Source organism: Humulus lupulus, chromosome 5 (genome assembly GCF_963169125.1).
Source record: "Humulus lupulus chromosome 5, drHumLupu1.1, whole genome shotgun sequence".
Lineage (NCBI taxonomy): Eukaryota > Viridiplantae > Streptophyta > Magnoliopsida > Rosales > Cannabaceae > Humulus > Humulus lupulus.
Window position 1 is genome coordinate 93,723,654 of NC_084797.1, and position 72,089 is coordinate 93,795,742.

The window sequence follows — 72,089 nt, forward strand, 5'->3', positions numbered from 1 at the left end:
TTGAATTGATTTTGGGGCTTAGGTACTTGCTTGGGTTGAATTGGAGTTGTTTTGGCTTGGGAAAAACGCAGGGGAAAACCCAGATTTCTGGGTTCGCGCGACCTTGTTCTTTGGCTCCACGGCGCGAGGCTGCCTCTGGGCTGGGGGATGCTCTCTGACTTGCTGGGCACTGCGGCCCTCAAGGGCAGCGCCGCGGCGCTAGGAGAACAAGGAATTTTACAATTTTGGGCTTTTGCTCCGGGGGTTCGGGGGATGTTTCCGATGAATTGTTTTAGGAATTTGGGGATTCCGAGAGTGTGGGATTGGTCCCGGGAAGTGGTTTTGGATTGGTTAGTATTAAAGGATGTTTTATATGTGTTGTGACTAGGTCTTTGGAGAGGCTCGGGATAGAGGACCATGCTCGAGGCTTTGGTGCATTGTGAAGCTCGGGATACAGGTAAGAAAACTGTAACATCCGTGGATCAGGGCATGGACCCATAGCATTGTTGCAGGGCACGGCCCTAGATTACATTATTGTTAGGATGTAGTTTTGTTTGAGTTATTATATGCCTGAATTCAGTTTAAGTATGCTATGTGTGTGGATATAGTAGCGTGAACGGCAAAGGAGCCGAGAACGGTGAAGGCCGAGAATGGCAGTGGGGCTGGAAATATCACATAGCACGTGGAGTGCTTATGGTTAGGGTGAGACCCCAATGGATACATGGGATATCCTTACGGTGTAGACCGAGATCCCAGGCTTTGGTAACGCTTTTGGGACGGCATGGCCGTATATGTGTTTAAATCTTATGGACTGTCTGATTAGATATGGGTTATCTGCTATAGTGATTGTATGATATGCATATGTTATGTGCTGTATGAGTTTTCTTGCTGGGCTTCGGCTCACGGGTGCTCTGTGTTGCAGGTAAGGGCAAAGAGAAAGTCAACCAGCCATGAGTACAGAGAGTGTGGGGGTGGCGCGTACATGTTTGGCTTGCCCGACTGCTTTGGTTGGGGGCATTTTGAGAAATGGCTGTATTAAACTATGTTTTTGATAATTAGTCATTTATAAATCTATTTTGAATTGTACATATTTTGCAAACCTCACTTTGGGATCTCGAATGTTAAACTTTTGGAACTTTTAATGAGATAGAGTACTTTTAAAGATTACAGCCTTGACTTTCTGTTTAATCACACTTTCATTACTAAAACCTCGTCAAGCGAGTTAATTGCACATTTTAAACACACTTAGTAACGGCTCTAAGGTAGTAGGGCGTTACAACTTGGTATCAGAGCGAGCCAAGGTTTATTGGTTCTGGAGATTGACCGAACATGTACGCACGCTGCCATTGAAAAGCTCGACTCAGGGTTGATTGGTATGGTTGATTAATGTATTTGAATATGTGTTTGAATGCCTTGTTTGGGTGCTTAGTTTATAGAGAGCATGATGAGTGAAATAACATATGCATGATGTCAGGGCAAGGCCCGTTGTGTGCTATATGCTATTTGTATGTTATCTGGGTTGTTGATTTTGGTTTGTTGTTGAGATTGAGAGGTGGAATTGGATCTTGTTATCATGCCTGATGAGCGGTGTCACTGATTGCAGGCATATAGTTGTAATGCCTCGGCAATCATCTAGACTCCGCGGCAGTCGGGCCGAGGATGACAATCAGGGTCAGGATCCTCCACCTGCCCCACATAACTGGCAACATATATTTGTCGAAATGGAGGCTAGATTGTAGAGAACAGAGGAAGAACTCCGTCAGATGAGGCAACAAGCCCCTCCATAGGTTACCGGGTTACCAATACAGCAGAATGTGGCGCCAGTGTCGATTCAGCCTGTGACTGAGAACAGGTGGGAACCCTTGTACGAAAGATTTAGGAAGCAACAACTTCCTACCTTTGAGGGTGGATCAGACCCACTGCGGGCAGAGCAGTGGATGAATATGATTTCCTTGATCTTAGACTTTATGAGGGTCGAAGGAAATGAAAGGGTAGCTTGTGCTAGCTACATGCTTAGGGAGGATGCCCGCATCTGGTGGGATGTAGTGAGTCAGCGGAGGAATGTTGCAGTCATGACATGGGAAGGATTTAAGAGTATCTTTAATGAGAAATACTACAACATAGCAGTTCGAGCTGCGAAGGTTGATGAATTTATCAACCTGACCCAGAATCGGTTATCAGTTACTGAGTATGCCCTGAGATTTGACAGACTGACGAAGTTTGCGCCAGACTTAGTGCCAACGGATACGGCCAGGAGAGATAGATTTATACGAGGGTTGAATGTGATAATCGCCCGTGATGTGAATATTAAGTTGATTCCAGAAACTACTACTTATGCTCAAGCAGTGGATAAGGCCCTTACTGCAGAGAGGGCTGAGGATCAGATATGGAAGGATAGCGCTGTTAGGCGCGATGCCAGGAGGATGGTGCCTCCTTTTGTTGGGTCTAGTTGGGGCAGTGGCCCCAACGAGAAGAAAAGAAGGGTTCCAGATTCATTTGTTCCTCCTAGTTCTGATAGGAGGGTATGAGGTTCTGTTGGTGGCCGTCAGGGCGGCAGTGACAACTGGAGGAGTTTTCCAGTGAGTCCTCGATGCAGGCGACGACATCAGGGTGAGTGTCGGATTAGGGCATGTTTTATCTGTGGGAGTGCCAACCATCTGAGGAAGGACTGCCCACAAGCTAAGAAGGAAGAGCCAAAGCAGGGAGACAGTCTCGCTCCCGCTAGGGTATTCGCTTTGACTCAGACTGAGGCGAAGACTAGTCCCTCAGTTTTGACAGGTCAGATCTCTAGCGCTGGTTCTTTGTATACTGCATTGATTGATTCAGGGGCTACCCATTCATTTGTATCTGCTAGGGTGATAGACCAACTTTGTAGACCTAGTATTGTGTATGCTAGGGGTTTTCAGACTTTTTTGCCAACAGGAGAACTGGTAGTCTCTAGGAGGTGGGTTAGAGCATTACCAGTAGAGAAAGATGGTAGAGAATTGTTTGTTGATCTGGTTGAGTTAGACATGGATGATTTTGATATGATATTAGGGATGGATTGGTTAATGAGGTATGGAGTAACAATTGATTGCAAGCGGCGTATGGTGACTTTTGAACCGGAAGGTGAGGTACCTTTTGTGTTCGTGGGGATGGTGAATGGACCGCGAGTGCCTATGATTTCGACACTGAAGGCTAGAGACTTGATGCAGGAAGGTTGCATAGGATTCCTAGCGAGTGTCATAGATACCTTTAAGGTGCTGACAGTGTGACCGAATGAAACCAGATTGGTATGTGAGTTTCCAGACTTGATCCCAACAGACTTGCCAGGATTGCCACCACAGCGAGAGATTGAGTTCGTCATAAAGTTGGCACCGGGGGTGGAGCCAGTTTCCAGGGCACCCTATAGAATGGCTCCGACAGAGTTAAAAGAGTTGAAGATTCAGTTACAGGAGCTATTTGATTTGGGGTTCATTAGACCGAGTTTCTCACCATGGGGTGCTCCAGTGCTATTTGTTAAGAAGAAGGATGGGTCGCTTAGGATGTGCATTGATTACAGGGAGTTGAATAAGCTGACCATTAAGAATAAGTATCCACTGCCTAGGATTGATGATTTATTTGATCAGCTACAGGGGAGTATGGTGTTTTCAAAGATTGATCTCCGGTCAGGCTATCATCAGTTGAGGATTAAGGAGGAAGACATACTAAAGACTGCTTTTCGGACCAGGTATGGGCACTATGAATTTCTGGTTATGTCCTTTGGATTAACCAATGCCCCAGCAGCTTTCATGGATATGATGAATATAATTTTCAAGGACTATCTAGATAAGTTCGTGATTGTATTTATTGATGATATACTAGTATACTCCCAGTCAGAGACAGAGCATGAGCATCATCTGCGTCTGGTGTTACAGCGATTGAGAGAGCATAAGTTATATGATAAGTTTAGCAAGTGCGAGTTCTAGTTACCGCAAGTTACATTTCTAGACCATATTGTTAGTAAGGAGGGGATACTAGTTGACCCAAGTAAGATAGAGGCAGTGAGAGATTGGCCTAGACCGAGCAATGTTCCTGAAGTCAGAAGTTTTCTTGGATTGGCGGGGTACTACCGACAATTTGTAGAGGGGTTTTCCAGAATTGCTACTCCATTAACAGAGTTGACAAGAAAGAAGACCAAATATGTGTGGACAGATCGGTGTGAGAACAGTTTCAAGGAGTTAAAGCGGCGATTGATTACTGCACCAGTGTTGAGCCTGCCGACAGACAATGAGAAGTTCATGGTTTATTGTGACGCTTCTATACAGGGTTTGGGATGTGTGTTGATGCAAGCTGGGAAGGAAATAGCTTATGCATCAAGGCAGTTAAAGGAGTACGAGCAGAGATATCCCACACATGATCTGGAGTTGGCTGCAGTGGTATTCACACTTAAGGTTTGGAGACATTACCTGTATGGCGAAAGGTGCGAGATATATACAGATCACAAAAGTTTAAAGTATTTCTTTACCCAGAAAGATATGAATATGCGCCAAAGGCGGTGGCTAGAGTTGGTAAAGGATTACGATTGTGACATTTAATACCATCCTGGGAAGGCTAATGTAGTGGCTGATGCATTGAGCCGGAAGGGCCCAGGTCAGTTGTATAGTTCGAGGCAGGTATCAGATAGATTAGCCGAGGAGATGGCCAGAGCAGGTATAGAGTTAGTGGTTGGTAGGTTAGCCAACATTACTCTCCAGTCCACGCTCCTTGAAAGGATTAAGGAGGCGCAGGGAAAGGATCCCCAATTAGTTGAACGTAGGGAGAATGTCCTAGCTGGAACGATTAAGGACTTCTCTATCTCAGAGATGGGCTTATTGAAGTACAAGGGACGGATTTGTGTTCCGATTGATCCAGATATTCGACGGGAGATTCTAGATGAGTCTCATACCACTCCCTATTCCCTACACCCAGGTACTATGAAGATGTACCAAGACTTGAAGGTTTTGTATTGGTGGTTAGGCATGAAGAGGGATGTGGTGGACTATGTGGCTAGGTGCTTAACTTGTCAGCAGATCAAGGCTGAACATCAGAGGCCAGTAGGGTTATTGCAGCCTCTAGGGATTCCCAAGTGGAAATGGGAGGATATCACCATGGACTTTGTGGTTGGGTTGCCGAAGACCGTGGGTCAGCATGATTCGGTGTGGGTGATTGTAGACAGGTATACTAAGTCCGCCCACTTTTTACCTGTGAGAACAACTTATATTGTGGAGCAGTATGCTGAGCTTTATGTGAAGGAAATTGTTCGACTTCATGGGGCTCCGAGGTTGATAGTATCCGATAGAGACCCCACCTTCACCTCCAAGTTTTGGGAGAGCCTGCAGAAGGCAATGGGCACATAGCTACGGTTCAATACCGCTTATCATCCTCAGACAGATGGGCAGTCTGAGAGGACGATTAAGATATTGGAGGATATGTTACGAGCCTGTGTGTTGGACTTTGGGGGATCTTGGAGTAATTATCTCCCATTGATTGAGTTCTAAAACCAGTCCCGGAACCAAGACATAGCCTCCAAGACATCAAACCCCACTAATTCGAGTAGTAGGAATGATCCCAAGGCCTAAAACCAAGTTCCCGAGATCAAAACACTCAAATGGCCTCAAAACCTTGCCTGAGTCGCGGCCCTAGCACCTTGAGCCGCGGTCCCTAGCCACACTAGGAGAAAGGCCCACGGCGCTCACTAACCAGTGCCGCGGTGCCCAGCACAGGCCAAACTCCACCAGCTGCTTCTTCAAGCTTGGGCCGCAGCGCCCAAGAACAGGGCCGCGGCCCCCACCCAGAAACAAGCCATAACCTCGATTTTATTCATTCCAAACCTTCTAAAAACATACCTAAACACTTCCAAATCCAAAACTCAAAGTTCCCAAACATCCCCATGATCCAAAACCCATAAAACCCAAGCTTCAATCCAATCAAAAACTCATCAAAACACAAAGTCCAATTCAAGCTTAAAAACTTAAAACTTAAAACTTGAATTACCTCCAATTGAGTTGTTTCCAACTAAATCCTCCAGCTAATAAGCTTATAATCTTCCCTAGGATTGCTACACCTTGATCCTCACTTGAATCCGAGTCCTAGAACTTAAGTTACCTTCAAAAATGTGATCGGGAGACGAAAAGGGAACTTAGAGGGAGAGAGTACGTACATAACATTCCTTTATTCTTTTAAAGGTTACTTCAAGCTTAAGTAGCCTCAAACAAATCCTAACGCTCGAGGTCCCGAAAACACCCCCGGGGACAAAATAGTCAAAATCTCTAGAATTTCCCCTTGATCTTACTAACTCTCAATTTATCAGCAAATATTGATTCCCATTACCCAATAAACTGGTAATGCTCTAAATACCGCTTGACTCACTTCGAGTCAAGAATAAATCTTGTTGTGACTTTCCCACTAGCTTACTTCTTAGGATCGTCTCGTGTTGGGTAACCTTGGCATAACCAAATAATAATAAAGCACCACACACATATCACATATATGCCAAATATGCCCGAAATGGCCAAAATATGAAAATCACCCAATTACTCAGAAATGGGTTCACATGCATATTTAATACACCTAAACATGCATATTATCATTTAATAACACAATAAATCAATTATGGCCCTCCCAGCCTCCTAATTAAGGTCCTAAACCTTATTAGGAAATTTGGGGCATTACAGTAATGTCATGTTCGCGGGCGCAGTTCCTGTTGTAACCGAAAGCTTAATCGATCTTGTTGGCGTGACCCCTTCACCAGAAAAACCATAAATGGTTTGCTTGAATGGCTCTAGGTCCTTCACGAATAACTTCATTCTCTCTAGTGAAGACTTGTATAAGATATTTACTGAGCTCCCTGTGTCAACTAACACCCTCTTGACATCATGTTGGCTATCTGGACGTCCATGACCAGGGGGTCTGAGTGAGGAAATCGGACATGCTGAGCATCAATCTCAGAGAAAGTAATTAGTTCTTCCTCTGTTCGAGCCTTCTTGGGAGTTCGCTCCTCCACATTTAGCATCTCGATGTCCTGGTCGTGGTGTAAGGTCCGAGCGTATCGCTCTCTCGCCTTCCCACTATCTTCTGCAAGGTGTGGGCCGCCACAGATGGTTAGCAACGTACCTGCCATAGGAGCTGGATTTAAAGGTGGAGAGCGTTGGCGTACAGGCGCCTGCTCGTTGCCTCCTTGAGCCTCTCGCTGAGAACCTCCAGTGGCTCGTACGTATCTCCTCAGGTGTCCCTGTCTGATAAGGAACTCAATCTCGTCTTTCAGCTGGTTACACGCATTAGTGTCATGACCGTAGTCATTGTGGAAATGACAAAACTTCGTTGTATCTCTCTTGGAGATGTCCTTCCTTATTAGCGTTGGTCGCTTGTAAGGGACATTGGAGCTGGTCGCTTGGTACACCTCTGCTCTGCTCTCGACAATGGTTGTGTAGTTGGTGAACCTTGGCTCGTACCTGTTGCCTTTAGGGTGCTTATTTTTGGACGTCAATGGTTTATCGTTTGCCCTTTTTCCACTGTTTTTACCATTCCCGTTGCCTTTACTGTTGCCATTGGGTTTATCTGACCCATTGGCGGCTTTGGCAGGATCTTCTTTTGGTCCCTTGTCTTTTGTAGGTGATTTCCCCTCATTTACAATCGCATCTTCAAGCTTAATGTATCGATCTGCTCGATCAAGAAACTCCTGGGTACTCTTCACCCCATTCTTTCTTAAGCTCTTCACCCCAATCGTTTTAGCCCTAGCAGCTGCTCGCATGAAATGCTAGACATATTCCTTTAAGGATTCTCCCTCCTTCTGACGTATCTCGACCAGCTAGTTGGCTTCAGTTGGGTGCACACGACCAGCGTAGAATTTCCCGTAGAATTCCCTCACGAACATTTCCCATGATGCTATGCTAGCAGTAGGGAATTTAAAAAACCACTTCTGAGCAGTATCAGATAGGGTGGCCAAAAAGATTCTACGATGAGCGTCATCTGACACCTTTTGGATGTCCATTTGTATTTCAAACTTATTCACGTGAGATACTGGGTCCCCGTACCCATCGAAGTTTGGCAATACTGTCATCTTGAATTTGCTAGGGGTTTCCGCCACAACTATTCTTTGTATGAACGGAGTGCCTCTTCTCCGATCATACTCGATGTGGGATGTCCGGCTCCCTACCAGCTGTTGGACAGCCTGGTTTAATGCATTGATCTGGGCCTATACGGCGTCTGGGACCGCTGAGGCGGCTTGTGTCGGAGGAGCGTACTCATCGTGTCATTCATGCCTATCGTTGAGCACATCCCTTAGGTCATCATCTCTGCTTCTTTGCTCGCTAGTGCCCAACCGATCAAAGACGTTAGGCTGCCTAGACTGCCCCCCAGCATTCTGGCTCGTAGGCCTATTTTTTCTTGGTGGGGGGTTCCTTTCTCCAACTTTTTCTTCTCGCCCTCGACCAGCATTCCTTCTGCCAGAGTTAGCTTCATTATAGTCATGGTCGTCCCTGAACTGCGACCGAATATGACGCGACTGGCTGGTCGCGTTGTTCCCACCTCCAGCTGGCACCTCCCTAGCGTTAGGAGGAGGCCTGCATTGGTAGGTAGGTCCCCGTGCATTATCATGCCATGGGGGTCCCCTGACCGTAGAGCCTGACTCGACGTACCTTCTGTTAGCAGAAGGATGTTGCCCCCTGCTCGGTGGATTTTGCTCATCAGCCATCGGGCATCTAGGGCTTCAGGGAGGCTGCCCGGCCCTATTCTTCCTTTGACGCTAGGGATTATCTTGACCAGCGCAAGAAGGTGGTTGTTGTTCAGGATCCTGAATTAGGATATCATGTTGAGCAACAGGTGGTTGCTCCAGCCTTTGAGGGCTCGCCGGCTGAAGCGGAGGATAGAGGTTTGGGGCCCGTTGTGGTGGTGCGCTTGGTGGATGATCCAGTTGAGAAGCTGGTGCAGCTTGCCCCCGGACCAACTGAATGGCTGCTTCTAGGGCGGTAGTGGCATCTCTCTGCCGGCGGTCCATATCTGCCTACCGCTCATTCAGTTCTTGGCGTTGGTGTTCGATCTCTGTTGCAATGCCAACATCTCAGCCGCATTCTCTTGATTGGCCCTCAGATTGGCCAACTCTTCTTGCAACACACTCAATTTTGTCCTCATGGTTTCAGAATCCATTTCTTCCTCTTCAAAGTCCAATTGTGGCTCATCTTCAGCCACATTTGGTGGAGGAGGCTAGGTGGATGCAGCACCTGCAGTCTGCCCCGTGTTCTTGGATGTCTTAGCCATTTTACCTTCTTGAAGTCTTGAGTTCAGCTCTCAATGAAAGCACCAAAATGTTTAGCCTCAAACTGGTCAACGACACAGAGTCAGATAAACGATAAAAAATGAGAAGAAAACAAGAAGCAAAATCAAATGGAAAGCAATTGACACAAAACGATTTATAGTGGTTCGGTCCCAATCGGATGTTAATAACCTACGTCACTTAGTGTTCTTATTGATATTGAATCCCAACACTGTGATCAATGAACTAGGGTTCACGAGTTTCACAAGACTTGGGAAGATTACAATTTTGGTGAAAATCACACTATATTCTTCTCTCGGGATACAAAGATCAAAGGTTCAAAAAAAATCCTCCCCTCCCCCCCGCATTGAGCCCTTTGTGTCTTATTTATAGGCTCAAGAAGGTTGCATGGGCCGATGGACCTTAATTACAATTAAAACTTGTGTATCATTGTAATAAAAGAAAATATAATTAATGCAAATATCACAAGATTGCATATCCAAAAGGAAGTAAATGAAAGTATGTGACCAGACTGGTCGCACCTAAGCGTGAGGCTTGATAAATCAATAACTCTTTGGTCGATGATCGAACAGGATTAATTCACTTAAAATTTACATGTGCCTGCCAAATGTAGGTCAATCCTTCCACGTCATCAGGAGCCGTTTTTGGGTACCATTTAAACATCAATTACACATTAATACCACCAATTGCCAACTTAGGGTTCTAAACCCAAATTTTCCTCAAATTTGAGTGTTCAAGCTTAATTCACAGAAATTGAGCACAAATTCATACTTAATGTAATGTCCCAAATTTCCTAATAAGGCTAAGGGCCTTAATTAGGGCTCCAGAATGGAAAATTATAGAATTATGTGATTATATAATATATATATGTATGTATCAATATGTGATTATGTGAGTTATATTATAATATGACTTAATATGCATGTGGGCCCATTTATGTTTAATTGGGCAATTTTCATAATTTGGTCGTTTTGGGTATATTTGGCATATATGTGATATATATGTGTGCAAGACCACATTATTATGTGGATATGTGTGGGTTACTCGGCACGAGACGATCCTAGGAATCAAGCTAGTGGGAAAGTCACAATGGGACCCATACTTGACTCAGAGTGAGTCAAGGGGTGTATTTGGTATTTAGCACATTACTAGGATATTGGGTAATGAGAATGATTATTTGATGATATATTGGGAGTTAGTGAGATCAGAAGGGAATTATGGGAATTTTGACTATTTTACCCCAGGGGCGTTTTTGGGACCCCGATCATTAGGATTTGCTTGAGGTTACTTAAGCTTGAAGTAACCTGTCAGAAATAAAAGAACGTTCAGAACGTTCTCTTTCTCTCTCTCTCTTGTTCCCGTTTTGACACCGTTCGCATTTTTGAAGGAAACTCGGGTTTTAAGACTCAGATTCAGGCAAGGATTGAGGCATAGCGATTCTAGAAAAGATTAGAAGCTTATTAGCCGGAGGATTTAGCTGGGAAACGAATCAATTGGAGGTAATTCGAGTTTTAAGTATTAAGTTTTCGAGTTTTTAAGCTTGAATTGAATTTTATGTTCTGATGAGGTTTTGGATGGTTAGAGATTTGGGTTTTGATGGTTTTGGATCATTGAGATGTTTGGATGGGTTTTGGAAGGTTTGTAAATGTAGAAAACGAAGGTTTTGGCTGGGTTCATGGTTGGGCTGCGGCCTTGTTCTTGGGCGCTGTGGCCCAGGCTTGAAGAAAGAGGAGGCTCGCTGATGGATAATTAGGGTCACAACGCAAGGTAGGTGCGCCACAGCGTGAGGCACGGACAGAGAAGAGGCTTGACATTTGTTTGGAGGCAGGCCACAACTTAGGGTTGGGGGGCCGCGGCGCTTAAGGGTAGTTTTTCCCAGATTTGGTTTTTAGTCATGGGAACTTAACTTTAAAGGCTCGGGATCGATCCTACTACCCGATTTGGTAGGATTTGATGTCCCAGAGGCTAGGACTAGGTCCGGAAGTATTTATTTACTCGTTTTTTATGGGATTCTATATTATGGTTGTGACTAGGTGATCGTTAGGAGCTTGGAAATAGGATCGTGCTTGAGGGTCATTTATTGGTAACCTGTGCTTGGACCAAAGGTAAGTAAATTGCACCTAGTATGTGATGCATGTGATACATGTGGTTATGGAATGGCATCAATGTTGAATATGGAATTAATCAGAGCTTGAGTCTCTGTAATTGGGCATGATTATGATTATGATTATGCTTGTGACTATTGATTAAGCATGTTGAATGCTTTATTTCTAGATATTTGACATATAATATATGCCTGTTTGCATTACCTCATTGAGGAAGCGCTGACATATTTGTTAAGAAATGATAATGGCGTTTAACACGGATTGTGAAGCTCTGAGTTATTAGTCATGATTGACAATAGTACTGAGCGCCGGTCGTATGGAATTGACTTATGAGTCAAGAGCGACATTAGCGTATTGAACGCAGGCCGAAATGATTAGATCTAATGAACAAGAGCATTAAATGATTGACCGACCTATTGGTCGAAGAAAACTAAAGCACTTGGCTTGTCTAAGGCTAGTTACTCAGACCCAGAGCTAAAATGTAATGCCCCGAATTCTCCGATGTGGTTTAATGGCGGGATTAGTAGGCCGGGAGGGCCATACTTGCTTAATTATGCCATTAAATGATAATATGCATGTTCATGTGAATTATATTACAATATGATGTTATATGCATGCATGTGGGTCCGCATTTGAATATTAGGGTGTTTTGATAATTTGGCCCGTTAAGGGTATATTTGTATATTTGGGTGCATATTGTGATTTGTGAAAGAGATTCCATTATTATGGAGATATATTCGAGCTATTCGGCATGAGACGATCCTATATAATGGATTAGCGGTTTTGTCATAACAGGGTCAATTATTGGGTAATAAGAAGGTTATTTGATGATAAATTGGGAGTTATTGAGATCATGATGAAATTCTGGAAGTTTTGACTATAATGTCCCCGGGAGTGTTTTGGGGACCCCGAGCACTAGGTTTTATTTGAGGTTACTTAAGCTTGAAGTAGCTTGTCAGATAGAACGTACGTTAGAAAACCTCTCATTCTCTTCCCATAGTTCATTTTTACCGTTCGAAGCGTATTCGAAGAAATCTCGAGTTCTAGGAGTCGGAATCAAGCGAGGATCGAGGCATAGCGATCCTAGGAAAGATTAGAAGCTTCTTGACCGAAGGATTTGACGAAAAACAACCCAATCGAAGGTAATCGAAGTTTAAGTTTTGAGTTTTTAGAGTTTCTAAGCTTTGAATTGGATTTTGTGAATCGTTGAGTTTTTGGTTCATTTTAGCCTTGGGTTTTGATGGTTTTGGACCATTGGGAATATTGGGAACTTTGATTTGATGATTTTGGAATGTTTAGGCATGTTTTTGGAGGGTTTGGGATGATGAAAATCGTGTTTGGGGATGGCTCTAGGTTGGGGGCCGCAGCCCTGTTCTTGGGCGCCGCGGTCCTAGCTCGATGAAGCAGGTGGGAGGATTTTGCCTTTGCTGGGCGCCGCAGCCCTTGGTGTTGGGCACCGTAGCCCTTGCTCTTAGTGTGGCTGGGGGCCGCGGCCCAAGGTGTCAGGGCCGCAGCCCTTGGGCAGGGTTGAGCTTGTTTGTGTGTTTTGACCCCGGGAACATAGTTTTAGGCCTCGGGATTGTTCCTACTACTTGGATTAGTTTGGATTGATGTCCCGGAGGCTAGATATTGGTTTAGAAACCTATGTTGATCATTTTATTAATGGTGTCCCATATTTGGTTATGACTAGGTGACCGCTAAGGGACTGAAAGTCAGATCGTTCTCAAGGGTCATTCTTTTATTCATTCTCACTCGAATCTGAGGTAAGAAAACTGCACCCTATGTATGTGACATGCATGATTGTTGTTGAGGCATGTTGATTGATAAATGTGGACATTGATTGCATATTAAATGCTAGCAAATATTGTTTACTTGTATATGGTACTGACTAGTCAGGGATACTGACCGAAGAGTCAGAAACGGCATAAGTGTCCTGAACGCAGGGCCAAATGAAGATTAGATCTAATCGATACCAGCATTGAATGGCTCTAAGGCATTAATGATGGACCGACCCTAAGGTCGAAGAAACTTATAAGCGCTTGGCTAGTCTAAGACTAGTTACTGAGAGCCAGGGCCAAAGGCTTAGGTGACTGCTTGTCACATGGCTAGGGAACAGAGTTCCATAGTTATGACTCTAGAATCATGAGGAAGGTTATGTTGGTGACCAATCACCATGCACCTATCCTGTTTAAGCTAGTGAAAGGTTCACTTATCTATTAAGCCCTGGTGACCCTATCGTCACATGACTAAAGGGAGCTGTACCCACTTTAGTGACTTTTGCGACTGTCACCTATCTGTTTTGGACTGAAAGTCCTGAATGATTATTATGATCATTGTTGATATTATATCAGGCTATATTGTGTTTTCTTGCAGGGCCTTGGCTCATGGGTGCTATGTGGTGCAGGTAAAGGGAAAGAAAAGCTCACCCAGCCTTGAGTGGAGAGCTTAGGTGGTGATGTGTACATATGCGGCCGCTTGACCACCACGGCTAAGGCGTTCTCAGAGGAACTAGGGGGTTTACCCTATTTTTGCTGCTTAGGTCGGCAGGGTTGTAAATTTGAAACAGTAATGACCATTTTGTACTATAAACAACTTGTAAATGTTTTGATTAGCTCATGAGTAGTTTATATACTTAATGAAATATATCCTTTCCTTTTGATTGGTTTTCCACCTTAGCCTATTAATCACACTTAGAGCACGTTTTTAACCAAAGGACTCGGGTAGCGGGTCAAATTTCCGGTTCACCATTCACCGTAACTGTTCTGGGGTAACCAGGGCGTTACATAAAAGGCTCAGGTGACTGGAACGTCACATGGCCTAGGGCGCAGGACCCAAAGAGACTTATTAGTCATCTATTCAGGGCATAGGACCTCAGAGAGCCTTATTAGTCATCTATTCAGGGTGTAGGACCCCATATTGACTTAAATGTCATCCATTCAGGGTGCAGGACCCCAAAGAGACTTATTAGTCATCTATTTAGGGCATAGGACCCTAGATTGACTTAATAGTCATCCATTCAGGACGCAGGACCCCAGATTTACTTAACCGTCATCTACTCAAGGCACAGGACCCTATGATCATTGGTTTGTACTTGTCAGCATGCAAGAATAGGGTTATTACTGCTAGGCATGCTTATTGATATTTGGTGACATGTTATTGTCTGCTTATGAGCATGTTTGAGTTTTCTTGCTGAGCCTCGGCTCAAGGGTGCAACGTGGTACAGGTAAAGGTAAAAGAAAGCTGGACCATCCTTGAGTTGGAGAGCTTCGATGACGATGTGTATATATGCGGCTGCTCGACCACCACGGCCGAGGGTTTATAGAGGAACTAGGGTTAAACCCTATTTCCCGCTTAGGTCGGCTGGTTGTAAATCTTTTATTGTAATTAACCTTTAAAATGTATTTGGGATCCCAATGTTTACAGTAAACGTTTTAGTGAAACGTTGTATCTTTGACCAAAATTTTTAACCCTAAATCGTTGATCACCTTTAGTTACACAATTATAGCCAAATGACTCGTTTAGCGAGTTTAGCACTGGTTAAAACACACAATATAACGGTCCCTGGGTAGTAGGGCATTACACTTAAAACAATCGCGAACTTGTTCCTAACCTTGGTTTAACATCGAAAGAGTCCATCACCATCAAACTTTTGAATTTCAACAATAAACCCCCAATTTCAAGAACACAAGAAAAACTTCAGAAAAAATAAAGGCGAAAGCTTATACCTTGTTGTACTTTGAATTCTTAAGGGATGGTTGAACTCCCAACAGTGTTAGGAGCAGTTCCTAAGGCGCAGCGGAAATTGCAGTAATGGTAGTATTGTATTGTAACGTCATGCATTACCAAGACCGTTACACTGTGTATTTTAAAATAGTGCAAGACTTGCTAATCAAGTCGTTTAAACATAAATGTGATTCTAAAGTCAACTAACAGGTTAGGGTTAAAATATTTTGATCATGAACGGTTAATTTTCATTAAAACAAATATTTGCTACATGGGATCCCAAAAACAGGGTTTATGTGGTAAATACAACTCCCAAAAGATAATACAAAAAAAGTCAGTCAAACGACAAAGTACAATTTAGGGCTCCATTCCTGTAACTTTCCCTCGGTCGTGGCGGTCGAGCTGCTGACGATGTCACTCCGCCCCAAGAGCTCTCCAAGTCATGGTTGGTCCATTTTCCCTTTGCCTTTACCTGCACCACGTAGCACTCGTGAGCCAAGGCCCAGCAAGAAAACCATAAACATCAAACACATATAGCAGCAGTAGCATTCAATCAACTTTAATCCAATTAATTCAATTATTCAGAAGAGTACAAATATTAAGCTAAACAACGCTAACACATGTATTCTCAAGCATACATCTCAATCAGTAATACAAATGTTCAGGTGTCGACGCCCTCAGGCCGAGCCCTCTGTTTATCTAGCTGATCCCGACTCACTTAGGCCGAGTTGCTTTTAGTACACTTATCATCAACCCCGACACCCTTAGGCCGTACTTTCACATAATGCATAAAAACCATATATTCATGGAATACATACTTTCAATTACAGGGAAACTCAGTCCCGTTCACAACCACATGGATACAATTTTCTTACCTCGAATCCCGAGCGATAAACAAAGAGCGGTCTTGAGCACAATCCTCAAATAACCATGGATAATTATCAATCTCTAATCTAAATAACCACATGGACCTCGAATTCTACTAAATCGGGTAGTAGAATTCGTCCTGAGCACTTAGGTTTGAATCCCCGAGCCTAAAACCTTGGCTACCTCTTATTTTCTATTTAGGGCCGCACCCGCCCCTTAGACAGAGGCCCAGCCCTCCCTACTGGAGGACACGGGCCGCGACTTGCACCCACCTAGGTCGCGGCGCGCTTGGAGAATCAGAGGCACCCCGACCTTTTCAAGCACGGAGGGAGTGAAAGAGAACTGAAGACATAATGGTTCCTAATACTTTATGGTAAACTCTAAAGAGAACTGAAGCTTTAATTCCCTAGCTTCTCCCAGCTTGATTCCCCGAATTTTTCTCCTTCAAATTTCATAATTCCCTTTAGTTCTAGAGAGGGGAGGGAAAACATGAGATGGAGGGAGTGAAAGAGAACTGAAGACATAATGGTTCCTAATACTTTATGGTAAACTCTAAAGTGTCTCAGGATAAATTTAACCTCAAAAGACATAAATGCCCCTCTACAAAACTCAGCCCTCTAAAGATTTCTAAGGGTAAAACGATCATTTTCCCGATTCCTGCTAATTCCTCAAGTCTTAATCCCCTCATGTCCAAATAATTACCAAATACTTATTCATTTTTCAATAAATCCTAAAATATTCTCTAAATTCCCAAAATACCCCTAGGCTCCGCCGAGCCGGGTATTAAACATCACTGTGACTATTTCGCTGATCCGCTCACTAGGATCGCCTCGAGCCGTGTACTGCAGATATATCCACATAATAATGTGGTCTCAACCATTTATCACATATAATCGCATTTATGCCCTAACGGGTAAAAAATTACAGATACGCCCTTATAAACAATAAAGAGCCCACATGCATATCTAGTACTCATAAACATGCATATAATATATTCACATAATCATATAAATCATGCATGTCACATAGTCACACATTTAACCAATTAAACACTCATATATCCAATTATGTCCTCTTGACATGCTAATCAAGGCACTAAACCCTATTAGCATTTTTGGGTCGTTACATGTATACAACAAAAAAATTTCATATAAACAACTTTATATGAGGATCCTTTCATATGCAATATGTTAATCAATATAATATGTATATGTAAAATTACGAAATGATTTACCTCTTGTAGACTATCAAGAATCTTTGAATCTTTTCGTATATATTTCGATCTTCCAATCCTCACTAGAGTACTCACACCTAAATCTTCCAAGACGTTCTCTACACCTCAAGATGTGGGTGGGCACATAGAGAACAAGAATCAATATTTTTGAATCAAAAGTATTCTCAACACATGGGACTCTTGATTATAGGCTAGAGTGAAAATTTTATCTTTTGTGTGAAAAAATGATCAATTTTTCTCTTCGATGTAAAAATTGTGTTCTTCTATTTTCTATCATATAGAATATATATAGACATTATAATAATAATAATAATAATAACAATAATAATAATAATTATTATTATTATTAAAGACAAAGTCTTATATTCCATTTTAAAACCCTTTTCAAAATGTTTTATTAATTAATTAAATAAAATAAAAACTAATAACTGGTCACCATCAATAGTGGTACACACATAGGGCAGTCCAAGAAACCCTATGCGTGTAGCACTTTCCTTGAAAAATGGGATTTAATTTTTTCATGCATTTTTATTTCAATTAATTAATAATTAGAAATTCAAATAAGGTATCATGTTTTAAAGGAAAATATAACAACTTAAATTTCAAAATTCAAAATTTGAATTTCCATTATCATCTTATTATTAATTAAATAAATATAATAATCAAAACTAATTTTGACTATCCATATTTATTCTTTCACACTTAAATAAAATAATTGATTAAAATCAATTTTTTTATTTCTACAAAATTTCGAAATTTGCACAAATGCAATAATAAATTGTGCAACTTCAATTATCACATAATTGCACATTTATCCCAAAGAATAAATATTCTCTCAAATAGCCCATTCACAGTTTGACCATTGTATCAACTCTTACCTTGAATAATGTTGATATAGCCGCCCCGGGGACCTATGGACTAATAATTTCAAGCTCCAATAAATAAAAGGTTATTAACCAAAACTCTTTGATTCATGTAACCAAGAGACTTGAGTATCTCTAGTATGTCTAAGAGACTTGAGAATATTCTTTACTGCTGTCCAATAACTCAATCTAGGATTGGATTGATAACGACTGACTATTCCTACTGTATAACCGATGTTAGGTCTAGTGCATAGACAATCTATAAGCTACCTGCCCAATCCTCTCTAGGATCTCAAAAGTTCCAACAAACCTAGGGCTCAACTTTCCTTTCTTTCCAAATCATTTTACTCCATTTAGCGTTGAAACTCAGAGAAAAATATAGTCCCCCACTTGGAACTCCACACTCCTACGTGTGGATGCCAAAAATCCACCAAGGAAAAAAATCCCTGGTCCCTGGTTGGAATACATGGCTAAAGGTCACTTAGTCACGCTATCGGGCTCGGGCCTATAGGTCTTGTGAACATGGAATAATTTCCCTTAAATCTTCCCTCGGTGAAAGTATGAAGACCCTCGGCACACATCTCCCTCGGCAAATGGCCTTGCATGGCGAGGTCCAATCCCTGTGTGCTAGCTTTCGGGCTTCTCGTGTGATGGAGCTAGGTGTGTATGAATACGAGAGATTGTCCCAAGGGAAACATCACATTATGAGCCATGAAGTTTGGCCTTGCTAAGCTAAGGGGCCAAAGTAAGTGTTGCAAGAGGACGGGTGCACAAGGCCCTCGCATAGCAAGGTTGACATGCTCATGGGTCGAGATACACTCGCATGCATAAGGGTTGTCAAAGTCACCTGAGACGTACGCTTGCCTCTGTGCAAAGGGAACCTCGCATAGTGAGGCCCTACCTGCCTTGACGCCGAGAGATGTTGAGGGCACCCAAGACATATGCCTCGAACGCGCCTACATCTCGCGACCTTGCCTCGCGCTAGAGTCTCGCACAGCAAGGCACGCCGAACCACGATCCCACGCACCAGTGCCTCGCATAGCGAGGCATACCTCGCCTTGCTCATGCCTGCATCTCGCGACCTTGCCTCGCGCCAGCATCTCGTGCAGCAAGGCATGCCGCACCATGGTCCCTCGCACCAGTGCCTCGCACAATGAGGCACACCTCGCCTTGCCTCGACTGCTTTAGTGCCTCGTGTGCCCACCCATCACAAGGGGCACCGAGGTCTTCGTGAGAATCCCATGTCGAGGGTGTCGCGCTAGGAGTGTCCTGAGGGTATCGCGCTGGGGATGTCGCGAAGTCACCCATCACAAGGGGTGCTGGGGGTGTCATGACGAAGGCCTCACGAGACACCTCTCAGCTCATTTTCATAGGACCATCTCGCAAAGTCCTTGATTGCCAAGCATCTTGGAATAACATATAAGGATTTCAACACTTGAAGTCCTTGGGAATAAGGTACCTTGCGAAAGTAAGAACCTGCGGCTCAAGGAGCTCATACAAGTATGGAATGCACATACATACCAAGAGGAGTTAGAGTACAGACACGAAGTCCACGCCAGACAAGTAGAGGCAGTACAAGAATGGTTCATAGAAAGTACTCCCCTAGCACGCCTATGAGGTTCGTACTCTACAAGTAGTGGAGGCATAATATTGTACTAAGGCAGGAGTACTTTCCCAGACCCCTGACATGTACCAGAGTCGACAACCACTCTTCCAACACCACTACCACCTGTACTACTACCCTAACAGTGTACCCAAGTACCTTCTTGTCCCCTGGGACCATCATGTATTAGAGGCCATTAGAGCCAGGCTATATATAGACCTCCACCCTTCAAGCAAAGGGGTTGGAAAATTCATTGTATACTCAGGCTATTAAACAATATACGAATGTTTACTCCATTGTTGATATGTGTTTATTTTTCCTTAAGTCTATTCTAAGTTCTTATCTAGCTATCTCCATACTTACCTTTGAGTTTTCCAACCCAACATCGTTGACGAGTTCGTCAACAGTTTTGCACCGTCTGTGGGAAGGACAAATATCAAGCCGTCGTTCTTCCATCAATTTTGACAAGAAAAAATGCCAAGGCATTCAAAATGCCTACGGGAATCTCAGGATGCTGAGATCCACCTTGACAGAGGCCAACCAAAAGCCTCCAGGAGAGACCCTCCGCCGCCTGAGAATGGAGACATGTCGGCAGAACATTCAACCCCTGGAGAGGAGAAGGAGGCAACATTCCCAGTAGTCCAACCTAGGGGAGGTTATCGTGAACTATCTATGACCCGTGTGGGTGGCTTGAGTACGCACCCTCCTCCTCAACCACCGATTGCACCATGCTCCTCTTTGCACAGGTCTGACAACAGTTTGTGGCTACACTCTGTGAAAAAAGCAGGCGCCTAGCCTCACGAGCCCCAATAGGTGCTTGGCCAAGTGCGAAACAGGCATCTTGTCTTGCGACATACATATATATAAAAGTATTTATAATACATATATGTAAGAGCAGTGAACCTTATGAGACAACATTTGAATCTATAAGGACTAGCTACCCTTATAGAATCTAAAAAAGTCAAAAGGTCCCTCAAAAGTGACCTCGTCACGAACGAACCCATCTTGTAAAGGGACCACGTCGCAGAAGACGAAAGGGGAACCCAAAGAGATCCCTAAGTCTAGATCGACTGAGTTGCCTTACCAAGGGAAAAAGGGCCTTGAAAATAGGTGATCGCAGGGTTTCACCAGGACCACCTCCCTATAAGGGTCCCGATTCGAGGAAAGATCACCTCAAAAACCATAAAATGGTCTCAAAGAAGACGCTTGCGAAAAGGGTTTCAAAGAAGACGCTTGCGAAAGTGGTCTCAAAGAAGACACTTGTGAAAAAGGTCTCACAGAAGATGCTTGCAAAAAGGGCCTCGAAGAAGACGCTTGCAAAAATAGTACTATGCATAATGACGAGAAGGATGCTTCTCGAACAAAATAAAATGTGCACGCAAAAATATATAAAAGGATAGTGAGAACCCAAAAGGTCAACATATCCTTACGAGTAATCAAGGTGCACCAACATACACGAATCACACGCAGTAGAGGGGTCCCAAAGGAAACCCTTTTCAAAATAAAGCTATTGACCATGAGGACTTGCGAAGATCCCTCAGAAAAAAAAAAGAATGGCTTGTCAAAGTCCCATCTTCAGACAATGAGCTATCTTCTCTAAGGAGTTCAATGTTTTTCCCTTTCCTGGGTCTGGTAGGAAAGACATGTCTACGAGGATCTAGAGGAGCCCGTTCCCTAATAATAAGATCACCTGGTTAGCGTGACTAGGGAGATTGTTCAGGAGAGAACTGGTCAGTCACTACTTTGGTATCAGCATTTGACTGGTCGATTATCTTTGCTTATTCAGTAGTACTACCATCTATAATGTTTTGATTGTTCGGTAACAACCCCACCAATTGAAGGTTTTCCAAGTTGACCAACTCCTTGATATCTTTTTCTTATGTGGGCATGTTAGCAAGTTATTCTGCTCGGGAATACATTTCCTTGGTCGGTAAGGGTTGATAAAAAGGGCATGCATGCGTAAAAGCCTAATTGTTGGCCCTAATGTCTGAAGTAAGAAAGTATTCCGTGTAATATTTTCCAGGATTTGATTTATGAGCAATACCATGAAGGTACTTAACCCCTTTTTTCCTATGAAAGAGGTGGAAAAAACATGTGTTCTTGTGGCTAGGGTTTCTCCTAAAATTGAACAAATAATGTACCTCGTGAGGAGTAGGTGGGTTCCAACCCTGGAAGTGGTACAGAATGTATAGAGCAGACAATGCTTGAATTCCATTTGGAGCTATCTGGAAGGGAGAGACATTGAAGTAATCCACTACTGACCGAAAGAAAGAATGCAGAGTGATAGTAGCTCCTGCATAAACACGGTATCTAGACCAGGCGCAATAAGCTCCACCAGGATTATTAACTCTCTGGTGAGGTCGCGGACATATCACGTTAACTCCTTCAAGACCCAAAGTCTGAATATGCTTATCAAACATTTTGGATAGGCTGTGTGCGTGTCCGAGCCACAAGGTCCGCGTCCAAGCGGATGCATGTGAGCGGCTAGGCAGTGTTTGAGCGGCTGGGTGGTGTCCGAGTGTTGGGGTGCATGTCCAAGCAGCAGGGGTGCATGTTCAAGCGGTTGCGTGTGTCCGAGCAGCTGGTGCGTGTCCGAGCAGCTGTATGCGTAAATGAGCTTTGGCGTTAATAGATTGCAGTGAAGGGGTGAAGTATTTTGACTAAACATCTAGATTAATATTTTAAATAACATGTGTTTTCCTGAGAATTATATGTGCATAGTAGTGTTAAGTGTTGGAAATGGTTAGTTATGTCAACTTGGTTTGTTTAAGTTTGAGTATAGTTAGATTCTTTACTCGAGGGCGAGTAAAGAATTAGATTGGGGGAGTTTGATAAACGAGTTTTAGGCTCATTTATGGTCTAGTTTTTAGGAAGGATTTTTTTAGTTTAGGGCTATTTTATTGCAGATTTATGCTTGTTTATTCATGTTTCAGGCTTTCGATGTTAAGACGGTGAAAATATGAATGAAGTGAAAGTGGGAGAAAATTGAGCTACTTTGGAGAAAATCGAATCATTTTGGAAGCAAGGGGTCCGAGTTACGCTACTGTGAATAACGCCCCAACGCTAGCACAACAGCGCTAATTGGATGTTTTTGAAGGCTTTTGTTTTTGTAAATAGCGCTACAATGCTACAAACCTAGCGCTACAATGCTAGTTGAAATTAATTGGGGGTCTAATTGCAGCGCTACAGTGCTAGTTGTCGAGTTTTTAATGGAATTCGGCTCTATTATAAGCGTCGTAGCGCTATCGACACGATTTTGCAATTTTAAGCCACTTTTAGAAGGACAAAACAATCTTTTCACTTTGGAGCATTTGACAACTATTTAAGTGGCATTATTCTGCGAATTTTAGCAACCTTGTTAGTTTTGTTAACCTTAGATTAAGAAAAGACTGCTGGTTTATTGTTTGTAGATTTCTTCTTCATCTTGATTCTTTAGGTTATATTCTATGAAAAATTATCTGAATGTTATTGTCATTATGTCTGATATGAATTAAATCCTCTATCTAGGGGTTAATGTAGTCGCTTGAATTGTAATTTAATTTTATTATGATGTTCTATTGATACTTTTTCTTTATTCTAATCTATATGATGTTTGCCTAATGCTAGTAAATACTTGATCACTATTTGCTTGATTTATGATTTTGATTCAAAACTCGAAAGATGCGAATTGAATATGCTATCGTTATATAGATATAGGTTACATATTGGACGAGAGTAGTTGTATGATTTGTGTAGCAATTAGATTACCATTCTTAACGCATGCTATGTGTTTAAGTCTATCATAGAGATGTAGAAAACTTACATATAGATTGAGATCTTATATCTTAAAAAAGAATAGGAATCAATTTTTGTTGACCTGCTATTAGAATAGGAAGAAGAGATTTAGAACTGATTAGTAAAATTAATATAATGAAAAGTTGATGAAACTAATTCCCTAGGCTTTTTGTTATTGATTTTTATCTTTTGATTCATTGTTCTGTTTATAGTTATTTAAATTGTGTTTGTAGTTTAGAATTATTTATCTTAACTTTAATCACCAAAGAGAAATTGAAAAGCGATTATTGGTAATTGGTTAATAGTCTCGGTGGGACGATATCCATTCTTACAGAATTTATTACTTGACATGACCACGTATACTTGCATGCATATTATACCGATCAAGTTTTTGGCATCGTTGCCGGGGACTATTAACCAATATCAAAATTAATTGTTTTTGGTTCTACTTGGTTTTTTCTAACGTTTTCTAATTTGAGTTGCTTTTAAATTTCTCAATTTCAGGGATAAAGTGTTTATGCGACGTCAAGAGTCGGAGTCATTAGTGCCTATTGATCCTGAAATTGAGAAGACTTGTGGTTAGTATTCTAACTGATTGTATTATTTTAGTTATTTGACTTGTTCGATACGAGCTTACCCTATGGACTTGCCCATACTTACATCTTGGGAACTCAATAGTATAATTGAGTGGGGAGTGTTAATCATAGATATGAACATCTATAACTTCTGATGAAGAAGTAAAACACTGATTTCCTTTTAGTTTGGTTCGAGATGTTAAAAGATAGAAATCTCATTTCAGTAATTAGTATTAGTTTACTGAAATATCATTTACAAAGAACCAAGTGTTTTAAGGATAAAATACAATGAGGGGTAAAACAATATTTTAGTCCTATCTCATTGTAGACCGTCTATAGAGGATTGAATAATTATTATGGTTGTAACAATGGATAACTAATAACGTATCTATATTGCTTATAGAGCGTTCAATGAATTCAAGAGTGCAATTCTGAGTCTTTAGTAGAGTCACAAGGAATTAATAAGTTAGTAAATTTTTTTGTTAAATTTATGATAACTTATTGGAGCTTGATTTCATAGGCCCATGGTCCCCACAGTACCTTGGATAAAATCATCTAGATAGTCTCAATGAATTGATTTAATCAATTAATTGATTTATTAAAGTTGACCAGATCAATTTTGGATAATTTCACAGAGTTATGCAATTTAGAGAAGAAAAGAGATTTTAGGACAGATTTATTAATTAAGAAAAATTAGTGTCTAAATTAATAAATAAGTTTTAATCAAGGTTCAAGTTATAAATATATAATTTGATAAATGATTTAAATAATTAATTAATTAATTAATCAATAGAAAATAATATGTGCCTTGAATTTAAGTCCAACGAGCTTATAATTAAATGGAAAATCTCACGGGCCTATAGCCAATTTCGACCTAATGGCTGATATTACTTATTATTTTATTGATTTTTCAATTAAATAAGTGACCTAATTGAGCCTTTAAAATGAATGCTAAGTGAGAGTTGAAAAAAGATGATCAGAAGATCTAGTTTTGATGCTTTAGGGTTTTAGACTTTCTCTACAACAAAAGTCATTTTTTAAGCCTCTATATTCTCTTCTCTTCTTCTCTCTATATCTATATCATGTGTTGAGAATTACCCACTCTAGTCTAGGTGATTCTAAGGATACCGTGGAAGATTGTGAAGAAGTTTGAAGATCGGTTCAATTTCTTGGTGATACTCTGCGACAAAAATGATTTAATGGTTAGAGAAACTGAAGGAATGACTTATTCATTCCGCTACATATAATGTCAGTATTCTTATCATTATCTCTGTATAAATTCAATTATAGAAACATGTTTTAGGTTTTCTTATAGTAATTTGTTTAATATATGATTTACATGAAAATAAATAAGATCTTGTATAAGTATTCCCAACACTTACGAGATACAACTTGCTCGAAGGGAGCTGCTGCTCGAAGGATGTGTCAGATAACAAGAATGATCCGAATATTAAGGGATATTTATGTAACTGATATTTGAATGTATTTTTCATAATTCTTTTTATTATGTATTTAGTTATAACAAGCCTACATGATGCGTGTAAGGCCTGTTTTATACTTGTAAGGTCCATGACCCACTAAGAGACTCTATAAATAGAAACCTCTCACAATAATTAAGGATCATGTGCACTTTACATACAAAATCTCTGTTGAATTGTATCATCTCTCAGGCTTAGGAAACTCAGGTGAATCTTGTTCTTTTGATCTTGAGTATGAGACCTCTATTGATTAATAAGAGTGCAAGTGGACATAGGTCATTACCATTTATTGGGGCTGAACCAATATAAATTTTCTGTGTCATTTTACTTGAATTTAGCTCATTTATTATTTATTGTCGTTCAATTTGAGTCAGTGTCCTTGACCAAAACTTTGGTCAACACATACATAACGAAAACTATAATGCAAATTCAAAAAAAAAAAAATTGGAGTTAATTAACTAAAATAAAGTTTTGTGTAGAAGGGTAACTAATCAGTATTTGATTGGTATCGTAAGCAACCAAATGATTGCTTTTGATTTCGATGATAGTGAGAAAATATATGCTTCTTACATATTAAAATGACCACCTTGAAGAGTATGTCACGATTGTACCACTCTTGAGCCTAAACGACTAGCAATGTGATGTGAATTTTATTTTAAAGTTGTGGAGAAGAGAGATAAATAAGTAATATAATGTCATATTGTTTGCAAAAAATAGTACGAATACCAATATTTTTGGAATTAAGATAGGTGAATATATTTTTGGAATTTAGATGATAAAAAAATGTAAATTTCTCTTTTATATAATATTAAACATCAAGTAACTTGTTATCCAAGAAGTCCATGTGAGAAGGGAAACCCAACCACCATGTAGATGGGCTCTATGCATCCCAAGGCAGATTTCAAAGTCAACTAAGAGTGAAATTTCTCAACATTTTACATGGCACCTTGTTGGATCCAACATTTGATAAATGTTTATTTTACTAAAAAGAAAAAAAAAAGATTGTTAGTGCAAAACATACAAGTAAGATTATGGGGATTTTTAAAAAATATGGCTTTTTAGCCATCAATGTGCAAAAATATGGGAGTTAAACTTTATTTACTTTGTATGGAAAAATTTAACTAAAAAAAATCAGAATATGGGAAAAGTTATCCCACATTAAAAATAAAAAATAAACAAACAAATCATCCATTAAGGAGCTGTACTTGTAATCTCGTTGATTGCTTTTTATTTGATTGGATTGTTTGTTGAGAATTATCCCCATTAGTTCCATCACCAAGCTAATTACATTTTTTTTAAAAAAATTTTGGTTTGGGATTATTTGGTCAACAATGGCTCCGAAGTAGATTCTGAAGCTTATTTTTTTCTTTCTAAAAATAATAATTAGAAGAAATAATTTTTTTTTATGAATTGGAGTTTAAATATGATTTAATATGGAAATTTGTAGGAATATCGATTAGATGGTTACATATATGCACCGGTATACTAAACACTTAACAATAAGCAACTTTGATTGGCATTAGAAATGTCAAGATTGTTTGTAAAATCTTGCTCTGTCAAATACTATATTAATCTAATTTTCTTCAACTTAAAATCTATTAATTTCCTAATTCTTTTACATAATATAGAACCATTGATTTCATATTTTTCTTATAGCTATTTTACAGATTATAATGATAATCATGAAGTTCATGATGTCCATTTAAAAAAAAAAACATAATAATTAACTTGAAATTTGAAAAAATTAATTAAACCTACTAATATGGTTGCATTGATTGACCAAAAATATACAAAAAACAAGAACTATGATTATTTTAGATTCAACTTTGTCCTTGCGATAAAAAGATATTTGATATTGGTCTGAATTATAATTGTCAAAATATTCAGTAACAACAAAGTAACCAGTGACCTTGAAAAACTGTTATATTTTCCAATTAAGTTTTTCAGTGACGTATTTAATTGCAGACTAAAGTAACCAGTTACCTTCAGCAGTTACACCTAATTAAGTTAAAAATTTACAAAATATTACAAGTATGGAAAATACTACTTCTTTGGTTCAATTTGGAGGCAAGTGGTCGGAGGCGAGGGAGGAGGTTGGTTCGTGGTCAGATCTGGTTTTGTTTTCTGTCTTGAGATCTGTGGTAACTAGTTACCTTCACGTTGTTTTTTTTGTATATTTTAGGAGGTGACTGGTTACCTAGGTTACTAAATCATACTTACTCTTCTTCTTTTTTTCCTTCAAATGTGATGTTTTTTTTTTCCATTTCTAATATGAGTGACTCGTCAACCTCTTACGATAACTGGTTACCCCTCTTATGGCAGTAAGTTACTAATCACACTGTAACTGGTTACCCCTCCTGATACATGTTATTTAACCTCTAAGATTATTTTTTACATAAATGTGAAAAAACACAAACAAGTAACTGATTACCCCTCTAGATAAATGTTATTTAAGCTAGCTGTATGATTTTTTTTACATAACTTTGAAAAATTAAATAAGTAACTGGTTACCTTACACAGGTTTTAAAAAAAAACGTACAACCTAAAAAAAAAAGGAAAAAAAATGTTTACAATAAATAAAAAATAATAATAAACACAATTCATATTAAAAAAAACAAAATTTTCAAAACAACCATGGAAAAATTTAATATAAAAATAGTTATATAAAATTAATATAAAAAAAATAATCAAATAAGCTAAAAAAAATAATCAAATTACAAACATATCCTTCAAAATTCATAAAACTTAATTAAGAGTGAAAATATGGCATAAACAAACTTTTATACAAAAATATAGGAAACTAAACCCGTAAAAGTGAAATTAAAACAAAAAAAGCCATAGATTAACTTTTCTTGAAAAAAAACCATATTTTTGCACAATCTATTAAAATTCTCATATAATATGTAATTTTCACTAAGATTATTTAGATAAAAAAAATATTTATAAGGATTTTGTTTTTAAAAAAGATACAGAAAATTATTCTCTTTAACAAATAATACGAAAATGAACTATTTTTTTTTTTTAAATATGGAAATTTGGAGGGAAAAAAATATGGTATTATATTTCCCAATAAGTAACAGATCAGGTTGTTTCGAAACCATTTGGTAGGGTGATAATTTTTATTTTTGAAAATGGTTACTAATTGTTTTGGAAACCGTTAAAAGGATATTAAATTTTTAAAAAACTAGTTACTAAACTTATAAAATTGGATTACCAATTATGGAAAGTTTATAAACATCTTTTACATCCTTATTTTATCCAACTCTTTTACCTTTAAAAATTCTCCATTTCTAAGTTAAAATGAATTTTAAATCCAAAAAATACATACGAAATAAAAATACAAATCTAATATTAATTTTTGGCAAAAAGCAATTAATATTCTTAATTCTATTGTCTCATATCTAAACACTCATTTATAACGAATTTTTAAAATCAAACAAATTTGTAACATGTTAGATATCAACAATTTGAACGAGTTACAATAAATTTATTTTTTGATATTAGGGGAGGGGATTCGAACTTTGGACATTCTCTTTGTAAGGAGAGAGATAACACCACTACACTATGCCTATGACCACTACAATAGAGAAATTAATGATTACTAATTTGGTTACTATAAGTTACTTATGGATCAAATCCTAAAAGTTATCGAAATTGCTACTGATGACCACCCATGTAATGAATTTGTTTACAAACATGAGGATTAATTAACTTCTCTTGAGATGGGGGAAGGTGTTAAAATTAAACTAATTCAGAACTTGTTTATTCATTTATAAAAAAAGAAAAAAGAAAAAAAAGCAATGACTATTTAACCAATACTAACTCTTGTATTTCTTTAATGTTGCATAATACCAGCATGTTTTGCAAATACCATTCTATGTTTTTGAGCCTCCGGAAATTAAAAAGATTGGGCAGGTTCATAATATTCCAAATTAATTTTGGGTATTTAACATATTTTGAAGGCCTCCCAAAATAAAAAATATTCAATTTCGAAAAGGTGTATTAGTCTATTTTCAAAAACTCAAACTGGAATTTATAATCTAAATTTACATACTATGTAGAAGGACCAGACAAAAAGAATTAAGAGTGGCGATTGGCCACCATAGGCTGTGGACAGCTCGGCCTCTGCCAAAATGGATGTCATAAATTGTACTTTGAAAGTCCAACCACAAAAGTTCTTAAGTTGCAAGCATACGTACCATGAACATGCAATTAGACAAGCTCTGTCCAGACAAGATGCTGAGCAGGTTGATGTTATTCTGTACACTTGCAATCTATGTTTTACATTCATATGGACATTATCATCATCAGTTCAAGTCAAGAACTTTTCCAACAAGTTCCCAAAGAAGAAACTTGTCTTGGCCCACCCACTGGCTGATTCAGGTGCCTTAGAACTACTTGTTGGGACTTTCTTCACATTGACCATCATTGTATGCCCAATTTCTTTTCGAAGTGTTTCAATTATCTTCGTGTCCGCTGGGTTACCTGAAGCATCTCTCACAAAGAACACATTCACTGCTTCTTCTCCAACTGTTGAGACTCCTGCTCTTGACACTGACAACCCATTCTCTCTCAGAACCCTTGTCACTTCTGATAGTAATCCTACTCTATCTTTTGCGTGCAGCTCCAATCTCAGGCCCTGATTCCATATATAGCATAAAGCATTGTACTTCCATAAGAATAAGTTTCCATATCCATATAATATGAACAAGCATTGTACTTGAATAATATAAGCTAGATATATTGTCTCTACCAACTTTATTATCTTTGATTTCGTATCATCATGGCAGCTTATGAATGAAAATGACATAAGTAATCATCAGCCACATGGTATAAATGATTGCGACTATTAAAAAGGTGTTACAAAATTTTTCAGAAAGAAATAAATTATCTTCGAATATTCTTTAATAAGGTGTTGTTTAAAGCTTTTCACTAACCTCGCTTACTCTTCTTTGTATTGCAGCTTCTATACATTTGATGACCCTTTCCTTCTCTCCTTCAGTATCAAGGGTACAACCATCCATGTGGCGAATATAATACTCCTACAGTTAGATATAGTTCAATAACTTCAATCAAATTTCTAAGAATACAGTAGGCCATAAATGGTAAATGTACTGTAATTGATTCAGATTTGAGGGGAAGCAGAAAGCACTGCTTCAAACAGATTAAGACACAAGTCAAATTCAGAAATTTATTCGACAACCCCATTTCATTGGTGAGTACTAATGAACAGTCAGTTATTGAGGAAATTTTGAAATAAAAAAGTTCTATTTTACTGTGCTGCACCAAGCATACATATGTGACATATTGAAGAGTTGGGATGTTTGTTCCAAAGCATGCCTTAATATAAGATATGATCTTTCAGTAGTAACTAGATTTCAGCTACTATACTATTAAGGTTTAGTATACAAATACCTGTGATGCGTAAGGGCTATCTGATGAGATGGTAGCATGAAAAACTACATATTGCATGTCCGTGAGTGTGCAAACAATGTCAAACATCAGTTTTGCACGATCTTTACACCGGACAGTCACCACTGAGTATCCCTTCTCTTCGCAGCGGTCTATTGTGATCTTTGGTTTGAAGGAAGGAGGAGAAGCAACCTCTTCATTAAGTCCACAACCCTCATAATCTCTATCAGCAAATAACATCTGGTGGAGCCGCCGATCAATGTGAGTAAATCCCATGGAGAAACTAGTGTAACCCGATTTCTCCTCATCTTCACAACCCCGTAGGATGTTCTTTAGCTGCTCTTCCATTAAGGACAATCTGGTTGGATCCTTTACCTCTTGGCATGTCATGTCATCATTAACATAAAGAACACATGCTATGCGCCCGTTGTGTGTCCAAACTTCAGCAGCAGCCACGTTAAAGTGGAGGTTGGCAAGGACGGCGGAGATCTCAGACAAGAGACCAGGACGGTCTCTGCCTATGAGTTCAATGGCCGTCTGTTCCCCAATAGAGTGCACACCAACTTGTTTCCCTGGTGAAGTCTTCACTCCCTCTCTGGTCTGTCCCTTTGGTCCTAAAGCCTATTGTAACAAACAAGTCATGACAATGTAAGACAAATTTCGCCCAATCTGTGGCAAAATCTGTTTCTCTTCGTGTGGACCCTTTCTTAATGTCATGAAAGGACTTTGTATGCTCTTTTGGTCAAACAAGAATAAGTCCGTTTTCTGGCACGCAGAAAGAAGGTATATAAAGTAATCTGTCACGAAGAAAATGAATATTCCAACTCTGCCAGAACAGTATATAAGAGCTTTTACCCTGATGGTTGATGATCTTTTCTTCCTTTGGATTGTGGACTAAAAAAATTCTATAATTACTATTTTGAAGGAGAATAGGTTTAGCAATGATATTTATATTGATTTCTGGTTTAAGTAACTAGGGTCGACATTTTCTTTGGTTTCTAAATAAGGCACAAAAAACCATAGGTGGATGACAAAGAAGCAGGCTTACCTTCTCTATGTAGTCAATGGTTTTTCTATCTGTAATTTTGTTTCCTTGCTGATCAGTGACATGAAATACTAGTCCAAAAGCAAATCGAGAATGTCAGAAATAGTTCAATATTTCACTAATGTAAATGAAAGTCCAAAGTAACACAACGAGGATAGTGATATATATATATTTATATCTACAATCCAAGTGTTTAAGGTAATTAGGAAAATTTTACCATCCATGAACCATCCTCCATCAGAAGATACATAAGCTTTAGTGATGATGAGATCAATGTCTGATAATATCTGCACCACTTCCAGCAGAATTCCTGGTTTGTTCACACTATCCACCTATACATCTCAATTATACCAACGTTACTCATTTCAAAAGACTTTGGAACATAAGTGCAAAAATATGAAAGGGATGCATACTAGTGCAAACAAAAATGAGTCCAACCATAGTATAATATAAGAAGAAAAAAGAAACATTACCTTAATTAGAGTACAGTCAGAGCATGAAGAGTTGTCAACTGAAACCCTGACAAAACATACAAATAAAAGAAATTATATAGCTGACAAGGTCAATATGACATATACAGCAATTGTAGCTAATTCCAGCATTCCGTTATGTTACGAATAGAGCACCATGGCCACTAACGCAAGTTATTTAAGCCTGAAAATTGTTCTTACAACAATTAGATCATAAAGCAGAATTAGCAAAGTCATTATAAGACTAGGATTTCAAGCCTATTGTAATTGACCATGAAGCCACTGAGGATTTTGATTATGGTAGCTTCTCTAACCCTTTGAATTCAACACGTCTAGCATTTTGATCAAGATTACATAGAACATGAAAGTAAAAGAAAAATAAAAACCTGGGTGGATTGATTCTGGTGCTCAAGTTCTCATACTCAGGATCAAAGTACGGTCCACAAACTCTTGCCATTAAAATCACAACCAACTTAACCAAATCAACTTGAAGCTCCGCCTTTCCTGTGCCACAACGAAATTTCACACTTTCCCAGTTAAAAACAAAGACGGAACTACTGGCTCTGATCATGAAGGGGTGTGTCACTTCTGGACACTCAACAAAAAATGGTAATTTAGTTACTGAAAAATGCATATATACAATAATCAAGGACTGTAGGTGCGGTGCTTTATGTTAGCTATGGAGGAGTACGAATAATGCTCGCCAAAAAAAAGTAGAGATAAAAAAAAAAAAACAGTTTGGAATGAGAAAAATAAGCATTCTTTTGTTTTCCTTAGACTAGTAGCATTGAATGATTGAAAATGAAAGGGGGTCACAAGTTGCATGGATTCCAATACGTCAACTTCTTTTGGATTGTGTGTAATTATATTTAGACAAAATTTGAAGGTGGTTAGTCTAAGCACACAACTAATTTACCTGCCAACTGCCAAGAATATATTGATTAAAGCTCCTTTGAATTCTCATTCGTAAATATGTATATATATATTTATACATATTCCCTTTCAGTTTGACTTTTTATTATTTATTTTTTTTAAATAAAAAAAGCCAGAGAGAGAGAAAAGCAGGGGCTGTAAAAAAAGGGGAAAAGGAGTTGTTTGATGTAAAATAAGGATTTGATTCCAAACTTTTAAGTTTAACTACCACCATACGTATCTCTACGGTCGGCATCCATCAATCACACTATCTGTACATCATTACCGTCCGTTATTTATTTAGTAATTGGCCAAAAAAGTTATGAAAAATAGCGTTAAATTACGTTAAACTTAATTTGCTTAAGTAACATATTTAGAAATCAGGCTTGTAAGTCATGCACACTCGGAATCTGAAATTACGAAATCAGCGAGAATAGCTAGAAGAAGAAGCCGATTCGTTTCGTTGTCAACTGTTATAACTACAAATATATGTCGCTTACCAAAAATTTCCAGCGTTTGAACTTTGAAATTAAACCAGTGGAAACAAAATGAAAACCTCGAAGGAAACCTGCAAGGAAAAAAAAAAAAAACCAGAAAGAACAATTATCCACAACAAAGCTCTACTTGAGCTATGTGCATATGATAGATTGAGATGTGAAATAATGAGAGAGAGAGAGAGAGAGAGAGAGAGAGATTTTATAGAATAGTAGAGAAGAAAAAGAAGTAGAAATCCAACTCTAACTCCAAGTGGCGGATATTCAACCGTAATTGTACTCTTAGAGATTGAAAGGAAAATATATATATATTATTACCTCTGGAAAGAGTTCCTCCGGAAAAAGACAAAGATTTCTCACATCGTGAAACAGAGAATAGAAGAGATATTTGCGATGAAAAAAGGAGAGAGTGAAAGTGGGTTTGTTTTAAAGCCAAATTGGTAGTAGGCTAAGCTGCTTTCGACGTCGGAATACCACTCTCTCTATTTTTTTTTTCTTAAATAATATTAAAATATTGAGCGTGGCACTGGCGATCCCCTTACGAGTGAGGTATGATATGGAATATTATATTTATATATAAATATATAAACCCTTTTATCTTTCCTTCTATATTTTTAATTAATCGAACATTTCCACTAATTTAATTTAAGGTTTACAAGTAAATTACGCGGCGACCAATTAGGGCGCTTCTCCGCCTGTTCTCATACCCCTATCGTTCTACTTAGGCGCGTGTCTACACGTTCAAACATTTCATTTTATTCTAGTATACTAACGAACATATCACTCAATTTTTTGCAGAGTCGGTGTGGGTAAGGAACATGTAATGTGAGGATCGGGGTCCCCGCCACCTTTATACCTCGGCAAGATATAAATATATTCATCTCAAAAATAAATAATATATATAAAGCTACAAATTTATACATAAAAATATTTTAATGGACATACATTATTTATAAGTTTTTTCATCTTACCCCTCTTGTAGAAAAAAGAAAAAGAAATGATCTACCAATGTGTTTTGGTGCATGAATAGTGCAATAATGTTGGCATTGTAGGGGTGCTTTCCCCAAAACTAATAGTGGCCCCATATTAGTGCACATTAAGAGAAATTTTGGATTTAGGGTAAAATTGTATAACTCAGCTCAGGTATTGCTAAGACTATTGTATTGAATTTATAGCAGAAGAACTACAGAGGATATTACAATTAGTGAGCAATTGGCTCTCAACACGAATACACAGTACAAAACAAAAAAATGATTGCAATCGTAACAAACTGTACGATTGTTGATTGCCAAAGAAATTCAGGGACCACTACAGTATATTCTAGAACAAATGATTAGATGATGATTAGGCTATGATTTGTCATTGCCAAGTGGCATTAGCTGTTGAGGTCATTCTTTACACCACCCCTCAAACGAAAGGGTGACTTTTGCACACCGAGTCTGGAGATCAGCATCTGAAACCTAGAGTGGGATAGTCCCTTTGTAAGGCAATCTACGATTTAATCTGTTGTCGGGATATACCTGACTTCTAGCTCCTTCCTTAGAAACTTATCCCTCACAAAATGCATATCTATTTCGATATGTTTTGTTCTTGCATGATAGACCAGGTTGGAGGCAAGAGCACCAGCACTTGCATTATCGCACCATGTGATAGATTTGGCACTTAAAGGGAACTTTAATTCTTTGAGAAGTGACTTTATCCATGCTATCTCAACAGCCACACGAGCCAACGCTCTATATTCAGACTCGGTGCTAGATCTTGATACAACGTCTTGTTTTTTGGATGACCAAGACACAAGAGAGTCACCAAAGTAGACACAATAGCCAGCAACAGACTTTCTATCATTGGGGCAACAAGCCCAGTCAGAATCGGAATAGCTAGAAACACACAAACTTTCACTCAGACAGATGTGAAGACCATGATGCAGCGTTCCCTTTAAGTATCTCAAAACACGTTTAGCTCCACTCCAATGAACTGATGTTGGCGATTGCAAAAACTAGCCAAGCTTGTTTACAACATAAGCTATATCCAGTCGTGTGTGACACAAGTACTATAGTGCTTCAAGTAGATTTCTATAGATGGTCGGATTGGCAAGCTTCTCTCCATCATGAATCGACATTGGTTTTCCAGCAACAACTAGAGTAGCACATGGCTTCAGATTTTTCATGTTATGTCGTGAAAGTATCTCTTCAATATACTTCGATTGAATCAAGTACAACCCGGTTTCATCCCTGTAAGCTTCTATCCCAAAGAAAGAAGTGTAAAGCCCCCAAATCTTCGAGTGTGAACTTCCTGTTCAGTATCGTAATAAAATCAGCAAGCTTCTTAGAGTTGTTCCCTGTTACCACAATGTCATCAACATATATCAAGACAAAGATGATCACATTATCTTTGTTGTAGAAAAATAATGAGTTATCGGCCTTTGAATTAATGAAATTCCAGCTAAGTAGAGTATTCCTTAGCCTCTCAAACCAAGCTCGCAGAACTTGTTTTAAGTCGTATAGTGACTTGTGCAATTTGCACACATGGGTTGTGTTGACCACGATTTTGGCCAACTGCGAGTAGACGCAAAAATGACAATGAACCTTGAATAGAAAGTAAATAACACAAGTAATTTTTATAGTGGTTTGCCCCAATTTGTTGGTAATAGCCTAATCCACTTAGAGTTGTGATATATTTAACCTATACTTAAGATCAGATGAATATTGATCAACTGAGTTTCTCAAGTATAAGTAGGAAAATACAGTGTTTCTCTCTCCGAACTCTCAGAAAATGCTCCCAGAATACCCCAAGTAATGGTCCCAAAGTCTCAAAACTAGAGAGCTTTCTTTTTCAGTCTCCAGATCTCAGATCCCCCAAATGATGCCATGAACCTCTTATTTATAAGCTCATGGATTGTACATGAGAAATATCCCTTTGACGGGGTCCTTGGTTGTTCTAGCCAACTTTAATTAAGAAAATATATATAAATTCAAATTACAACAATATAGCTATTACTCCGGGATATCTGAGAGATTCCCGCGGCAGTTACGAATGATTCGGGTTGAAGCTGTTACTGAGGCTTGACTGAAGAGTCACTAGACGGTTAACTTCTGAGATTCTGATTCGTCGATCGACCAGCTCCATCCCCCGAAGTGATTGGTCGGCCAAGACACCTCACCGGTCGGCCAAAGCATACCACTGGTCGGGCATGGCACATCATTGGTCGGGCATGGCACGCCACTGGTCGGGCATGACACATCACTGGTCGGCTAAATCTATTTCCTGAACAGTAATATCACAACTCCCCACGTCAATTCTCAATCTTTTCACTTCTTTAAATAACATATTTATTGACTATTAATGTGTCATTTATTGACCATGCATTGCCACTTGTCCATCTGATTGCCACGTCATTGAACAAAACTTTTGGGGATAACATTTGCCCCCCAAGTTTATTATATGATTTTCTCATATGATAATCTTTTTCTCTTACTCCTCGTAAAGATCCACGGTAAATTTAATAATTACCGTGTCCTAAAATTCCAAAAATGACCTTTGACAATTTTCCAGCCTTTTGCAAATAAAGGTATAATTAAAATTTTCAGCCATGAAAATGGCAGTTACTTGTTTCCAATCGTGGGGGAGAGAATACCAAGAGTATTCAGGGTAAGTGGGAGTCTCCCTTTCTCTTCTTTAAATAGACCCACAATTGCCCACTACCCATAAGCAAGAGTTTCATCTTCAACAACACTCTTCCTTCCTCTTGGCTGAAATCTCCACAAACTTCCAAGGCATTTCACCTTCTCCAAGCAAATCCAAGCTTTCTCAAGAAATGAAAGGTTCCTCAATACATTTGGGTAAGCTTCTCCTTCTTCATCTTTATCTTTAAGCTTTGACAATCTACACAAAAGCTTGTTAGAATATGCAATGTCGAAACGCCCATTTTGAAACATATTCTTTGATTTTTTTTGTGATAAATCTTTGTAGGATAGAGACTTTGTGGCTAATATAGTGTAGTTTAGGCTTTGAGTTAGTCAATTTTTCTTTCAATTTCATGAAATTTTTCAAGAAAAATGATTTCTCACTACACATTTTAGTTTTGAGTTTATGGGTTTAAGAAGAGCATATGATATTTCCTTGAGACTTATTGAACTCTTAGAATTCCACTTTTTGATCTTGTTTGCATAGTCCAAGATTAAGAAAATATGTTTATACATCATGCTATGCTCTTTACCCTTTAGCCCATCAAACCTGTGCCCTTTGCCATACCTAGCCGATCGGACCCCTATTTGGCCCTCGGGCATTTTGTTTCCAGCCGCTCGGACACAAGTCCTTGCACCCCGCACACCACTCCAAGACCACGGGCATACCAAATCCTCGGACACGCAGCTCCTCGGACATGCCAGCTCCTCCGACAAGTATCCCTTAGGACACGCAGCTCCTCAGACATGCCTAACTCCTCACACGCCCAGCCCTTCGGACACGCAACTCCTCAGACGCACCATCTCCTCGGATGCCCAGCCCCTCGGACATGCGCCCAGCCGCTCGGGGGCACTGCACAACCACTTGGACACACACCCGAATCACTCGGACATGCTAAACTCCTCGGGCACGCTCCCAGCCGCTCGGAGGCACCGCACAACCCCTCGGACATGCGCCCAGCTGCTCGGGGGCACTGCACAACCGCTCGTACGCACACCCGAATCACTTGGACATGCCAAACTCCTTGGGCATACTCCCAGCTGCTCGTGGGCACCGCACAACCCCTAAGACATGCGCCCAGCTGCTCGGGGGCACTGCACAATCGCTTGGACATGCGCCTAGCCGCTCAGGGGCACTGCGCAGTCACTCAGACACAACCTTAGGCCTTAGTCCTCCGAACACCACTCGATATTCGGAACAATATGCCTGAATTCTTTAAAAATTATCATCATTTTCCCAAAACAAATGTCTTTATCTGGGGGAAAATTGATTTCTTTTCTCAAATAATTTTTTTTTTACAGAGTAATGTATATATATATTTTTTCATTCACTTTATGTCTAGTTTAGTCACCTCCCCTTATCTTTTGTAGATGAATCGCTTCGACTACAGGGGAGGTGACAACCAAACAGACTCTGATTCCTTAGTTCCCTCTTCTAGGGACACTCTTTCGAGCAATGATTCTTCTTCCAAATCCCCCAGCAGACGAACTCCTGAAGATCGTCTCCATCGTCTCAAGAAAATCCTTCCGCGGTCAGCTTTATATTTCCTTCACGAAGATCAATTCCTTAAGCAAAAACGCCAACACCAACCGATGAGGGTGAAGAAGTCTAATAGACTCCCTCAAGAACAAGTTCCCCAAGTTGCTCATAGAGCAACACAAAAGATGGTAGAACAAGTACCTTGTATCGGAGAAAATTTATTAGGAGAAGCCGAGACTGATGCTTCTTCAAAACCCCCTCACCAAGCTCGCAAAACTGGAAAACCCAGGAGAAAGGTTACCCAAACATTCACCACAGACATCCAACAAACTGCTACACGTAGGCTGAGGAACAAAGATGATGGTGTGCCTTCCTGGTTTGTAGCAGAGCTCTCTAAGCTACATTCCAAAATGTTTGATAAGCATATCAAGACTTTGGGTCTCGAAGGATTGAATGTGATATGTCCACACCCTGACCAAAGAGCCAATAACCCTGGTGGAGCCTATTGTGCCTGGTCTAAGTATCACATATATGTAGGAGCCACAATCCCCTAGCATCCTTTCTTCAGATCAATAGTAGATTACTTCAATGTGTCTCCCTTCCAGATTGCTCCAAATGGTGTACAAGCCTTGTCTGCTCTATACATTCTCTACCACTTCTAGGGTTGGAACCCGCCTATTCCTCATGAGGTACATTATTTGTTCGATTTTAGGACTAACCCCAGCCACAAGAATACAAGTTTTTTCCACCTCTTTCATAGGCAAAAAGGGGTTAAGTACTTTCATGGTATAGCCCATAAATCGAATCCTGGGAAGTATTATACAGAATAATTCCTTACTACAGACATTACAGCCAACAACCTAGCTTTCACACATGCCGACCCTTTTGATCATCCTCTCCCAACTAGGGAAATGTATGCTTGAGCAGAAGAACTTTCCAACATGCCTCTAGATGAAAAGGACGTTGAACAGTTGGTCTCCTTGGAGGATCTCCGACTGGTGGGATTGTTACCGAACAACCAAGATATTGTTATGGGTAGTACGACTAATGAAACAGACACAATTGATCAGTCCAATGCCGACACCAAAGTAGTGACCGACCAGTTTTCTCATATTCCATCCCCTCATCCACACCGACCAGGTGGTCCCATTATTAGAGAGCCTCCTTGTGAAGACAACTCATCGTCGGAGGACAAAGATGAGACTTTTAACGAAATTCTGAACTCAGGTTTTGTTGACAGTAACCATAATTGGATTTTGTGATGAATCTGTTGAATTTTATTTTTTACCTATGTTCATTTATTGTTTCTACTAACCCAATTTTTGCTTTACTTTTATGCAAATTCAACCATGTTTAAGCAATTCAACACCCCCTCTGCCCAAAAGAGGGAGACTAATGAATGTAGCAATTCAACTCCTCCAAGCAAGGTTATAAAGACCACGCCACATAGCTAGGGAAAATCGTCCGACCAGTCAGTCATTCTCCCACGCTTAGCTCCTCCGTCAATTCCCCTTTCTGCTAGTCTACAGTCTACCCAGTCAACTTGCTTAAGTGAGCCTCTTCTTATCGTTGGTGAATATGACAGAGAGTTACTAGACCATACTCTTCACCATGCAACTACAACCCAGACCTTTGAGACTCTACCCCGACAAAGCGTCGAAGTTGTCCTCCATAAAGGCCTTGCTTAGATCATGAGTGTAAGCATCTTACCAGAAACATTTACTTTCTTATTGATCACTCGTATTTTAATAATTCTCGGTTATTTATTCCAGGGACTTATCACTGTTAGTCATGCCCAACGCCAAGTAGTTGACTATAAAGAGTTGATCAAGGTCTTGAATGATCAGTTGGTGGAAGCCCAAGATAAAATTGAAACTTTGACTAACTCTGAGAAAGATCTTCAATCCAAGGCTGAGCAGGCGACAATTGCCGAGCGAGACGGATCTTTAAGGGAGTTGGCTGGTGAAAATAAAAAACAGATCCAAACCAACAAGATGTTGACCGACCAGCTAGAGAAAATGGCTCATGAGAATGAAGAGTTGAAACAAGCCAAAGAAGTTGATCTTGCCCGTTATGAAGAGATCTATTTCAACTGTTTCTATCAGATATGGAAGCTAAACAAGCCTCTCAACCTCGACTTTCTCTCAGAAGAGGCAAGAGCGGAAGAGCTTGCCAAATGTGAAGCCAAGGCCGCCGAAGAGGCAACTAATCTAGCTAGTGTTGTGTCTGCTTCTCCTGCTTTATCATTCTGACCAGAGGAGGTTCCAGACACTGATGATGGTGTTAACCAACCAGAAACTAGTTTACCTGACCCATAAACATGCTTTAGTCGACCAGAGGGCTTCCTATCCGACCAGCAAAAACTTTATATCTGGCCAGCAATTCACTTATTTTGCTTATACTTTTGTTGAGACAATTACTGCTCAGTAGTTATATTTTTCTCGTACGACCGAGCTGTTTGACACTTTGCTTTACTTTTCATAAAACATCCCAAGTATTTTGTGAATAGTAAAGTCTCTTTGATCTATGCCATGAATTTTTTGCATGAGTACTTAGTTTTCTAACTTAGAAATTACAAACATTTCATAAGTCCCTGCTAAGTATACTTTCTCACACTCTTATTGCTCTAACATTTTATGAGCTTAATGTTTTATTTCACGCGAATATTTGCTTTTAACTTGGTGGAATTTTGAAAGATGCCAAGTTACTTAAGCTTTGATAAACAAGTTAGCTCAATGGCCCTTTTCGACTTCGAAAACTTACAAGTCAGCCTAAAAACAAATATATTAATTCGTGCTCTCATTGCATGTATTGAATTAATTACCAGTATACCCCATGTGCCCCCTAGGTGATCGAGGGTTGTAAGATCCTTGGTCACTTGCTACTTGACTGAATCTGTTCTAGAAATTACTACTCGTGAAACACATTGAATATAAAGAAAATATTCAAGCAGTTGAACACTGTTTGAACACACCGAGCAGTTGAACGCTGCCCGATTTTACCGATCAGTTAAACACTGTTCGAAAAATTAACACATATGCATATTTATAGCAAGAATCGACCATGCTGCACATTGTCTCTTTTATTACTCATCAATTTGAAAAGGAAAAAACGTGTCTAATAATGAGTCTCAAACAAACAATTTTTTTTTAAAAACAAATGATTGGTTAACAAATAACCAGATCATAATCATACTTAAATAAAAAGTAAGACACTTGAATCTAAGCTACCACTATGCAAGTGATATTTATTGATAATATTTCCTAAGATGCTCGCCATTCCAGTAGTTTCTGATCAGCTCACCAGTCAGCCTAAAAAGTTTGTAAGTGTCAGGTGGCAAGACTTGCTCGATCTGATATGGTCCTTCCCAATTTGGTCCTAGCACTCCAGCTCCTGAGTCTTTGATGAACACTCTTCTGAGAACTAAATCTCCAACCTGGAACTTTTGATATTTAACTCTGTAATTGAAATAGCGGGCCACCTTTTGTTGATGAGCAGCAACTCTCATGCTCACCTTTTCTCGCTTTTCCTCAATAAAATCAAAAGATTCAGCTAGTAATTGATTGTTCTTGTCCTGGTTGTAAGTGCTTCTTCTATGGGATGGGGGGTTGATCTCGACCGGTATCATAGCTTCATAACCATATGCCAAGGAAAAAGGAGTATGGCCAGTTGTTCGAGCAGTGGTTCTGTACGACCAGAGAATTTCTCATAATTCTTCCGCCCAATATCCTTTAGCTTGCTCGAGCTGCTTCTTTAGGGTGTCTTTCAATGTTTTGTTTACTGCTTCTACCTGCCCATTCGCCTGTGGATGGGCCACCGAGGAGAAGCTCTTCATGATACCATGCCTAGCACAAAAATCAGTAAATAGATCACTATCAAACTGTGTACCATTATCCGATACTATCTTTTTTGGCATGCCATAGCGACATATGATATTTTTCACGACAAAATCTAACACTTTCTATCACGTGATTGTGGCTAATGGTTCAGCTTCAGTCCACTTAGTGAAATAATCTACAACAACTACCGCAAACTGCACTCATCCTTTTCCTTTAGGTAGCCTCCCGATCAGATCAATTCCCTATACTGAAAAGGGCAGGGACTTTGCATTTGTTTTAAAATATTTGGAGGTGCTCTCGGTATCTTAGAAAATCTCAAACACTTATCGCATTTCTTCACATATTCCATGGAGTCCTCGTTTATTGTAGGACAAAAAAAATCCTTGTCGCAAAATCTTTTTAGAGAGACTTTGCCCCTCAGCGTGGTCTCCATAAAATCCCTCGTGTACTTCGGCTAACAGGCTCTTCGACTGGTCGGGTGTCACACACCTGAGTAGTGGCATAAAGTACCCTCTTCTATATAACACCCCCTCTATCATGACATACCGAGCAGCCTGTCTCATTGTCCTCTTGGCATCATTGCGGTTATTGGGTAAGGTTCCTTGCTCGAGGTACGTGATGATGGGTGTCATCCAAGTGTCAGTTACAGTAATTGGCATTGTTTCCTACTCGGTAATACTTGGGTTTGCTAAGTATTCAACTGGTACTATATTCAGAGTGTCAGCATCCTTTGCACTGGCTAATTTTTTCAAGGCATCTGCGTTGGAGTTCTTCTCTCATGGCACCAACTTGATTGCGTACTCTTCAAATTGTGTTAACAAGTCCTTAGCTTTATTTAAGTATGCCACCATACGTAAACCTCTTGCCTGATATTCTTCCAAAATTTGGTAAACCACCAGTTGAGAATCACTATTAACTTCAACCGACCGGGCATGTACATCTCTTGCCAATCGTAATCCTGCTAAAATGGCTTCACATTCTGCCTCATTATTGGAGGCATTGAATCCGAACCTTAACGCGCAATGAATTCGATCTTGCTCTGATGTGATTAATATAAGTCTGGCTCCTGCATGATGTTCATTTGAAGATCCGTCAACATAAAGTTTTCAGGTAAGAAAAACTTTCCTCTGCCTAGCTACATTTTCTGTCTCGTCAGGAATATCAGGAATTCCGGTGCATTCAGCAATGAAGTCCGCTAGCGCTTATCCTTTGATGGCTGATCGGGGTTGATACTTGATCTCGAATTGGCCTAATTCGACAGCCCATTTAAGTAAATGACCAGAGGTTTCTGGTTTTTGTAGGACTTGGCGTAAGGGCTGGTCGGTAAGCACCTTTATGTGATGTGCCTGGAAGTATGGTCGTAATTTGTGAGACACAAGCACTAAATAGTATGCCAACTTCTCGATCATAGGGTACCTTGACTCTGCTCCTACCAACCGCTTACTGTTGTAGTAGACTGGATGTTGCACCTTATCTTCCTCTCTTATTAGAGCAACACTGGCGACATGTTCCGTGACTACCAAATAAATGAAAAGGTCCTCTACATCTATGGGCTTTGATAAAACTGGAGACTGAGCCAAATGTATTTTTATGGCTTGGAATGCCTGCTCGCATTCTTCTGTCCAATCAAATTTCTTGCTTCCTCTTAGTAAGTTAAAAAATGGGACACACTTGTCCGTTGATTTGGAAACAAACCTACTTAGAGCATCAATCCACCCAGTAAAACTTTGTACATCTTTGGTTCTAGTCGAAGACTTCATTTTCATGAGTGCCTTAATCTTCTCATGATTGGCTTCTATCCTTCGCGAGTTAACTATAAATCTGAGAAACTTTCTAGAACTTACTCCAAACGAGCATTTGAGGGGGTTTAGCTTCATGCAATACTTTCTATGTATTGCAAAGCACTCCCCCAGATCTCGTACATGCCCCCCATCATCCTTTGACTTGACCAACATGTCATCAACTTACACTTCCATGTTTTTGCCGATCAAGTAGCGGAACATGCCATTCACTAAACGCTGGTAGGTGGCTTCTGCGTTCTTTAAGCCAAATGGCATAACCTTGTAGTAATATAATCCTATGTCTGTTCGGAAGCTGGTATGCTCCTCGTCGAGAGGGTGCATACTTATCTGATTATACCCAGAGTAAGCGTCCATGAAGGACAAAGTTTCTTGACCAGAAGTTGTGTCAACCAACTGGTCTATCCTGGGCAAGGGAAAACAGTCCTTGGGACATGCTTTATTCAAATTGGTGAAGTCCACACAGGTCCTCCACTTCCCATTGGACTTGGGAACTAACACTGGGTTAGAAACCCAGGTGGGGTAATAAGCTTCCCTTATGAACCCGTTTTCCTTCAGTCGCTCGACTTCTTCTTTTAGAGCTTTCGCTCATTCCTTGTCAAGAAACCTTCTCTTCTGCTGCACTGCTGGGTAGTTTTCATCCACGTTGAGCATGTGGCTGATCACGGTTGGTGAGATACCCACCATATCCTTGTGAGACCAGGTGAAGACATCTTGATTCCTTCGCAAAAATTCTATCAGCTAGGCTCTCACCTCCATCTTTAAATTCTTCCCAACTTGGACCACTCTGGTTGGTTTGTTTTCATCTATTGGTACCTCCTCTAAGTCCTCCATAGGTCCTACTTCACTCTCCAAATCCCCAAAGCAAGGATCAATATCCACTCCATCACTTTGGGCAACGCCCTATTTGGTGACTTCATCACCGGATGGGGCCTGTCGCTCATTAACAACAGAAGTACTTTCCTGGTTGATAACCTTTAAAAATTTCTCTCGGTCGGCTACATCCACAATGCTATATTGGTCGATGTCCATCTCGTCTACTACCTCTTCTCTCTCTCCACACATAATCATATTATTCTCCTTGGCTCCCCTCCGTGCCTTAACCACTGAAGCATTATAGCATTCCCTAGCTTTTCTTTGTCTCCCCGGACACAGCCTAGGCCTACACTGGTCAGGAATTTCATGGAAAGGTTCCATATAGACACTGCCGCATGTAAAGCCGTGAGTAGTGGTCGACCAATCACCACATTGTAAGCCGACAAACAATCTACTATCAAAAACTCTGTCATAACTGTCTCGTGCCTAGGAGCGTCTCCTGCTGTGACTGGTAATTTGATTGTTCCGGCCGGTGACAATCCTTCTCCAATAAACTCATAAATAACTTGAGAGCAAGGTTTCAAGTCATTGACGGACAACTTCATCTTTTCAAAAGATGACTTGTAGATAATGTCCACAGAACTTCCTGTGTCAACTAGGCATCTCTTCACTTTCATATTTTCAATTTGGACTGTAATGACGAAAGGGTCATTATGAGGATACCTCACATGTCTAGCATCATCCTTCGTAAAAGTAAGAGACTCACTTTCGTACCGTGGATTCTTTGGAGGCCGCTCCTCTGCAGTCATGACTTCTGATGTTGATGTTGCATCCAACTCATGTCGAAGTGTCTGAGCATATCTTTCCCTTGCCTTATTACTATCCCCAGCCAAGTTTGGACCTCCACATATAGTGTCTAAAGTGAAGTCCACAGGCTCGGGTTGCAAGGGTGGAGACCGCTGCCGTTTGAACCCCAGATTGTTGTTGCTTCCTTTTCCTTGGGGTTTCTCTGCCTGGTACTATTTTAACTTTCCTGACTGGATAAGAAACCCTATCTCATCTTTGAGATGATTGCATTCGTTTGTATAGTGACCATAATCTCCATGAAAACGACAAAAATTATTAATGTCTCTTTTACTCATCTCCTTCCTGATGGGTGGGGGTTTCCGGTAGGGAACCTCTTGATGGCTTACGAGATATATTTCCACCCATCTGGCTGAAAGAGTGGTGTAATTAGTGAATTGAAGTTCATACTTGGTTGGCTTATCATTTGGACCCGACTTATCCTTCTTTTCTTCATGGCTGTCAGACCCGTTATTCCCATGTTTCTTTCCACAATTTTGACCGTTTCCACCATTCTTAGGAGGGTCAGTTGATCCACCTGGATTATTTATGCCTTTCTCCTCTTTCTCAATCACGTCATCCAATTTCATATACTTGTCCGCTCGGTCAAGAAATTGTTGAAGTGTTGAAATTGGATTTCGATGTATACTATCCCACAAAGGGCTTCGATAAGTTATTCCAGAGGATATGGCAACCATCTTCCCCTCGTCTCTGACAGCAGTTTCTCGGTTGCTTCTCTCATGAACCTTTATATATAGTTCTTTAGAGACTCATCCTTTCCTTGTTTGATGCATGCCAAGTGGTTGGCATAAACTGGTGGAGTCCGAGCAGCGCTAAACTGTCTAAAAAACTCCTTCCTAAAAGTTTCCCAAGAGGTAATGAAATTCGGCTTGAATTTCCAATACCATTCCTGGGCAGTATCGGATAATGTAGTCGAGAAAACTCTACAATGATAATTGTCACTCACCCCGAGTAGCTCCATTTGGTCCTCAAATTTCCCAACATGGCTAATGGGATCTGCCTTTTCTGTATATATTGGCAGCACCTGTGCTTTATATTTTGCCGGCGGCTGGGCTGTTCTAATCCAGGCACAAAATGGAGTGCCACTCCGGTGGTCTACCGCATCCATCCCGGAAGGTCATTTTGACAAACCTTGCACTGTAACCGTTAGCGCGTCAAGCTGGGCTTGGATGGCTGGTGCAACCGACGGGGCTGTTAGGTCTTGACCGCCTGGTCGGGCATTTCCATCTGGTGCACTGTCATTAAGTATTTCTACTTGATTGGCAGGATGGTTCAGATCTTGCCCTTTGACCAGGACGATCCTCCTCTTGTCATTGATAACGTCCCTTAGATCCTTCCGGGAAGTGCGTACTCCTAACCGATCAAACACTGTGCTCTTAGACTTTTTCAAAAACCTTATTACGCGGGACTTGCTATCTCCCACTACGCTGCTGGCCGGGATGTAGTGGAGGCTTTTTGGTACGTCCCGGGCAGTCTTTTCCTCCTTGTGGCCCGTTGCCCTCTTTATCCTTTGACCGATCTGTGTGATGACTATTAGCCTCATCACGACCATATCCATCTTTAAACTGCGAAGTTTTCTCATCTCAAGGAGTCTTGGTCTAATTATGCCTGGGTGGAGTCTTCTTACCGCCTGACTGGTGACTCACTGATGTAGAAGTTTCTGATTGGTGGCTCCTGGAAGGGGTTCTAGAGTTCTCCCTTTGTGTCGAGACAGTTTCAGAGTGGATCCCATCATCCTCCCAACTAGGGGGATTACTCCTACTTCTGTCCGGCCCCCGAGAATTGGTTTTGCCAGTGGTGCTTTGACCAGCATTATTATTCCTTGCTCCCTGGGTGGCTGCTCCTCATGCTGCGGTTTGGGCATTGGCCTGGGTCAATTGAGTAGCCGCTTCTAGAGCAAGTGCAGCCTCACGATGTCACTGGTCGGCCTCCTTCTGCCGTCGCCTGATCTCTTCACTTCTGGCATCCATCTCCTATTTTTGCTGCTCGAATGCAGCCTTTTGCCTGGCCATTTCCTCAGCGAAAGACTCCTGCTGAGCATTGAATAGCATCATATCTCCTCTTGGGAAGAGCCTATTGCTTCCTGGAGTTGCTCAACTTCTGAAGTTGTCTCCTCGAGAAAGACCCTGAGCTCAGTCTCAAGGTTCTGAGGTCCAGGACCTTCTGATCTAGCAGGCTCTTTTGATGTACCTGGCTTCTTGGACGCCATATTGGTATTCTTGGTTGCCATATTGGTAGGATACTAGTGTATTAATTCTATTCAGGCTCTCAATGAAAGCACCAAAAATGTTGACATTTTGGCCAACTGCGAGTAGGCGCAAAAATGACAATGAACCTTGAATAGAAAGTAAATAACACAAGTAATTTTTATAGTGGTTCGACCCCAATTTGTTGGTAATAGCCTAATCCACTTAGAGTTGCGATATATTTAACCTATAATTAAGATTAGATGAACCTTGGTCAATTGAGTTTCTCAAGTATAAGTAGGAAAATACAGTGTTTCTCTCTCTGAACTCTTAGAAAACACTCCCAGAATACCCCAAGTAATGGTCCCAAAGTCTCAAAACTAGAGAGCTTTCTTTTTCAGTCTCCAGATCTCAGATCCCCCAAATGATGCCATGAACCTCTTATTTAGAGACTCATGGATCGTACATGAGAAATATGCCTTTGACAGAGTCCTTGGTTGTTCCAACAAACTTTAATTAAGAAAATATAAATAAATTCAAATTACAACAATATAGCTATTACTCCGGGATATCTAAGAGATTCCCACGGCATTTACGAATGATTCGGGTTGAAGTTGTTACTGAGGCTTGACTGAAGAGTCACTAGACGGTTAACTTCTGAGATTCTAATCCGTCGATCGACCAGCTCCATCCCCCGAAGTGACTGGTCGGCGAAGACACCTCACTGGTCGCCCAAAGCATACCATTGGTCGAGCATGGCACACCATTGGTTGGGCATGGCACATCACTGGTCGGGCATGGCACACCACTGGTCGGGCATGACACATCACTGGTCGGCTAAATCTATTTCTTGACCAGTAATATCAAAACTCCCCAGGTCAATTCTCATCCTTTTCACTTCTTTAAATAACACATTTATTGACTATTAATGTGTCATTTACTGACCATGGATTGCCACTTGTCCATCCGATTGCCACATCATTGAACAAAACTTTTGGGGATAACAGGTTGACTTATTTTTGTCTTCAAAACCTTGGGGTTGAACCATGTAGACATTCTCTTCCAAGTAGCCGTTCAAAACAACATTGTTAATGCCCAATTTTCGTATTTACCAATTCTTAGAGACAACAATTGTGAGGACAATACGAACTGTAAAAGCTTTGACCACAGGGCTAAATGTCTCTCCAAAATCAATGCCGAGTCGTTGATGGAACCCTTTGGACACGAGGCGAGCTTTGAATCTTTGAAATGACCCATCGACATTCTTCTTAACTTTGAAAACCCACTTTTTTCCAACCAAGTTGTATTGAGGATAATGTGGTACAAGGTGTAATGCCCTGCGTTTCGGGTACCTTTAAACGACTCAGGTCGAGATTTTTCCCCGTATTAAGAATATTATATTTGTTTCCATGAGTTATTTCTAGCCAAATTATGAATTTTGTGATTAAAAGTCAATATAAGACTTTTGGTCTTGGACCGACACAAAAACCCTAATCGGGTAAAAGTCTCAGAAAATAAAATGAAAAACTATGGAAAATATATTTTGGGCATAAAATAGATTCATAAAAATTAAAGTTTTGTCAAAAATAATAAACGGAAGAGGAAATGGAAATTTTAGGGCGTTTTGGGTTAAAATGCTTAATTTTACCGAAATGCGGAATTTTATTCCATAAATGGACCTTAGGTTAAATTTTATTGTGCGATTAATTAAATTAAATGTGAAAGGAATTTAATTTAATTATTATGTGTTAAGTTTTATTTAAAAAAAAACTTTATATGAGTGAAAAATGTTATAGAAAGTCATTTTGGATTTTTCTTCTTAGGAAATATTTATTAACCATTATATAAAAAAAATATTAACATAAATGAAAGAAATAGTGGCCGACCATGTGAAGGAAATTAATTGGGTGGACCAAACTGTTTTATTTTTAAATCCCCATTTAAATTAGGGTTAATGGCATCAAGTGGTCAAAGTAAAAACACTCAAGTGTTTTAGATATTTTAGAGTTGTCTAAGCTCTTCCAACCTCCCCAAAACCGACCACCCCCCCCCCCCCCCCCCTCACAAATCACTCTCATCTTGTTAAAAAAATTCTCTCTAAAGTTTTCTCTCCATTTTCAACCATCAAGAACACTAAGAAAACTTGGAAGCTTACGCTTTGGTCTAGGAAGAGTTTCCCTAAGGTAAAGTTTCAAAAACTTGACTTTTGTAAAGTTTTTAACCATAGATCTTTCAATAGCTAACTATATATGTTGTTGGGGGAGTTGGTTAAGGTTTTGAAAGAGTTTTGAAGGATTCAAAGCTAGTAGAAATATCAAAACCTAAAGCAAGAACAACAAGAGGTAAAACGTTTACTTTTTATGGTTGTTATTGTATGGCTTTTATTTTTAAGCATTATTTTGTATATTTAATACTTAAAGTTTCTTATTAGTTATGTAATAATTCTATGGTAGTTCCTTTATAATTTTTATGATGCTTGTGTGTTGATTTTTGAAAATAGGGACCAAAATCCCTAAGGGTTTTGTTGAAAACCCTAAAACAAAAATACAAGTTTTGAGCTGTGACTTCCAAGGGGTCAAGCATCCACTGTATATTTATTTTGTAAAATTAAATTGTACTATGATGTTTTTGAGATGGAGTACATAAAACTGAGCTTTTGAAACACTCAAAAACGTTTAGAAATGAGTGAGTTATGCTATTTCAAAGTTTAGGTAAAAAACTGTTTTTTTTTTCGTATTCTTAAATTCGGGACCAAGTTTGGACAGCCACTGTATAGGGCAAATGAATCCATATTTTTCTAAAATTTGGTGGACATATTCTTGGCATAACCTAGTATTCCACTATTGGTAAAAAAAAATAATGAACGGTTTGAGAGTTATTAAGTGCCAAAGTTTGGAAAAAATAAGGACTTGAAAATAATGTCATTTTTACCTCAATGTTTGGAAAATATTTTCACCAATAAAAAATGCTTCTTTTGATCTAAGATTTTACAAATTCCTAAATGGCATACCAAATATTTAATTGGGAAATTTCGGTAATAATTGGGTAAGTAAATTTCAAGTTATGACCTAACAAAGTATGTAGTTAAAAATGAGAAAAATGAGGTTTTCACAATTAGTGTAAAAATGAGATTTTGGAACTTAAGATAAAAAGTACATTTGTGCTTATTGCAAGATAAAAGCTTGGTAAGTCTTAAAAACATTTTGACCTAAAATACCACTTTGAGTTTAAGTGAGAATTATTTTATTAAAGAGTTTTTATTCTTTTTAAAAATAAAAGATTTAATTTATTTATAAGTTGATAAATTAAAAGAAGGTTTAAAAACCCTATATTTTGAGAAAATAATTAAGTAAATTATTTTTCTAGTAAGTAAACTTGATTAATTGACTTCGAAAAATTAACTAGTCAATATAAGAAATTATTAACGGTTTTCCTAATTAAGCTAAAATTACGCTATTTTCTTAATACGAGTTTTAGAGAGTAAAACCTTAAGAAAAATAAAAGGGAAATTAAGAGATTATCTTCTTGAAAAAAATAATTGAGGAATTTAATTAGTATTTTCTGGATATAATACCAGCTAAAATCTTCTATATATTTAACCGACTTGTTGAAAGTACGTGTAAATAGCGGAACTTTTAAAGAATAAGATTTTTTAGCGGATTGTGGGAAAATACTATTGCGATATCCAAGCCAAAGTATCGAGACCATAGGATAGGTCTGCCCGAGACTTAGGGTTTAGTCTCAAATTTTTGAGTACGAATTTCTTGAATGGGTTTAAAACCAAATAAGGATCCTTAATCCTTACAAGTGATTTTTTTAAAATGGCCAAACTGCCCAAATAAAAATAATGAATTATGAAGTGCCATAATTAATTTGAGTATATTGTATGGATAATTATAGTATTAGCTAAGCATAACTGGACTATACATTGGAGGGTGAAATCCTGCTGAGAGCTAAGGACTCCGAGTAAGTCAACTTCTATTGTGTGGCTACAACATGAAACAACTATTGTATTGTCTGTTAGTATAGGGACACATGCACATATATACACCGTCGTAGAAGTTTGCATAGAGACATTAGTCTAGTAGGTGCTGATTCAGAAAATATGAATGGTAGATATCTGTCATATCCGAGACGTCTGATCCCCGTCACACTGCTTGTTTGATTTTATTATATCAGGTTCACTACCGCGATGAGTGACCAAGATTGAGGATTGCTGGTTTAAACCAAGGGGCGCCAAAATGAATGAGACCTAGGGGCCCTCATGCTTACTTAATCATTGAACGGTTAGAACCCGAGCAAGTGCTCTGATAAGTTATTCCCGGATAGTAGCCGTGAATATTGGCTGTTCAGTGAGAGTGCCTAGAGATACTAGAGGTTTCCAAGTTTGAGTGAGACTGAACATCCTAAGGGCAACTGCTCACCAACACCACTGATTAACATAGAAGTCTCTATAAACCCGTGTAAGTTCGATTACACTCTTGAATAGTAGCAATGCCCTAGGTAACTTGATGGTTATCCTTGTGAGGGATTTACTCTTGGATAAGTAGCGATGCCCTAGGTAACTCGATAGTTATCCTTGATGGGGATATTTATTGGCTAGATCTTAGTGTTGAGAATCGGTTCTATCTTACAGATTAGCATTTATGCTGGAGGGCGTGATACGCCCAAATTGTTGGAAATTGTCGAGCGTTGGTCTCGAATTATATTGTGATATATTAATCTGCTTGCTCTGGGATTTTCTAAGTGCATGGATTTATTTGTTTATATGAAATAGTTTGTCATTGGTTATCAGGCATAACCATAAGTTTGCCAGGATGCTTTTGCGTTCTTGAAATTGATTGCATAGGGTCCGGATGGATCTAGGACCCTAATCTTTGTGAGCTATTGTTATCTGGGGGCAGTAACTTGGTCAGTGACCACCTGTCTTCTCTGCATGCTTTTGTTTTAAAGTTGAACTTACTAAGCGTTTTCGCTTACCTAGTTGTTTCCCGTTGTAGGTAAGAACAATGGCAAGGCAGAGCAGTGAGCGCTGGAGTCTACCTTGTGAATGTACATGTGGACCAACCTTTTGGGAAGTCGTTTTTTTTTTTTAAATGTTGTGTTATTCTCATAAACTAGGCTCACTCTACTCTTCATAAACTATGTTTGTATTAAATATTAAGTATGGCCATACGACTTTTAAAAAGTTTTTTTTAAACGGGTTTTTGAGACATTTTGTTAGATGAAAACGTTTATATTTCCGCATTATCGAGTCTTGAAAATCTAGGTCATTACACAAGGGAGCATGTTTTGTTATACTGAAGAGCACTAATTTCTTCCTGCATAACATGTCTCCACCCCTCAATTTCAAGAGCCTCTCCAACACTTGTAGGTTCTTCTTGAAACTTAAACCACTGAGCACTTCCCAAGTAGACTTTTTGTTTGTATATCCCATCTTTAGCTCAGGTTATCATAGGATGGGATGGTTGTATAGTAGGTTTTGGTGGCTGTGTGGGAGTCGCAGGACTTTGAGGAGAGGAAGAAGGCAAATCTGATCCTGAAGAACAATGAACATGACTAGAAGTAATAGAGTGGTCAAGAGATTCAAGAGGTGGAGAACTTGGAGTATGAGGTGCAGGAGATAATACCTGATTGCTGGTGTGAGCAGATGAGCCAAGAGAAGAAGGAACTACTTCAGAAGACATGACTGTTGAGGGAGCAGGAGGTGTGACCGATGGCTCTAGTGAAGTAGGAGTCATACTCGGCACCTGGAACCAAGCAGTTGGAGGAGAGGCAGTGTGGCATTGTTCAAGGCGACGAGTATTCAAGAAACTTGTCTTAAAGGGAAAATCATTTTCATTGAACTGAACATGTTGTGATATATCACTACAAGAAATGCCAATATTAGGGGTGGATGCATTAGAGGCGGACCTGAATCCGCCTCTAAGAAGAGGACTATTAGCGGTGGACCCAGCAGTCTGCCGTTAATAAAGTTTTTTTTTTTAAAAAAAAAATTATTTAAAAAAAGCGTTAGCGCCCTCCGCCGCTAATAAGAAAAGTGCGGGAATTTTCTTGAGCATTTATTTGAATGGGTATTAGCGGCGGAGCCACAAATTATTACTGGCAGACTGCCCGCTGCTAATACATTACAGCGGCGGGTCCAACACATTATTAGCGGCGGACTTCCTGCCGCTAATAATGTGTAATTCTGACCGTTTTTTAAATAGCGGCGGGGGTCCGCCGCTAATAATGGGAACTCATTATTAGCGGCAGGAACCCATTATTAGTGGTGGACCCCTGCCTCTAATAATCTTCTATATAAAAGATCCTAGCGCCCCTTTCATCAGTTTCCATTTTCTCATTTCTTCCATTTGTCTCTGTCTTCTCCGCCCCCAAGCCCCTGTTCAACGCCCCATTCTCCATCATTTGCCCACCCTCTTGAACCCGAGCCCCTCCACATCTATGAAACACCCCCCCCCCCCCCCCATCCGAGCCCCTCCACACCCAAGACACCCCCATCCGAGCCCCTCCACACCCACGGCACCCCACATCCCCCACGGTATGTGTTTTAAAATTTTAATTTTTAAATTTCTAACATATTCTATTTTTGTGTTTAAGGTCCGCTACTCCACCGCCGCTCCGCTATGAAATCAGTGGAAAAGTATGCTTTTATGTAATTTATGTATATATTATTTTGTGTATGTGTTAGAAAAATTTGATGATGTGTTAACAATTTTATATATGTTTGAGTTTTTAAAATTTGAAATAGAAATAAATTAAAATAATAGAAATTTGTTAGTTATAAATATTTTATGTGTTATTATAAACGTTCTGGGATTTTCTGAGTGTATGATTCACTATTTTTTAAAATGGTCGTACTAAACTATTATGCTGCTGAATTTTTCGTGAAATTTAATTAAGTAAACTAGTTTTAATTTTTTTTTGTTATATGTTATGTCAACATAAAGAGAAATTTAAATTGTAATGAATATTATATAATTAGAGTTAGTTATTATTTTTATAATTAATTAAAAATTATTAAACAAATATATTAGTAGTTAATTAGAAATTACTTTATTTTTTAAGTTTTGATTTATTTTCTCTGTCATTAAATAAATAATTAAAAAAGTTTAGTGTAAGTTGTTATAATAATTTGATTAACTTATGATATAATTTTATAATTATTTAAGTTAACTAATTGCTAATTTAATTTTAAAATTTATCAGTAAATATCAAATTAATAAGTTTAAAATATAATTAATAAAATAATGAATGAAAAAGATGAATTAAATTTATGTAATTATTAAAAAAAAATAGTCTAAATTTAAATAATAATTAATTTGTCAAATTATTATTAATATTATTACAAATTAAAAAAATTAATAAAAAAACAATGAATTAAATAATAATTTAATTTTTTAAATAATTTAATTATTTTTTAATAATTTAATTAATTAATTAAATAAATAATAAATTATTATAAGAAAAAATATTATTTTGTTTATTAAATAATAACGTCCATGTAGGATCTCAGACGTCACATCCTAGGCATCATTAGTTTGGAGACTCGTTTGGATCATCTTCGCAGTAATCTCCACATGCTTATTACCCTTTAGCACCGGCACCACAGTTTGCTTCACCACTATTGCTGCGTCCTAACATTGGTGAAGATAGTGATGTGAATGTTAATGAATATTTCTCTCCTGGTTGGCCTGATCCAAACAATAATAATTAGTTTACGTTTTTTAATTAAATTAAGACAATTGATATTTTATTATGTTTATTTTATAATTAGTTTATATGTAATTTTGATTGATAAATATTAATTGTGTTATTAATAATTAATTTTAATTTATGTTAAATCTAATTATATTTAAATAATTATTATAATTTATTTATTTATTATTAAATAAATTCAAATGAATTATTATATTTTATTTTAAAAAAAAATATTAATTAATTACCGGCAGATTAATAGAGGCGGGATCCGCTGGTATTAAATGAGTCAAATGCGATGTTGACTACTTTGTATACCGGCGGAGTCTGCCCCTAATAATCCGTCGGTATTAATATATTACAGGTGGGGTGTCAGTCCACCAGTAATAACCATAATTACCGACCAACTATTACCGGCAGAAGGCTCCGCTGGTAATAACCTATTTTGTTGTAGTGTATAAACTCTCCCTGTAGAGTTGGGACATTTATACCCTTAGAAAAAATCACCATACCCCAAATTAACACATTTCAGAGATCTAAAACTAAATTTATGATCTTAATAAGAGCGGAGGCAAGGAAAACATGCTGAACCAAATACATGCAAGGAGGGATAGTTAGGTTTTTTGTGAAATAATGTTTCAAAGGGAGATTTATGACCAAAAATTGGCGTGGGAAGTCTGTTTATCAAGTAAACAGAGGTCTGAAATGTATCAACCCAATATTTCAGAGGCATTGATGCTTGTGCTAGTAAGGTGAGACCCATGTCAACTATGTGTCGGTGTTTACATTCAGCTCGACCATTCTGAGCTCACGTATGAGGACAGGAATGCTGAAAAATGATGCAATTTTCTTTGAAAATGTTAGAAAAGGTATGATATTCCCCACCCCAATCAACCCTAAGGACTTTGATTTTTTTGCCAAATTGATTTTCAACTAGAGCCTTGAATTGAGTAAAAGCTAAATTTGAATTTCAGTGGGTATATCCATGTATACCGACTAAAATCATTGATGAAATGAATGTAAAACCTGAAGTTTGTGTTTGACATTATTGGGGCAGGACCCCAAAGGTCTGTATGAACAAGATCTAATACATGTTTGACTCTACTATTTGAAGAAGAAAAAGGAATTGAGTGTGACTTTCCATATTGACAAGCATCACAGAAAATATCTTGTTCATTTCTGAAGGATTTTACATTAGTGGCAACCATGACATTTTTCAAAACTCTAAAGGAAGGATGGCCCAAACGTTGGTGCCATAATTTTTTCTTGGAATTTAAAGACAGATCAGAAAAAGGCTGATTTGATTAGACAGAAAAGAAAATTAGTAAAAGGAAGATGAGGTTGTGTAGATTTTGAGTGGTGAGATGAGCTTGTAGCTGATGTGTGAAGTCGATAGTTACAATCCTCAAGTGTCCCTCGAAGTAGAACCTTCTTTATGGCTTTGTCCTTCACAACACAACAATGAGAATACAATTATATTAGTATGTTATTATCAGCTGTGAGTTTCGACACACTAATGAGATTTTTGGCAATTTTAGGGACATGTAATAGATCTGTTAAAGAAAGAGGACGATCTGAATATGTGGGTAAAGAACCAGAACCAATATGTGAGATTGAGATAGAGTTACCATCACCTACAGTGAGGCGTTCCTTACCACCAAACTCAATGTGTTGGTTCATTTTGTTCACATCATAAGTAAGATGGTTGTTGGCTGCACTATCAGCATACCAAGCATCATTGTCAACAACTTCGGAAGAAGCAACAAAGGCTGAATGAGGTGATTTCTGTGTTTGATTAGGATCTGTCCCCATGAAACTTTCATCGTATCGGTTGTAGCAAACCGCTGCAGAATGTCCACACTTTCCACAAACTTGGCAAGTAGGACTTGAGTTGCCTCCTCGTCCTCCTCTTCCTCGAGATTGAGAGGCATTTCCCCTATTGTTTGGTGACTGTCCACGACCTCCAGGTGGGTTGGAGTAGTTATTTTGTCTTTTGTTATGAGCAGACAAGTTGGACTGATTGGTTTTGTTTGAAAGATTTGCTGATGGAGATCCTAGGTCTTTGAGTGCTTGGCTGGTGGGAGAGAGAGCACTGAGCCGTTCAAAGCGGCTATCAAAAGAAAGGAGTGTGTCTTGAAATTCTTTCCATCTTCTATCTGAACTGTGATATACAAATATTCTACATCCAAGCCATTCAGGACATTATTAACAAGTTGGGACTCAAGGTAGGGACTACCTGCAATGGCAAGAATGTTTGCCCAAGTTCTCATCTGGCATAGGTACTCCGTCATGCTCATGTGTTCCTTTCCTGGTTGTTTGCAACGTTGTCCTGGTCTCATCCATTTTTTCTTTAGAATGAGCTCCATAGAGAGTGTCTAAGGCTCTCCATACCTCAACAACTGTTTGACACCCCATTACCTCAGTAGCAGTGGCTTCAATCATTGACCCTTAAAGCCATCCCATTAATAACTAATCATTGATCATCCAATGCTCATACGCTGGGCTAATGCCGAGTGCAACTTTTGCTCCATGTTGAGAAGTCCCTGTACCTACAGTCACAAACTCAGGGGGAGGGAGCTTAGTACCATTCAAGAAACCATCTAATCTTTGGCCTCTGATAATAGTGGAGACCATTGTATTCCACAGAGTAAAGTTATTCCTGTCCAACTTTAGCACGAATGGTTGCCTGAGAGTGCTGCCAAAAGGATTGACAGTCACTGGATTTGAGGAAGGAGAGAAAGGGTTTGGAGCAATGTGAGTAGACACAAGCGCTGGAGTTGTAGTCTATGGGTTGAAAAATCGAGCATCTCTTCCTCTAGAGGAAGCTGGTGTGGTTTCTTTGGTTGATGACATTGGCGGTCTTTCTCCTTCAGTAGCAGCAAACAACATCGTAGTGGCGTCGGTGTCCTAGGGCTTTGATGCCAAGAGAAATTATGGATTTAGGGTAAAATTGTATAACTCAGCTCAGGTATTGCTGAGACTATTGTATTGAACTTATAGAAAAATAATTACAGAGGATATTACATTCAGTGAGCAATTGGCTCTCAACATGTATACATAGCACAAAATAGAAAAAGGATTGCAATCGTAACAAATTGTACGATTGCTGATTGCCAAAGAAATTCAGGTACCACTACAGTATATTTTAGAACAAATGATTAGATGAGGATTTTATTTCTATGTTTTCTCATCGTAGCCCTTCTTGTATAAAAAAAAAAAAGAAAGAAAAGAACTTAGATATAAGATCATTCTCCCTTGGATAGACGGTTGCCAATGTATTTTGGTGCGTCAGTAATGTTGGAGTTGCATTCACTAAGGTAGCGTTTGGTTGCAAAATAAAATTGGAATGATAATGGTAATGGTAATAGGAATGGAATAAGATTTACATTACTTTGTTTGGTAGATACTTTGGAATCAATGACTAAATGATGATTATTGTGTTTGGTATTGTTTACCGAGTTTTTCGGAAACTAGAATTATGAAAGATAAGAGAGCTTAAAAAGAAAGGATTTAGAATATGCAAGCATAATTTTTACGTGGTTGGGGCATTAATGAGCCTTATTCCGCGAGTCAGTTGTAGTAAAGCTTAGAGAGCTTTTGACAATGGAGTTTTTTGCAAGTTTGAGAAGAATAATTGCTTACAAGTGAAAATCTGGGATCTTCTCTACAGTGCACAACTGACCCTATTTATAGACAGTTGGATGCATTGGATTTGGGCCGGACTAATCCGGGACCAATACGGATGTAATTAGGATTTGCGCACTAACACAGGCTTATAAAATAAAATACACTAATCAGGGCCTAATTGGCCGGCTCGAGCATAACCCATGTTGTACGACTGGCAACAGTTTGCAGCTTCAGTTTGGTTCGCGTGGGCTTCTTAGGAGATCCGGGGGATAGGATTCGTCAGAGTAGTGGCAGTACTGTTCTGAATAACGACGTACATTTCGTATGTAACCTCTTCTGCAGGTTAGTTGAGGAGATAAAACCCCATGTTTCTCAGGGTGATGTCAGTGTCGGGGACATTTTATCATACCCAACTCGGGTGCCCAGTCCGGGTTCATTTACCAACATCCCAGTCCATTTACCAGGACCTTGGTTCGTTTACTAGAACCCAGGTTCATCCACTATCATCCCGGTCCATTCTTAGACTCGGAGGCATCCTCCTTATTCCCATCCTGGACGACACCTTATACTGGGTCCGGGAAGACGAAATGTGCCAAATTCATGGTCCCGGCTTATCCGGTGCGGGGATGTCCAATGGATAATGTTGGGCTTACTGATGTTTGGCCACTAGGATTGACTCCTTCCCCATTCATTGGGTTCAGTCTGGGCCTCGGATTCCTTCAGAATAGCGCTTGGACTTAGGGTGTTGTGCCACGTGTGCGGGGAGGAAACTGGGATAACATTTACCCTCCAAGCCTTTATCTGTGTTCGCGTAGTGGAGGCTTGCTTCATCTACTAGATCAATTTTCGGTGTCCCGGTTTGTTCCCCGGAAAATGAGTCCATTTTCGTGGGGGACCGCTTGATGTAAATTCGCATGAAAAGTGTTCGTACCAATATCCCTGATCAAATCCCAACGGCCCGGTTCGTTTACCAAGAGACAGGTTTGTTTACTTCAAGGACGCTTGGATGACCCCCGACCTTTCAATTTATTCATGCTACATGTACGTGTTTCCCTATAACTGGTGCGTCAATATTACTCGCGCCTGATGGATTTGGAGAGAATCTCTTGGTTATTGTGTTGGAAACCAAACGTCAACATAAATTCCGAGGCATCCCATCTGTACGAGTGATGTCGATAGGGAAATCGAGTGGATCATTTAATATGTCTGTGTCAATTGGGACCGTCGGATGAGAAATTTTTGAAATTTCCTTTCTTGGGCCATTGGATTGGGAGGGCGTGGATCGTGACTTGGCGAATCCTCGATCCGATACTCAAGTGGGCTAATTAAAGCCCCTGCGTAATCCGAGACCGTTAGATGGGGGAAGTCATCCTGAACCGTTGGATCAAGAAATTTGTTTTTGGCTCTATAAATACCCCCAGATTTTCATTTGCAAGTTTACGCATTCTGAACAACCAGAGTTATAAAGAGAGCTTTTTATGTCTGAATTTGCCGACGAACTTCTCCGACAACTGCTCTGTTTCCGTTGTCCCGGATCTTCTCAGGTCTAGGTCATCCCAGAACAGCGGTAATAGGCTGACTTGGGAAAATTGAGAAAAAAATTCTTCTTAGTTCCCGATCTAGATTATGGGGATCTTCAGTGATCCCAGATCTGGTCCGGAGGGGACTCCTCCAAGCAGTTCTTAGGAGAGCCTCCGTACCTTAACCAACCTTTTTGGGTTTTGGTGCTAACTGCTTGGTTGTTTGCTTCCTTTTTTTTCTTTCCAGATCATCAACAATGAGCCTTGGCGTTACTCTCCACTTGGAAGAATACGTCCAGTCTGCTCCCATCGTCTTGGAAGGGTGCAAACCTCCCAGTGGAAACACAAGGGAGATGGATGGGGAGCAAAACAAATTCTGGAACTATCGGATGCTGGATGCTTTAGAGAAGCATCTGGGAGTGGAGTTGACCCCCAGCCACTTTTACAATCTGCTGGCTAGGAAGGAGGAAAAAGCCCATACCAGCATGGGCGAGTTTAAGGCCTGGAGCATGGGCCACATCAATGCGGTAGCCACTCTCCTGCTCCATGACTACTTCATGCGATTCCTAAAGTTTGTGGGGATCGCGCCTTTCCAGCTCTTGCCCCAAGCCTATAAGCTTCATGCAGGATGGCGTATTTTTTGTGTGGGGAAGGAGATCCCGGAGCCTACCCTGGCGTGGGTGCTATACTTCTACAAGTTGGAGCCGCAGCTCAATGCCAAGGATAAGACCCGGGACGACTTCTATAAACTGAAGCCTCGTGGCAATTATCTTGCCCTTTACAGCTCTTGGAAGCACCCCCGGATGTCAAACACTACTATTTCATGACCTCCAGGTTCCTTTTGGAGCGGAATCCCATGTTGGTGCTTGACTTCTAGCGCGTGGGTAAGTTGTCTACCCTTTTAATCCTTTTTGTTCTTTTTTTCGTCCGCTTTCGACTCACATTCCTGGATAACAGGACCATATGCCCAGAATCCTCTCTCCAAGTCGATCCTAGACCAGAAGAATTACTACGCCACTTTGAGCGCGGAGGATCTGGATGTGGGAGACTACGTAAACACCACGAATCTGTGAGTGGTCGGGATGTTAGCGGCCAACTAGACAATTGTGGCCCCTAGCCTTCGGGGGTTGCAATGTGAGAGGGACCCTGCCTTGAGGGAGGAGCTGGCCCTCATTCATATAGAGGTCGTTGGGGTCGTGGCCTGAGCAGACGTGGTGAAGAAGAAGAAGGAGCAGGCCTGGCAGATGGAGATGGCTGAATTTGAGGAGCTGGACGTACTTCTCGACGAAGCCCAGCCGAACACAGGGGCTCTTGGGGCCAGTATATCGGGGAAAGGTAATTCGCCTCTACTTTTAACTTATGCTCCTCATTTTGAGGACTTAGTTAGGGATAGGCAAGTTTACCGAGGCCACTTGTTCGAGGTCGTCAGAGAAATGAGACCTCCAACCCCCATTGTCTTAGACCCGTAGACTCTCATGTACTCGTCCGGATTCCTTCAATATGGTAACTTCATGGACTTGGACGACATGGGGGACCACATCCATTCCTTCGCTTTAGGAGAGTTGAGTCGAGCTCGAGTTCTAGATAAGGGTTTGTCCCGGAGGACCTCAGACTAGCTTTTATTTACTTTTTGTCCCCACTCCTATACTTTGCTGATCATTTCTTTTTGTTTTTTTTTCAGACGATTCAGACATGTCCAACCCTGAGGCTACGATGAAGCAGGCTATGGAGGCCCGGGTGGCCGCGACCAAAGCATCGGCGAAAAAGGCTGCCAAGGGCCTACCCAAGAGCAAAGTGTTAGAGTTGGTCCTTGGGGACTCGAGGCCGAAGCTGGAGGTTGTTGAGAGGACTCCAGCCGCGATTCCCCTTCCAACGGTGTGCATTGAAGTTGTCCCATCTCTGCCTGTTCATCTCTCGGTAATTGATTTGGAGCAGGAGCCCTTGGCAAGTCGGGGGTCGGAGAAAAGAGCTGCGGAATTGGCTGCTGACGAGTCTGCGAATTGGGCCAAGAGGGCTAAGATAAAGGACCTTGCCTTGGCCGAGGAGAACTCTTCTGGGGAAAGCTTGATCGTCACTCGGGAGATCCCGGAGGCTCCCATGCTTCCTGTCAATCCAGTCTTTCTCGAGGAGGGGGACATGGTCATCTGGGAGGAGAGGATGAGGATGGTATCTCGGGCCTGGGAAGATTGTCGGGACAGACGGGAGAAGGTCTACCGTGCCTTAACGGTCTGGCGAAAAGTGGAGTTCGCCGAGCGCCCTGCTTCATTCAGTGCTTCGCAGCAGATCGAGGACCGGCTTGTTGCCGAGACTGGGTTTCGTCCCAAACTGGGGCAAGACACGACCTCACTTGCTGCGGATCTGTTGGATTAGGTCGGGACGACCATGTCTAACCTCCAACTGAAACGTTACGCCGCCCTAGCCAACCGGGATGCCTTGTTCATCTCCCAGGCCATCCGTCACCAGGCCACCGTTGTAAGTCATGTATCCATATGATCCTTTACCTGTATGTCTTCTAACTTTGATTTGTTTCAGGATGCCTTGCTGGCCCAAAGGAATGCTAATTTGGTGGCAGAGATGGCGATGAAGCTGGAGACGACCCAACTGGAGTTGGAGGGGGCTGTGGATCAGCAGGAAGCCGCTAGGGAGGCCCTGACCAAGGAGGTTGCTTGGGCAGAGGCCCTGGCCAAGGAAGTTGTGCGGGTGGAGGCCCTGGTTAAGGAAGCTGCTCAGGCTCAGGCTCAGGCTCAGGCTGACCACGAGGAGGCCTCCTGGGTCTGTTCCAACTCGAAGAAACTTTTTCCAGGACGGAAGTCGACCACAAAAAGTTGGTGGATAGTCTGGAGGCGGAGATTCTTCATGTTCGGGGCTCCGAGGCATCATCTAAGGCCTTTCTGGAGGCAGCTGAGGCCCAATCTCGCCAGGATCAGGAGAAGGTCACCGCTCTTGAATCCCGAATCTAGGCCCTGGACGTTCTGCTTCAGCTGGAGGTGAAACGGCATGAGAAGGTCCGCCAAGAGAAAGAACACGCGGATGCCTTGCTAGAGGCCACCTTTGATGAGGCCATCTACATGGCCTGGCTCCAGGACAAAAACATGAATCTCCTGGTCTACCCTGATCCCGCCGCGAAGAAAGTTGAGTTCGAGGTAAAGGAGAAAGCTGACGCGAAACTTATGGCGAGGGAGGAGCTAGATGAAGTCGCTCCGGAGACATCGGAGTAAGGCGAAGCCTAGGCCTGGGCCTTCAACTTGTTTTTTGTGGCTTCCTTTTTTTTTGTAATATTTTTATTGATGCGGGTGCGTCCAAGACAATTTTTTTTATATATATTTACTTTATTCTTGCACAAAATTTTCCCTTTTCCATTCGTTTGTTTTTTCCTCAAAATTTCACTAAGTGTTTTACCACCTTGCATGAATATGAGTCGAATGTTCAGTCTTGGTTCCAGCGGCCGGGACCATTGGGGAAAAGTTGTAGGAAATGTTTGGCTTGTTTGGGGACCAGCGTTCAGGTCTCAACGGGCTGGACTGTCTAGGAATTTTACCTCGATTTTATCTCGATTCTAGACACTCAGCCTTTTTTATCCCGATTTTATGAATCGGGCTCCAACGGCCTAGATCATCAGAGATTTCTTTTTAGGTGTGACTTAGCTTATTAACTCACTTTAATCCTACTGTTTAGGTTCCAACGGCCGGACCGCTAGGGAGTTAATAATTATCATCAACTTTATTTGTCTTGATTCTGGTGTTCAGGTTCCAACGGCCTAGGCCATCAGAGATTAGTTGATTAGCTTATTTTGAACCTATGGGTTAGGTTCCAATGACATGGGCCATTTATAAGACTAATTTTAGACAACTTATACCTAGGACTCACGTTCCAATGGTTCTGGGCCATTATAGAGGATGTGGACGGGTATGTGGTTATTTGGGACCACATTAGGTCAACTGATTTGTATGTATTTCATATCCCCGAACCATGCATGTCCGAGTTAGGATTGGGCCTGGGCCGTATGTCCTACAAGGTATTATACCTCCGGACCATGTACGTCCGGGCTAGGACTAGGCCTGAGCCTTATGTCCTATTGGGTTTTGTACCTCCCGGACCGTGTAAGTCTGGGTTAGGACTAGGCCTAAGCCTTACGTCCTATTGGGTTTTTCTACCCCCCGAACCATGTACGCCCATGTTAGGCTAGGCCTGAGCCTTGCGTCCTTTTGTTGGGAGTTGGATTTTAGCTATCCCCAGTCTATACGACCTCGATCAAGACTAAACTTTGTGTTTTGCATCCTATTTTGTTTTCATTCCTGGACTTGTATAGATTCTCATACCCCCCCAAGTGAGCGAAGACTGTAGTCATGGGTCACTTGTTCGTGAAAAAGGAGGAAGACGGATGCGAAATTTTATTTCTTTACAATATTTCTTTATGATGTTTTGTACACATCATTTTCATTAAATAAGAAATCGCCCTGGGGCGTACATTGTTTATGAGAAAAATTAAAAATAGAAACATGTCCTCCTGACTACTGATAGTACTTACGAAGGTGTTTTGCATTCCAGGCCCTTGGGACCTCTGTTCCGTCAAGTCGCCTTAAGTGATACATTCCTGGACATACTTCATGTTGGATTTCGTACGGTCCTTCCCAGTTTGGACCCAGAACCCCCACTCTTGTCTTGGGTTCTAGGGAAGACTCTTCTTAGGACTAGATCACCAGTTCCAAACTTTCGGATTTTAACTTTAGAGTTAAAGTGCCTGGCGATCTTTCCTTGATACATCTTCAGCTGAACCCGGGATTCTTCCCGGATCTCTTCGATAAGGTCCAAAGATTCCTGGAGTAAGATGTGGTTCTGGGCAGGATCATACGTGTTCCGTCGGTGAGATGGGATAGATGTTTCCACTGGGATGACTGCTTCACATCCGTACACCATGGAGTAGGGAGTATGCCTGGTAGACGTTCCGGTATGCCCAAAGTACGCGGGGTAGCTCTTTCGGCCACTTGCTTTTGAAGGCTTGGAGCTTTTTCTTTAATGTCCCCTTCAAAATATTGTTCATGGCCTCTGTTTTCCCGTTTTCTTGAGACCTTACGATTGCAGATAAGATTTTAATGATGCCATGTCTTTCACAGAAGTCAGTGAAGTAGACACTATCAAATTGCTTCCCGTTGTCGGACACGATTTTGTGAGGGAGGCCATATCGTCACACAATGTTGTTGATGACGAAGTCCATTGCCTTTTTTGAGGTGATGGTGTTCATTGGTTATGCCTCGACCCACTTGGTGTAATAGTCAATGGATATGAAGGCATACTTCATACCACCCTTCCCGGTCGGGAGTGACCGTACTAGATTGATTCCCCACACTGTGAAAGGCCAGGGACTGGTCATCAGGGTTATTTATGTTGGAGGGGCTCGCGGGATCTTTGTGTACCTTTGGAATTGTTCACACTTGCGGACGTATTCAACACAATCCCTCTTCATCGTTGGCCAAAAATATCCCTGCCTTAGGATTTTCCTGGACAAGCTGAGTCCGGTTGTGTGATCTTTGCAAAAAACTCCGTGCACTTCGTGCATGATTGCACTCATTTCTGTCTCGGACACGCATCGGAGGTATGGCATGGATAACCCTCTGTGATAGAGTTTTCCTTCCATCATGACGTATCTGGGGGCCTGGTACTGAAGCTTCCTGGCAACTGCCCAGTCCACGGGAAATCCCCCGGTGGTTAGGTAGTGGATGATAGGACCCATCCAGGACATGGAATAGTCAATGGCATTGATCGTGGGGGCTTGAATACTTGGTGTAGGAAGATGGTTGATTGGGACCAACCCAAAGAGCTCTGCCTTGACATCCGTGGCTAGCTTCGTCAATGTATCTGAAAACACATTTTGTTCCCTGAGGATTTGGCAGATGGAATATTTCTTGAAAGACTGGAGTAGCTTCCGGGCTTGCGTCACATAAGCAGCCATCTTTTCTCCCTTCATTTGGTATTCCCCCGAGATTTTCCTGACTTCCAGTTGGGAGTCCCTATAGACTTTTAGACTTGCTGCTCCTACCTCTTGGGCCAAGCGTAATCCGGCCAACATGGCCTCGTGCTCAGACTCGTTTGACGCATTGAACAGGAAACGTAGGGCACTTTGTAACTGGTGTCCTTGCGGTGATATTAAGATGATCCCGACTCGACCCTATTTTTGTTCGAGGCCCCGTCTACGAAGACCTTCCATAGGGGTGCTACGGGGTCAACGGGATCGTCATCTTCAGTGATCCCCATGCATTCCATGATGAAGTCAGCCAGTGCTAGCCCCTTGATTGATATCATGGGGACATATGCAATTTCGAACTGACTCAGTTCCATGGCCCACTTCAAGAGTCTCCCCGACGATTCGGGCTTTTGTAACACTTGCCTTAGGGGGTGGTTTGTTAGTACTTTTATGGCGTGGGCCTGAAAGTAAGACCTAAGCTTCCGGGATGCAATTAGTAAGCAAAATGTCAATTTCTTGATTAGTGGGTACCTGGACTTCGCGTCCAATAACCTTTTGCTTACGTAATAAACTGGGAGTTGGGCCTTTCCTTCTTCCCGCACGAGTGTGGCACTGATGGCGTGTTCGGAAACAACCAAATAAAGGTACAACGACTCCCCATCCACTGGCTTTTCCAAGATTGGTGCTCGGGCCAAATGTTCCTTCAGCTTTTGGAAGGCCTCTTCACACTCGGCTGACCATTTGAACCTTTGGCTTCCGCAAAGGATGTTGAGGAACGAGATGCACTTGTCCGTGGACTTTGAGACAAAATGGCTCAGGGCTGCTATTTGTCCCGTCAAGCTCTGCAGGTCTTTGTGTTTCTGTGGCGAAGGCATATCGATCAGTGCTTTGATCTTGTCCGGGGTGGCTTCTATCCCTCGGGAGCTTACTATGAAGCCTGGGAACTTCCCAGATATCACACCGAAAATGCACTTCTTGGGGTTCAACTTCATCCCATACATTCGAATGATGGAAAATGCCTCTGCCAGATCGTTAGTGTGTCATCCGGAGGTCTTAGATTTGACTAGCATGTCATCTATGTAGACCTCCCTATTCCTTCCCAGTTGGGTCTGGAACATTTTGTTGACGAGCCTTTGATACGTGGCTCCGACATTCTTGAGCCCAAAGGGCATGACAATGTAGCAGTACACCCCCTTGTCTGTCTGGAAGTTGGTGTGTTCCTGATTTGCTACGTGCATTGAAATCTGGTTATAGCCAGAGTATGTGTCCATGAAACTTAACATCTCATAGCCGGATGTTGCATCTACCATTTGGTCAATCTGGGGTAGAGGGAAGTAGTCTTTGGGGCAGGCTTTGTTGAGGTCCGTGAATTCGATGCAAGTTCTGTTAGGAAAAAATGTTTTGCCTCAATGGAAATTGATAATAATATTACAACTCTATGCAATATATTACAAATAAATAATGATTGATTAAAAAGAGTTACAACTCTATAACTGAAAATACAAATAAACTAAAGAACAAGAAGAAGAGAAGAATAATAGAATAGTGAAAATACAACTCAAAGCAAAATATTACAAGTAAATTAAAAGTGTTTGAAATAAAGAAAAGAACATTACAACTCAAAACAAGAAATACAAATAAACAAAAGAGAAGAATATGAAGATGAAGAGAAATAGAGTAGAAAGAAAGAACAAACAAACTAAATAGAAACAACTCTCACTCACACTATCAAAGTGAAGAGTGTTGGGGATCACCAACTTGAACAAGGTTTGAAACCTTTGTCCAAAAGCTTATTTCCCCCTAACTCAAGCACTAAGAGATCTCTCACAGATTATAGGAAATGCTTTATGGAATTATCAAGCCTCAAGGTGTTTCTAGCGAAGTGCTCTAATGGATAGAAATGTTATGTCTTACAAGTGAGCTATAGGCTCATATTTATAGAGTTTAGAGACACCCTTTGAATTTAAAATTCCATAAACCCCCATGGCTATTACCAATGTTTAATTGGATTAATATGGAATTTAAAAATGAGATTTGGGAGTTATTTGGGTTTTTTGAGCCGTTCAACAAAAATTGAAAAAAATGAAAAATTGGTCAGTTTTTGGCCTGTGGCCGTGGCCAGAGACATTAGTGGCCACGACCACTAGTCCCTGTCCCACAAGCCGCGTCCACCAACATTCAGTGGCCGCGGCCACCGACCAATTTCAGCACAAAAAATGTGCTGTTTTTCCAAACTGTTCCAAACCCTCCCAAATGATTTTGTAACTCCCAAAACACATTATTGGGGTTAAAATCATATCTCTAACAACCATATCACATATTACTTTATGAAATTCATCTCAATATTGTGTAACAAAAAATTTACACAATAAAGGGTAATATTTGGAAGTTTCAAATTTGTAACACCAAATATGTTACATTATTTGGATATATCTCATATATCTAAATATTGTAACTCTCTATTATATGTTACAATATGTGACACTCTTTGTCACATTTATTTAATCTAAAGCATTATATTATAATATAATATAATATTACATTATATTGTAAAATAATATAACATTCCCCCACTAGATTAAATAGTTATCTATTGTAACACTTATTTAATCAATCATTATATTTTAAAATATAACATATCCCCCACTTGATTAAATAAGAACTCTCTCTTATAGGAGTCATTGCATTAGTGCATAAAGCAAAGTGTTTTTCAACTTGAACTTTACTATAGTGTAATTATCACAAAATTTGTTGAAAATTTGGTTGCACTAGGCATTGAACAATCTTTTCATGATAACAAATCGGTGATAACACACACACCTTTGCGATGTTCACTTGAGACCTTTATGTCTCACTTTGCACCGTTAATGGCCGTGTGCACTTTCCATTCATAGACGTTCTGGAGAATACTCCCAATTCTCATGAGAGGTGGCACCACCCCTAGGTCCATATAGGTAGAATTCTTACAGTATTTTGTTACCAAAAACACTTGTCTTTACAAGATTGAATTCTATTAAAAAACCTTTCGGTTTTAACCTTCCACTTGGTAACACACAAGTACTCAATATCTCAGATGGGACTTGTTTTGAGTACGACTAATATTCACTTGATTGACTTGTTATTACCTATTGAACCTAACACTAGTTGAATAACTAGTGTTAAGATAGGTTACCATCAATCGTGAATCTCTTTAGGGAGTTTAAGTCCCATCCCTCGAGATGATGCAACCACTAAATCCCTCGTTAGTGGCTTAGTGAAAGGATCCGCCAGATTTTCACTTGTTCTCACATAGGATATTGAGATGACTCCTCTTTGAATCAATTCTCTTACATATCCATGTCTTAGACTAATATGTCTAGACTTCCCATTATACACTCCGCTGTATGCTCTAGCCAATGTTGCTTTGCTATCACAATGTATCGATATAGTAGATACATTATCTTTGATTAGGGGAATCTCTATCAACAGATCCCTTAACCATTCGGCCTCTTTGCCGGTAGCAGCTAGAGCTATGAACTCTGTTTCCATAGTGGAATGAGATATACAAGTTTGTTTCTTGGAACCCCAAGAAATTGCACCTCCACCAAGTGTAAATACCCAACCAGTTGTGGACAAGTTGTCCCCAAGATTGGATATCCAACTTGCATCTGTATATCCTTCTAATATCGAAGGAAATTTGGAGTAGTGAAGGCATAGTCCTTTGGTTTTCTTGAGATAACCTAGGACTCTTCCAATTGCCTTCCAGTGATCCACACTTGGATTACTTGTAAACCTACTAAGTTTACTTACCGCAAATGCTATATCAGGTCTAGTACACTGGGCAGCGTACATTAGACTCCCTATAGCACTAGCGTACTCCAATTGAGCCACCGCTCATCCTTCATTCTTCCCTAGTTTTACACTATGATTGAATGATGTATTGGCATCTTTAACCTTGAGATGGTTAAATTTGTTCAATACTTTCTCAACGTAGTGGGCTTGCCCTAACGCAAAACCCCCACTATGTTTCTTTACTTTGATACCGAGTATGGTATCAACTTCTCCAAGATCTTTCATCTTGAAGGTTGATGATAGAAACCTCTTCGTTTCTTCTATCCCTTTCATGCTATTACTTAGAATAAGCATGTCATCCACATATATGCAAACAATGATCACATATCCCTTACAAGTTTTGGAATACAAACACTTGTCTCAATTGTTATGTCTAAACCCATTAGACATGATGGCTTGATCAAATTTCTCATGCCATTGCTTAGGAGCTTGTTTCAATCCATATAAGGATTTTACAAGTCTACAAACTTTATGTTCATATTTTGGTAGGACAAACCCTTCGGGTTGTTCCATATAGACCTCCTCATTGAGGTCACCATTAAGGAATAACGTTTTGACATCCATTTGATGAACATACAAGTTATGTATAATAGCTAAAGCGAACAAAATTCTTATAGAAGTTGTTCTTGCAACAGGTGCATAGGTATCGAAATAATTGATACCCTCTTTTTGCCTAAACCCTTTAGCTACTAATCTAGCTTTAAAGATTTGGATAGTGCTATCAGTGTGGTATTTTCTCCTAAATACCCACTTACACCCAATTGGCTTAGACCCCAGTGGGAGGTCTAGCAATTCCCAAGTGTTATTGGAAAGAATGGAATCCATCCCATCATTGATGGCTTCTTTCCAAAATGCACTATCTCTCGATTGCATAGCTTCTCTATAAGTCTTAGGATCATCCTCAATGAGAAGTACAATAGGAATTTTCCTAATGACTTCCTCTCTATTTCCTTCTACCATGTAGAATGAAATTCATTGA

The 72,089-nt window shown here is 40.2% G+C and overlaps 1 protein-coding gene across 1 annotated transcript; it reads right to left on the bottom strand.

The window, feature by feature from the left end:
* Positions 1-29,552: 29,552 nt before the first annotated feature.
* LOC133777532 (ACT domain-containing protein ACR3) lies at positions 29,553-34,347 on the bottom strand. Its single transcript, XM_062217189.1, has 9 exons — positions 34,124-34,347; positions 33,812-33,879; positions 32,786-32,903; positions 32,403-32,448; positions 32,147-32,261; positions 31,933-32,000; positions 30,888-31,505; positions 30,410-30,514; positions 29,553-30,111 (listed from the first exon to the last, which is right to left on the bottom strand). Exons 3-9 carry the CDS (start codon positions 32,854-32,856, stop codon positions 29,785-29,787), a joined length of 1,350 nt encoding a protein of 449 aa, XP_062073173.1. The 5' UTR covers positions 32,857-32,903; positions 33,812-33,879; positions 34,124-34,347; the 3' UTR covers positions 29,553-29,784.
* Positions 34,348-72,089: the final 37,742 nt, after the last annotated feature.

Excerpts from the sequence above, each read along its gene's own strand:
- LOC133777532 (XM_062217189.1), bottom strand. The coding sequence starts at position 32,856 with ATGGCAAGAGTTTGTGGACCGTACTTTGATCCTGAGTATGAGAACTTG. Across the intron at positions 31,506-31,932 it reads CCATTGACTACATAGAGAAG|GCTTTAGGACCAAAGGGACA; the intron begins GTAAGCCTGCTT and ends TTGTTACAATAG. Across the intron at positions 30,515-30,887 it reads ATAGCCCTTACGCATCACAG|GAGTATTATATTCGCCACAT; the intron begins GTATTTGTATAC and ends ATCTAACTGTAG.